Raw genomic sequence first — 72,089 nt, 5'->3', positions numbered from 1 at the left:
ATTACAGAAACAAATTGTGACAAAGGGCCAAAAAAAAAAAAAATAAATAGGAAAATCCCTGGTGGTGAGAATGTCTGATCTGCCCCTCCCCCCACACCCCCTTACACATGTCGGCTTTGCCGGTGGCCCCACGTGGCCGGAAGATTCATTCATTTAAGCCCTCATTTGATTGAATCAAATTTATCAAAAGCTTACCCGCCGATTGGTTAATATCAATCACGTGCAGTTGTTCCCCCCTCATACCAAACATCTGAAACTTTGGAGCCCGCAAAGGGAGAAGACTGTTGACGTTTCGGATTCCTATTTTCCCCCTTATCTCTCCTCTAGGGAGTTGTCGGACTTTTCTGGCGGGTACCGGGGCAATCCATGAAATGAAGCATCAATCGAGAGGCAAATATGTCCCATATCAGGACACGTCTGGAGGAGGACACCCAATATGGCAGCCATTAGGCCAGGATTATCGGCAAGGGGGTAGGCGGAAAGAACTTTGCACCGGAAACAGATATGTAATTTCAACATTAAAACAAAGCTGCATGCCAAAAGAAAGAAAGCATAAAAAAAAAATTACGATAATGAAGGGGAGGCAAAAAATGTTTAGAGGGAAATATTATTTATGTCTTCTGAGCTTGTCTCCCTTTAACGAAAAAAAAAACATTATTTGAAATCCTGCTGGGAAGAAAGGCAAATTCTGGTGTTTATCTTTTGATTAAACAAATTGTGTTTGCTGTTTGGTCTGATGCACAGTATAGGATGTCATAGGTCTAAGATTCAGAAACAATTGTCCTGTAAGATGGCCATCAATTAATTGTGTGCGAAGATGTCAGATTACATTTTTTTAAATTAAACACAATGCAGCGCAGGTAGTTTGGGGAATTAGAAAACAAATCTGTATCTAAATATATTTATATCTTTATTCTCAATAAAAATGTGTTTTACAAATTGTGTAATACAGACAGGAGTGGGCTGGGTGTTTAAATCGGCCAATACCATCCTGACCTCTAATTGCTGGCCATGTGATGTGTATCAAATATCAATTCACTCTATCAATACATTCTTTCATAAATAATGCAACAATAGCTGAACACATGCACGCAAAAGAGGCTTGACGTCAAGTACTTTATTTGTGCAGGTAGATTTTGTGAAATCGTAATTTGTACAAAGATTAAATCATGATTAAATCATTTCCACGTTGAAAATCTTCTTGCGTGCATTACAGCGAACGCATTACCTCGAAAACCAAGCTGAAGATTCCGAAGTACACCACTGTCAATAAATTGTAGCTTTTTAAAACTGATAAACAGCCTTTCGCATACGTTTAACTCTTTCTCTCCTAACTGACGATACTAACGTTGATTCCACTAGAATGTGGTAAGTAATTACGGAGAGAAAGAGTTAAAACCAAAAACAGCTCCTTTGTTCTCACCTCCATATAACCTTGACAGCAATAGTCCTTGTTTATATTCTTTCTTTCCCACACTTGTATTCAGCGTCCTATTGGTCAGCTATATTTATTGTCAATAGTTCAAGTCGACAACTGTAAGTCAACGCCATCTACATTACTGTTGGAAGACCAGGGCCGGCCTTAGGCCCGCACTTGTATAGGCCCCGCGCTAATTCTAAGTGTAAATTATTAAATTAAACCATTTTAATTTATTATTAAATGGTTACAGCGGCCTCCTGGCTTTCCAGGAGGTCCTAGAAATCTCCAGAAATTGCAAAATATACGAAAAAGTCATAAAAATCTCATGAAATGATTGAAATCTTCTGAAAAACTCACCTAAATAAATAGACAAAATTGTCATTTCGGTGTGTCATTCAATATGGAAAATGCCAATCTTACACGCAATATTAAAAAAACGGCATTGTCATAATGTAATAATAATGTGAGTTTGAACCAAAACAGGACGTTGCAATACTTAATGAACTTTAATTCAATATAGATTTAAATCTAGTTCGACCTCTTTCAAAACAACAAAAGCAATATTTTGGTAGTCAATAGTAAATATATACAAGGCAGAACTGAATGTTTATCAACTATTTGTTGAAAAACTAATATCTATTGTAGATGGCTAATAAATTAGATTTGACAGAGATTTTGTACTTAGTAAAGTATGAATAAAATGCAAAGACGAATTTATTTTCTAAAACAAATTCTTAATTTTCACTTATTATCCTACCCAGACTAGGCCCTGCGAAATCCGTTTCGCAATCTGTAGGACCGGCCCTTTGGAAGACACTAGATTTTTGTGATCGGATGTAGATCTTTTTACTTGTTTAAACACACAGAAAGTTGAAGGCAAGTATATTCAGAAATTTGAGGGTTTAAGTCTGCGCCATCGTGGCTATGAGTATGTGTTTCTACGTCTGCTGACATGCTGCTTCATCTCCAGGACTTAATGACCTGGTGAATGTTTCTTCGTCAACGTAATCACCATATCATTCAACCAGGTTCTTAAAGAGTTTGGCTCAAACAGGCGAGAAACAAATCAGTCATGTTACAGCATGCCTTCACAGCTAATTCCCGCCAAGTTTGCAGAAGTCCCAACGTTTCTTCGCCTTTTCACTTCTTTGTAGATCCATGGTTGGTCGTACTTTTATGCAAGTTTTCCGAGAAATCCAGCAAACAGTATTTCTGTCTAAAAGAGATTAGAAGGGGGACCTATATTGATGGGCTCATTGGAATAAAGGAATCTCTCTTAAGCACTAAGCCTAATATAGTTGCGACATTCCCCAACCCCAAGAGCTACCTCTGAACCTCTGAATAGTCTGAAATGGAAACTCTATTTAGACGATAAATTCATTAAAAAGTAATTTTCCGTTTCCCTTGCCATTTATGAAGCAGATGAGCGACAGTGTCATGTGGCCAGCACATCGACCAGCCGCTTTTACTTTTCCCCAACTAATGTCAGGTACCCATAAGAAATGGGTGGACTCAAAGGCGCCCTAAGGATCCTGAAATTAAAAGTTCAAGTCTAAACCGATATTCGAACCCAAGACATCTCGTTATAATTATATACTGTCATTTGTTGTATTTTAAGTAATACATTCAATTGTATATTCTACTAAATGATATTTAGTTACAGAGTCAAATATCACTTTTCGAAACAAAAATGCACGTAGTAACAATGAACAAAAGCGTTGCAGAGTTACACGTTCACACATAGTGGAAACATTGGGGCGGGTTTTTTCACATTCACAGCTGAACGACGCGTGACCACGTGTTGACTTGGTCAATATTGGAAGTTGTCTGTGGCATTGACCGCGTGGCCATTCTGCTAATAGATCACCCATAACAGTGATTATCACGACTACAGATCTGGGAGTTCTTTTAAATTGAACAGTGTTGCAAGACCTGGTCTCCATTTGTAAAACAGTAACCCCTCATCCCCTGACATAATCATTTTGAGTCTAGGAAAGTGTTGGCCAGATTTTTTCGATTTGGGGACCAAATAAATTTCCGACCCCTTGCATTGGGCAACATAACAGGAGAAAAAGGAATTGTCGTGCATAATGGAACTAAGCCGCTAAAGTTTCGTAATGCACTGACTGCAGACTTAGAGAGGAGGATCCTAACACTTGAACTAAGCGCTTTACCACTCAGCCACCGCGCCTCACTCAGCCACAGTTAACTAGATAAGACTTAAAAAAAAATGTTTGTGTAGTCTGACATTGTTGTCCTGGGTGAGTCCAGAAGAAACAAAAGAAAAAGATTAGTCATTGTAGCATCACAGCGGACAGCGGTAACAACAAGAAACGAACGCCGGACGTTTCGCCACTAATTGGAACATCAAACACGCTAACTTCTATTCCGAGTCAGCGATCAACAAATCTCCGGGCTTTCAATGTTCTCCATCTAGACTGTCTGTGTGTGTGTGTGTTGATGTGAGATTCGTCCGGGGAAGGCGGGTTAAAAAATAACGATAGTACCCCCACCCCAGCCTACCCGCTTCACCTTACTCCTTCCCCTCCCCCCGTCCAAACCAACCACAACGTCAGCCACCAGGCCATTTACTTGTTTACACAGGTGCCAATGAATGCCAGAGAAATGGAGGAGACAGATAGAGAGAAGGACAGAAAGAATCGCCCTCGCCGCGTCACACGGCAAATGAGGCCCACTTTGATGAGATTTCTAATCTGCCCGCATGGCTTGCGCCCCCTACTTCATTACCAGCAACGTTACGCGTGCGCGGGAATTTTTTTTACCGGAAGTTGTTCCACTAGCGACGATGGCCGCATGGGTGATCAAGTCGCTTTGGCAAATTATGAAAGATGGCGGCGATAGTCGGTACACGAGGTTCAAATGTCTCTAACTTTAAAAAAAAAAAGAGTCATACCAGTAAATTTTTAATCATCTCAGTCTCTATCTTCCCCTCTCTCTCTCTTTCTATCTATCTATCTTGTAATCTCGCTGATATGTAGACATAGATTACCCTTTCACGTACACCCGTAATACAGACTCAAGTAAATACTCAAAGCTTTCTCACTTAACCACATTCAGCTTTTTTTTTAATTTATTTTTGCGTAAAAAAAAATTAAACTTGATATAGGGGAGAAAAATTAAATAAAAAGGGAGAGAATTAGAAGAAAAAAAAAAAGCTTTGACTCCAATATTGCCCACATCAACTATGAACAAAAAATCAAAGCGCAGACCACTCTTCAATTTATTGTCTATTTATTTGACTTTGTTGGAGTCGCCTACAGAAGAAAGGGTTGTAAAAAGGAGTGGGGAGGGGGTGAGAACTTATGCTCACACTGGACTCAGCTGTCTGCAGAGCGCCCCCATTCAACGCCTCACGCTCTTGGCTGCTGTGTCAATATATTTTTTTTTCAGATTATTGTTTTTTCTTTTCTTCCTCGTTCGAGGCGCGGTCACGTGGGTATTAGCAGGGAGGGGGGCAACCTGAATGGTTTTACCTTGACGGTGTCAAAATCATGCAGGTTGTACATCCACTGTCCTTCTGTTTTATGTCTGTCTCTTGCATATCAACTTATCAAGTAATTCGTAGAAACTATTTCAAATGGACTACAATAAAACATAGTGTGTTTATTTTGATAACTGCTACTAAGAAAAGTTGTGGGTAATAATAATTATAGCTTTTATATAGCGCTACTTTCATGCTCCTAGCATGCTCAGAGCGCTCTGGTCCAATCTCATTTGTGGACCAGTGTGGGGAGGGGGTATCTGGGAGAAGGTTTTCCGTGCTCCCTTTAGGCTCTCAGTAAACACAACTCTGCTCGAGTCGGGTGTCGAACCTCGAGCCCCTTCATAGGTAGCTAAGTTCAAGCGTACTTAGCCTCTCGACCCAGCTGTAAATAGAGCATCTTTTGAAAACAAAACAAAACAACATTTCACTAAAGATCCGGAAGCTGAACGTTGGATCCATTTCTTGTGGAGTGTCAAACAAGAATGCTGATCAGTGATCACTTCCTTTTAATTTGAAAACTTTACAGACCCGAACAAGATGCTGGCACAAAAACACCCTTTAAACATTAAATGGAGAATTGCCTGATCAGGAACAGCTCAGTTCAAATCAGAAATAGGACTGATTAGATGAACCTTCCAACTTGTTAATGAGAATGCAGAGAAAAAGAAATTATTCGACTACCAAATATTTGCCAGATTTTTGACCATTTCAAGAAAACAATTGTAACGTTGTGTGGCCTAGTCAAAACGAATACCTTTCCTTTTCGGAAAAGAAGAGTTTTTAAAAACTACTAACACTAAACGATAGCGTTGCAGGTCTGCATATTCCCAGTCTTAAACGATACTTGAACCGTACACCTCGTTATAATTATATAATGTCATTTGTTGTATTTGAAGTACTCAATTACGTTCAATAGTATGTTCTTCTAAATCAGCGGTTCTCAGCCTTTTAAGCTCGGCGACCCTTTTTACAATCCCCCACTCTGCCGCCACCCACAGGTTGAGAACCCCTGTTCTAAATGATATTTAGTTCAAGAGATAAATGCGTGATCACTTTTCTAAACCCCCCACCATTCATCTAGTAACAAACAACAATAGCAGCTCACATACAAATAGTGGAAGCGTTGAGGCGTTTATTATTGTTTTGTTTTCACTTTTTGCAGTTCAACGACGCGTGACCACGTGTTGACATGGTCAATATTGGAAGTTGTCTGTGACATTGACCGCGTGGCCATTCTCTAATAGATCACCCATAACAGTGTTTATCACGACTACAGATCTGGGAGTCCTTTTAAATTGAGCAGTGTTGCAAGACCTGGTCTCATCGTGTACAACAGCCACCTCTCACCCCCTGCCCGATATAATCGTTGTCACATACATTTTGAGTCTAGGAGAGTATTGGCCAACCATTGGCTCTAACTCTAGACAAATGATAATCAAGTGCGGCGTTCCGAATCGAGGTATCTTGGATTCGATTTTGATACAGGAGATCTTTCTGTAGCCTCTCAAGACCATTGCTGGGATCTTTCTGTAGCATCTCAAGACCATTGCTGGGATCTTTCTGTAGCTTCTCAAGACCATTGCTGGGATCTTTCTGTAGCCTCTCAAGACCATTGCTGGGATCTTTCTATAGCATCTTAAGACCATTGCTGGGATCTTTCTGTAGCATCTCAAGACCATTGCTGGGACCTTTCTGTAGCATCTCAAGACCATTGCTGGGATCTTTCTGTAGCATCTCAAGACAATTGCTGGGATCTTTCTGTAGCATCTCAAGACCATTGCTGGGATCTTTCTGTAGCATCTCAAGACCATTGCTGGGATCTTTCTGTAGCATCTCAAGACCATTGCAAGGATTCTTCTCTCTATTTCCACAAATGCGGAATCCACGCCCATATCTGGGTAAACTAACCCATGATCGCTCTTCCGCAATATCGGTAAGTCAGTCTGCGAGGCAAAGAGGAAACCCGTCAGCGAAGAAAGAGACAAGCAGAAGATTTGGAGCAAATGCAGACAATACATCATTAGACCAAGCCATAGCATCAGACCACAACATCATGCCATACCATCAGACCACAACATCATGCCATAGCATGAGACCACAACATCATGCCATACCATCAGACCACAACATCATGCCATACCATCAGACCACAACATCATGCCATAGCATCAGACCACAACATCATGCCATGCCATCAGACCACAACATCATGCCATACCATCAGACCACAACATCATGCCATACCATCAGACCACAACATCATGCCATACCATCAGACCACAACATCATGCCATACCATCAGACCACAACATCATGCCTTGAATGTATGTCTGTCTTTCAAAGCGAAGATAGGACTTAACAGCCATCTTTCAATTCATAAGATATGATATCTTGAAGTGGAATTTAGGAAATTTAGGCACCGGATATTTAGGCACCGCGTATTTACGGATATTTAGGCACCGGATATTTAGGCACCCGGATATTTAGGCACCCGGAAATTTAGGCACCGGATAATTAGGCACTTTTTGACAAGGCGGAAAATTAGGCACCGGATAATTAGGCACTCTTTAATTAGCGACCTTAATTTTGAAAGTAGTTTTAAAATGTTAACGTATATGTTATCCTTATCCGGGTGCCTAAATTTCCGGTACCTAAATATCCGGTGCCTAATTATCCGGTGCCTAAATTTCCAGATACCCTTGAAGTGGCACATCTTCGACCTCAAAGGAGGAGCCTATATTAATGTCAGACTTGATCTGGGCAGACATCACACAAAAACATATCGCAAATACACACAAATACACACAAATACACAACGCACATACACACAAATACACAACGCACATACACACAAATACACATCACACACACAGCAGTGTTAGAACTGGACACACAACACATACAAACACACACTCACCAGTGTCACACCAGAACACTCATCAAAATTTAAGATTAAGGGGAAAAAAAGATTTAAATCATAGAATAAAATTATGTTATGATATTTATGTATTCACCTTTACCTGTTCCCTAGTCTTTTGCACCGTTAGGGGCACCATATATGAACTGTTGATCATCCCACTCAATTCCAGTCTTTTTTTTTTGGGAGGGGGGGTGCGGTAGGGACATGATCGCCATTGTGATCCTTCTCTTTGTAATTCCTCATTTGTGATGCTGTCTCTGTATATGATAACTAGAATCCTTCTTTGTAATTCCACATTTGTGATGCTGTCTCTGTATATGATAACTAGAATCCTTCTTTGTAATTCCACATTTGTGATGCTGTCTCTGTATATGATAACTAGAATCCTTCTGTAGCATCTCGATTCTATGACTGCGATCTTCCTAAATCTCATTATGTAGTAATAATATATCTTAAATAGTCAGTTGTGACAAAAAAATGTAAATTACAGCTGGGTCTAGGTAGCCACGTATGTCACTGTATTCGTCTTTGATCTTTCAACTATAAAACAGACCTACTTATATACTTGTAAAGCGTTAATTGATCTTGATTTTCCACCTCCAAGTTAATTAGGATACGCAAGTGGACATCGCTCTTACACCTTCATTAAAAGCATATGTGAAGAGCCATCATGTTATGGGCGTAGATTGATCTGTAAATAGTTAATAAAATACTGTTTCTAAATTCCAGTGGTCACAAGAAAATAAAATTACAGTCGAATCCGGCTAGTCGAATCCTCGATCGTATTTGTCTTAATAACCGGCAATTACGATAGACCGGATTCAGCAATGTAGGCAGTTGGTCTGATTATCCGGTGGTCCGATTAACTGGATTTGACAGTGTCATAAAGACAATACCATACAAAATTATGTTGACGTTACGATCACTTAATCTGCCAAGTCGTCGTCACAAGCCAAGATCCGCCCCTGATACAAATAATTCACATCTAGTATGTATTTCGATTTATGACTTAGAAAATTCAATTCGTATGTCATTAACTGTAACAATTTAGAACTAGATGTGACCATGCAGCATACTTGCTATGGTTCACTGTGTGAATCTAGTCGCCGCCTCTGATCTAGATATAAATACTCTAGCCTTGAGCTGTGGAGCGCTTTTAATCGGTCAGTCAATCAATTACTTTCGCTAAACTACCACTTTCTATCCTCCCACTATTTTCAATCGCCGGTCCAGCTAAATGACCGTATTCTAGTTTTTCAATTAGATTCTGTGATCTACGCCTCACTAAGAGGTTGTTTAACTCTGTGTTAAGTTGTTCCACAGCGCTTTGACAAATGTAAACCTTTTTTTTTCTTTTTTAAATGGTTCATTTCAATAGAAGAGAAAGAGAATTGGGTGAGAAGGGGGGAGGAGGGAAGAAAGAGAAAAAAGAGAGAGAGAGAACATAATGGCTGAGTCTCGGGCAGTTCTGGCTTTACGTCTGCGAGAGCAACTTGTCTGTCAGACAGCACGCGCGCTAAATATATATCAATTTGCGGCCAGGAATGCGCAATTATCGCTTCGGTGCCGTAAACACTGGCCCCCACTGTCACCTGCATATCTCCTCCTCTCCCCCTTTGTCTACTGGCATCACGGCCGGTGCTATGGCCTGCCATTGTCAGCGGGCTAAAAGGAGGGAAGGGAGAGAGAAAAAAAAAACAATGTGAATCAAGACTGAATGTTTGCTATCTTTACAGAACTCGTTGTGCGCACTTCGCGTCCATCAGCGTTTGAAATGGAAAAAATAATTTGCCGTTAAAAGCCCCGAAAGATAAAGCAATCTTTTCTTTCCCCGGGAACAAAGGCCTTGAATCACATTCATTGTCTATAGCAGCGACCCTTTAGAATTTAAACTATTTGTTTTGTTTGCATGTGTGTGCGTGAGTGCGTGCCGCTGTGTGTGTATGTGTGTGTGTGCGTGTGCCCGGCGGCAAATTAAACATTGCAGTGTTTTGAGTTGCTCCCAAGCGTAGAGCAGGCCCCTGTCGGCCAGTTGCGTGCTGGACAAATGAAAGCTATGTGGGTATAATGGTGTTCCAGTTGGCCCATTACGTATGTATTGTATTGATGTAGGCTGTGGCTGAAGCGCCGGATAGATATCTGAGCATTAGAGATGTGGACAAAAAGGAGAGTGAGATGCAGAGATAGAAGACGAACACAAGTAAACTGCAGGGCTGGAAATAATGGAAGAAGTGAGAGAGAGAGAGAGAGAGAAAGAGAGAGGGTAGGAGGGAGAGAGAGAGAGAGAGAGAAAAATAGAGAGGGGGAAGAGAGAGAGAGAGAGTGAAAGAGAGAGAGAGAGAGAGAGAGAGAGCGTAAAAGACACAAATATAGTTTAAAAATAAAGTCAGATAGAGGTCAAAGGTTTAGTTATATCTCTAATTTCCATTTAGTCACGCATTCTTTCTTTCGATATAGGAAATTTCACTGCTCAGCATTTCAATTTGATAAGGCCCTAAGCTTTTTCAGTAATTGAGGTTATCAACATAAGGCCATTTTTACAAAGCTAATATCACCTCACACTGTCTGTCTGTCTGTCTGGTAAAAAGTTTGTACAAGTTATTTCTCTCACACCCCTTCTCGGATAAGGTTGAAACTTTGCACAATTATTCGTGGGCATAGACAAGACATGAATAAAAGATTAAGCAATTAGTCAATTCATTACTGCTAATTAATTATTCTGTTGGATACGAATAAGTGAAATAAATTTTGTAGCATAAAAAGATACGACTAAGTGTGTAAGGTTTCGTCCCCTTTGATAATTGAAAAAGTTATTTCCCCTTACACAATTCTCACTTCAGGTTGAAACTTTCATCAATTATTTATTATAACTAACAAAACATGAATCTATGAAAAACAAAATTAGTCAATTAATTGTTGATAGCTAATTATTTTGTTTGATATCTAGTAAGGAAATAACTTCTACATTGTTGAGAGATATAGTTGTAAGTGAGGAATTCTTTGCTTTAGATTCTTTGTTTGTTTTTCTTTGATTTTTAAAAAAATATATTGTTTGTTCGTTTGCCCTTTCTTCGAAATGATTGAAAATATTCCTGGAACCTTTGGGGAAGGGGAGGGGGTAGCTAAGTAAGTTGGTGACCTAAGCAAGTCTTGCCTATAGGTAAATCTAATACTGATTTCCAGTCCATCTCAAGACATAGCCTATGTGTCCTGATATAAAGTCACGAGTTACTACGGGCAATCAATATATATATATATATATATATATATATACATATATAGTTATAGTTATATAGTTATTTTTAGTTGTCCCCAAAAGTGGAATAGCTGCTATTAGTTCCATGTGGTCTGTCTGTCCGCCCTTCCGTCCATTCCATTTAGATTTCAAGAACTAGAAAAGATATTGAAAATCCGATATCATATTTTAGATCTTTCAAAGTTCTGAAGCGACAGCTACTTTTTTTTAATTTCCGAAAGCAAAAAGTTTACTTTTTAAATTAACTATTGAACCTTTTTTTTAAAAAAAATAGAAATACACCGTTTTTACAACTATTTACAATTAATAGCTTAAAAAACCAACAACACATGAGTCTACTTAGTCGGGGAGCAAATGTCCAGTATATTTTTAACACATTTATGCAAACTGTTTCTTTTTTTTTTTTTTTTTTTTAAATGTTTTTAAATGATTTGTATTCCTAAATTAAATATTTTCTTTCATACTAGCTACTTAGCTATGTTTATGCCTATTTTTGTTTTAAAAGAAAAGGAATCTATTTAGTATGCATATACCTCGAATATAATATGAAAACAACTAATAAGCAGTGTTTCACATCGCCTTCACCTCGCTATAGTGGGACCTCTCACTCACTGGTCGTGCGGTATGCGCGTTGGACTGTCGTTCGAACTTCTCGATGGTCCCGGGTTCATACCCAGCTCGCTGCCATTCCCCGTCGTCCTGCGGGAGGCTTGGACTATGAAGGAACATCCAAAACATGTAAAACATTTTACAAACAAAGTAAAGTTGTTCTTTCAGGCCACTCGGCCTTCAGGGCAGATGATGTAAAAGTCATCTGTTTCTGTGACCTATGGTTATGGTTAAAAGGGTGTCATGTGGTTTGCACAACGACCAAACGCCTTTACTTTTACCCAACAAATGTCAGGTAGGCCTATCCCATTAAAGCTGGCTTGATTCAGAGGCGCCCTAAAGATTCAAAGTGTTCAACAGGATTCGAACCCAGGTCTCTCCGGTTCGGATCTAAGCGTTTCACCGCTCTGTCACTTTCCTCCTACATATACTTAGGGAAAAGTTTCTTCCTAGCGGTCTTAAATGAGAGATTGGCCCTTTACAAATACATTAGATCAATTAGACAATCAACATCCGGCCCCGTTCGTATTAAACTATATCTTTAGAACAATCAGTTCGTTGAATACATATTAATAGTAAATATGTAATAATGAAAAATAAAACTCAAATAAACCTCCGTATCCTGTGGTATCAAGTCTTTAGTCGACCTAACAATGCTACAGTTTGGGCAACAGGAAGTGCATGTCTCTTCTATTTGTATCAATGGGTTTTAGGTGTTGATAGTTTGTAGGTCATAAATTCTGATATTTTTGCTGAAAATATTCAAACCTGCCTTCTTACCTGCCTGAGAGGGCTACTTTGGGGACCGATTTTGAGTTTGTGTTTCCACACAAACTTTCTTGGTAACCTTGTTTGTTTTCTACAACTTTATGTTCAGATAATAGAGTAAACTAAACATTCCTATTTTATTTCTTGTTAAATAAAAAAAAAATGCCCAGTATGGGAATCAAACCCTCGACATTTGCGTAATTAAAAATAATAAAAATACTGTCTAGAGTCTAGACCTTTCATTTCTCTAATTTCTTAATATCTAAATTATATCCTATGCTATTAGAGCCTGGAACGCGTTGCCTAAAAAAAACCCACGTCTTAGCAGAGTTTAAGTTACTGATTAACGAATAGATTAGCCCCATGGGTACGCACCGCACGTAGTGAGATTCTCTTTCGAAGGAAGGCCTTTTGTTATCCCTGTAATAAAACAAAACATTTCCATAAAACGTTAAGTTTCTGTCCTTCGTATCTTTCCACAGCCACACCGCTCTGTGCACTCATGCTATTGACCAACTGTTCAGCTCATAAAGAATGTGTAAGCTGATAGTAGAAATGGTTTAAAAAACTAGAAAAACATTTAAATTATGATAAAAAAAAAGACTATATCTCCTTTATACAACTTATAGAGAGATTAATTGTTTTTCCCTCAATAACGAATATTTTATTAATAAACAATGAAACATTCGTTTAGCCCTGTCTATTTCCCCCGTATCACCCTTCCCCCACGAGAAAGAATCCTGGTTAATTAAGCAAATGTATAGCTTTTAGTCTCTACCCACTTTAATATAAAGGTTTTCATGGAAATCTTTTTTTTTATCCCCCCCCCCCTTTTCCTCGCGAGCAGGGTCGGACTGGCAAATGCCCGGTATGCCGGTACTCAAATGAGCCTAAAGGGCCTCATGAATGCCACTACGGCACGCATTAAATTGTTAAAGGTTTAATAATATTATCATATATAAGGGGCTATATGGGCGTCATGTTAAAAGCATCTTTTACAGACTATAATATAAATAATACTAATTTAATCTAACACATATTCGGAATTTCCGAACGCGATAGTAATTTTCAGAATGAGATAGTTCTTTCAAAACAAGTGTTGGATCTAGATCTAGACCACGGTTCTCTAGCCAAATTTAAATTGATTTATTTTTACTTTGAAAAATTATAACGATCAAGCTAGAGTTTTCCCTGTTCTAGCTATCGATCTAGAAATTCTTTTCTCGGCGATATACAGCAGCTGTTACATTTCTAGGAAAATCGTTAGAGCCGGTTTTTTTTAGATCCGCGTCCAGTTTCCATGAAGTTCTGACCTGAATAGAGGTACCGGTATTGTAAAAAAAAAAAAAAAAAGATTACCGGTACTTGTAAATTTTATCCTTTCTTTTTTCTTTCCTTGTCACAATTTCTCCATTCAAGTCAGAACTTCATAGAACCAGGAACCCGGAACCTGCATGGAGCTGATTTTGGGTTCTAAATCAGAAGTCTAGATCTAATAATAATAATAATAATAATAATTTTATTTATAAAGCGCTGTTAACAAACAAAATGTAGGCTCAAGGCGCTGTAACAACATTACAAACATAAACACAACTGCCGAAATAACAGTTAATCTAAAAAAGTTTTAAACAAGTAGGTCTTAATGTTCTTCTTAAAAGTGGTATAGCATGTTGTCTGTCTGAGATCAATGGGGAGTGAGTTCCAAACCTTTGGTCCGTGAACTGAAAAAGCACGCAGACCGTAGCTTTTGAGGGAGAAACGTGGCACTACTAAAAGCGTTGAGTCCATTGAGCGCAGGGTTCTCTGGGGGACATATGGAGTAATCAGTTCGCTAAGGTACAAGGGCATCTCATTGTTATATATACACTGATGACAAAGTGTGGCGACCTTGTAATCGATTCTCGCTTTCACGGGAAGCCAATGGAGCGTGCGCAAGAGCGTAGTAGCAGAATCTTGTCTAGTTTTTTTAAGGACTATTCGAGCGTCGTTGTTCTGTATACGTTGCAGCTTGGCTATTTTGTCATCAGGTATACCTGCTAGCACGGCGTTGCAGTAGTCAAGGCGGGAGAGTATGAATGCCACAGCTAGCGTTTTTGTTGACTCCGTTGTTAAATATGGTCGGATCTGGCCTAATCTGCGCAGCTGCAGATAAAGACCTTTGCAGAGCTGATTTATGTGTGGGTCGAAAGATAGTGTTGAGTCAAAGAAAACTCCAAGATTCCGCACTACATGGACAAAAGGAACATGGCAGTTCGTGATAAAGAGAGAATCTGTGCTTTCAACTTTTGAGACATTGTTCCTAGTGCCAATCTTAATTATTTCTGTCTTGTCTTCGTTCATCTTGAGTTTATTTTCAACCATCCAATCGCTCACCCTTGCAACGGTACCACTGATATTCTCTGCCAGATGGGACACCTCTGAGGGTACTGATGAATCGTATAACTGTGAGTCATCGGCAAAGAAATGGTATAAGATGCCGGTTGGCCGTATGACACCGCTGAGTGGATATGTGTACATAGTGAACAGTACTGGGCCTAGAACTGATCCTTGGGGTACTCCGTACTTCAAAAGTAAGCTTGTTGATTCCGTCCCGCTAACAACGACACTTTGGGTGCGTTCCGTCAGGTAGGATCCAAGCCACTTTAGGACGACTCCTGCTAAACCAAAAGTTGCAGAGAATCTGGCCATCATAATTTCATGGTCTAGCGTATCAAAGGCTGCGGACAAGTCCAGCATAGAAAGAATTGATATGTGGCCTTTGTCGGAATTGTGAAGTAAGTCGTTTAGTACCCTGACCACTGCTGTCTCTGTGCTACGGCACTTCCTATATGCAGATTGAAATTCTTCCAAGAGACAGTATTGTTCAAGATGAGAAAGAATTTGCACTAACACGATGCGCTCCAGAAGCTTTGACAGGAAGGGAAGATTTGAAACCGGGCGATAATTTTTTAGACATTCCGGGTCAAGACTAGATTTCTTTAATAAGGGCCTGACAAGTGCATGCTTAAATTGCTGTGGTACAATGCCTGAAGTCAGTGAAGAGTTCACAATGTTGGTAATTGTAGGTACAAGCTCATCTAAACATTCAAGGAGCAAGGAGTACTAAATGTGCATATAATGAAAGTACCAATAAATAATAGCACAATCTTGCGCTATCCGCTTGCCGAATGGGTAGCATCGCTTGTTCAAGCAGTTGACGGTGTCAAACCACGGGCACGACACCAGGTTTGAACCAATCATTGTAATTTTTCAAAATTTTACATTAAGTTTTTTGAATGAAGCTATTGTCTTTTTAAAATTGTATTTTTGTTTTCTTGTTTTTATTTGTATGGATATTTTATTAAAATGTTTATCTTTTTAAAACGCGTAGGTTTCCTTTAAGGGTAGCACTGTCCACCAAATAGTAAATGTAGCCCTGGCTACCAATCCAAAGTATCCAATGCCATAGACTTGAGAATGTTCTTCAATCAACTTTCGGATCTCTATAGGAGTTCTTTGGGGCTCAAAGGTCCCCCTCCTTTTTTTTCCAACTCACGTGTTTCAGTAGGATTTAAAAAAAAATCCGTGTTCAATAATAATAATAAAACAGAAATAGACTCTAAGATAAAGATTCTATTAAAATAATTCGGTTATATCTTTGACTTCTGACCTCTTGGGCCAGCACCAGTCTGTGGGAATTCCCGCATCGACCTCTGTAACTTAAGGCCACTTACCAAACTCCTTGGCACTGTTTGATTTTGCGCACTTCATTATCTGGACCCATTCCCCAATCAGACTGTCATCGATATTTTGCAGCGCCTTGATTTTTTTTATATTTTATTTTATGACCGGTTTGAAGTGAGGACCAGAGAATGACGCCAAACTTAAGAAGAAAGGCGCAATTTAATTGGCTGTGGCCTCAAGTGGGCAATGGACGGGAGTTCAAGTAGCATTCTGCCGGGCTAAAGTTGAAAGGAGTATATCGATTGGCTGGTTGAAGGAACAGTTTTTATTTTTTAGCATCCTTCTGTGTGTGGGAAGAAACCCGGTAATTGATTGGACGCTGTAAGAAGAAACGCTCGTCTTGATTGGTGGGAGAGGGTCTCAGGGTGTCTTGAAGAAGGGAAGGCAGGAGCAGCAATTCCCAAGCTTCGCCGGTTTCCACAGCGTTTCTCTCCCCTTCATCACTGTTTTTCTATCCGAGTATTCAATGGGTCAAAGGGAGCTTATAGCCGTTAGCCAAGTGGAAAAGATTTATCAAGAGTTGCTGTCCTTGTCTCCCTTCAAAACTACTTCAGCGTGGGGGAACAAAATGTGTGTGCATGTTTGGTGGGGTCATGGATAATGCGTCCACATAGAGACCCATTCCCTGGTCCCTCAACCGGCCTGGACAATGACAGAAAACAAGTGTCTCAGAGAATCAACTACAACTCAAAGAGATGAAATCGTTTATTGAAGGAGCTCGTCAAATGTAATAAATTAACACAATAACACTTCAATCAATGGGAATCCAACGCTCAACAACAGAAAAATGTTTTTAAAAAGCATAACATATTTAACAATGGTTGTGTCAGTGAGTCCAATATTCTTTGTCTGCATATATATCTGTATGTATTCCACCACTACATTTCTAGTACGACTCTGTCCACTACACAAACTAATGCTGCACTCTTAAGAAATGAAATCTTGTGTCTCAGTTTCAATTCACATCAATATAGGAGTCTAAATGAATATTTATGTGATAAAATATAAGTCAGTACAAAAAGTCAGTTTGCTGAAGAGATTGCAATCAATACTATGAGAATAACTTGGCACCTATTTAATAGAATTAAAAGCAAATTTTATTGGGTTTAATAATAGTTTTCTTAAACATACATAAAAACGCATTAGTAACATTGGAATTTGAAAATATTGAGACTTAGCTGCTCTTACACCACCTACCGAAGGTCTGGAGTGACTAAAATGATGAATAAGGAATCCCCCCCCACACATGTCCAGGTCTCTAGCCAAAATGTATTCTTTGTACTAGATCTAGATTGATAAATGTTTCTAAAGCTTTAATCACAAAAGCATTCACTTTCATACTAGTCTTTCTCAATCTTTGAATTCAAAGACAATGTCTTGCAAACGTAAGTCTTGAGTCAAAAAACCTGTAGGTCTGTAAAACATGATCGTCATTGCCAAACAAAAGTGAAGAGATTAAAAGATTCTCAGAGAACGGTAAGTGTCCCGAGCACCAAAACTAATGAAATACCAGTAGCTGCAAATACTGTGTCACCATTACAGTAATCATTTTTTAATACATCATGTAGTAATGTTACAAACTGCTATAACTTTGAGCTCAAAACATAATTGTCTCTTTAGTTACTGGTGCTTTTAAGTAATTTTTGTTTTATACCTTTGTATGTTTATTGTTAACTTACACATAAATAAAACAAAACTTACTAATCAAATAATATGTATGTATACATTTTCAGTAAAAGTAAAAAAAAAAAAAACTAAACAACAAAAATTAGATGCTTGTACTTGTAAGATCTTGGACTACGTACCCATACGAAGGTGCTAACAATAAATTGAAAATTTAAAGCAGAAAAAAAAAATTAAAATAGCAAGATATTCAAAATGTTTACACATTATTATTTCATCAAACAACAACTTGCACATACCAATATAAACTTATTTGTGTAGTACTATTAAATAGTTCATACATACTCCCTATGTGGTCTTGTGTGTTAATAATCTCAGGGACAACAAATACTCAAAGATAGGAAATCTAAATGATATTTTGCTTGAAAACTAAAACTACAAATAACATTAAAGCAAAAATAGAGTTTTGCCATGAAGCAGAGTGACGTCCTGAGTGTCCGAATGCGTCAGCAAACCAGACTTATCTTTGGTCTTACTCAACTGGACTTTCTCTAATGTCCCACCCAGCACTGCAGCCGCCTGTGGAAACAAGAAAGTTATTTCAAATCAAAATTGTACAAATTAGTACTTATAAATAATAATACTTTAACATTAAAAAAAAATGTTCAGTAAAAACAAACACTGTAATATTCATGAAAATAAACAGTTAAATCCCAAGACATGTCTGTAAGGGGAAACTGAAGCACAAACTTGCTGTCATACTTGTTGACCAAGTTTGAAATTTAAAGTTAATCGATAAATGTACATTTCAAAAGAAGATTGTGACAATATGAAAAAGTAATTCAAAATAAAGCAAGTGCAATAGTTATTTATAGCTTCAAGAAATCTGAAACTACGGACTTGATGTACAACTACAAAGAAAAAAAAATATAATAACTGACTTAAAGTTAAAGTAAAACACATTTTTTAAAACTTTTGTTAGAATAAAAAACAAAATCTTGACAAAGCAAGATTTAAATATTTATTACTGATCAGAAATTAGGAAAGTGAAAAATTACAGAGAAATTGAAAAACAATATTTACCTCAGCTCTAAGCTCTTCAAAACTTAAGAAATCTCCACGAGGGTTTTCTAACAGCAACGTTCCTTTCTGTCCTTGACCTTCCACATTAGCAAAGTGACAGACTGGCCAGTCCACATAGACAGCTTTGGCAGGAGGGAGCTCTGATTCAGACTGGGGCACAACATAAATAGTTTTCTTGGAGAGGGACTTGATCTCAACCTCATTAGTCAGCTCTTGCTTGAGGGATGAGTCTAGAAACAGCCTGATCTTAGCTCCCCGCAGACCAAACACAGATTGGATCTGAAACAGATTCATCTCCTGTAGAACTAATCTGTATTTCAGTATTATTTAAGCTTATCTCTAATGAGAATGAAATAGTAACATCAAGCAATATTCTAAGGTCAAAACTCTACAGATCAGTGACATAAACGCAGTTCAAGCATTGAACAAATCAACTAACTAATAAGATAATATTAGGACACAATTAGAGTCTGCAAACTTTCTCCTTCAACCAGTTTAAAAAAAAAAAAAAAGCAGAAAAAAAAAATCTTCAGAACATAACCAGTGGTGAAGACGTCAAAGGATAAAAGTCACTGACATGTACGTGCACTGCGAAAGAGAGGACTTGTATTCAAAGGGTTCATTTAAGCACTGTTACTTTGAGCCTAATTAGTGTTACTTTGAGTGAGTTTAAACTTTACAATATAAATTTAAATTGTATATTATTTCCTGTAAAGACATACTGCACTTAAGCTAAGATTGTTATAAATGAAAATAACTTCATTTAAAAAAAAAGATTAGTGAATCTATTGTTGCCACAAAAAAAGAAGGATAAGTATAAAAAAAAACCCAATATACTTAACCTTTTAACTCTTTCTCTCCTAACTGACGATACCAGCATTGATTCCACCAGAATGTGGTAAATAATTACGGAGAGAAAGAGTTAAAACCTGATACGTATAAAAAGACTATGGCCCACCAGCCCGATATAATGACCTCACCCACTTTACATAAGACTTACAGTACAAAGGAGACCATGGGATTAAAGGGAGGTAACTAAGGGTTCAAAAGATTAAATATATGTATTTAGTCAAATCTATTTCAACTTACATTTGCTAGTAGACTGGTGAAGGTCAGGCCATTACTTCCAGTGGGGTTGTTGAGCAGAATGGTGCCAGTGTCTCCACATCTTCCCTGACCAGATTTAAGGTTCCACAGGGAAAGATTTAGGTATTGGGAGTGCGGGGTGACTCCTTTGGGTTCTGGAGCAGGTAACAGTGACTGTGTTTTGCTACAACTACTGGAAAGGGAAGATGAAGATTTGGTCTCCACATCCCTGGCTAACGGTTTGCTGCCCTCCGCCCAGGTTAATGTAATTTCAAGATCATCACTTTTTATCTAAAGAAAAATATAGTTGTAGATATCAGATACACCAATCACTATAACATTGTTGTAGATATCAGATACACCAATCACTATAACATAGTTGTAGATATCAGATACACTAAGCTCTAAGAAAAGGCAATGTCAAAAACTACACAGAAGAATACCGGTACTCTTGAAATGAAAAGATGTCATACAACCAGTCTAGAATGATAAAAGACCTTGTAAACTTTAGTTAGTTTGAAAGGTTATAACTAGCTCATCCCATACAAATAATGTAGAGACTAATAAAATATGCTGGTTCAATTATATAAAACATAATAGACAACAAGTTGATTTATTTGAAAAAAAAACCTTGTTCATCATCAACTACGATTTATTTACAGATGAAAAAGTGATTGTCTAAGTCAAACTAATGTTGTTATCAATGTCTTAATCATCATAACTGTTCAATCTAAACTTGGAGTTCTATTACTAGATTTATAACCAATGCCCCTGGGCATACTCAGAATGTCATAATATTGTGTATCACAAGGCTATTTCTACTGTCTCTAAGTTAAAAAAGCACATCTCTATATTTAAACTACTCTAATATACAAGCCTCTAAACCCTAAGAAATAAAAAAAAAATATCCATCAGATTGCTTTAAGTATTATGATTATCAATGAGATCATATCAATATGAACATGTAAATCCAACTGAAATGATAAGCTGAAATATATAGGATACTAGACAGATATTACCTGCGGCCAGTGGGCCTTAGTTTGTGTATTACTAATCTAGTGGATTTGATTTATCTATGTCAAACGTAGCTAATGTTCCTTTCAAGTTTTTCTCTTTCGCCACAAAAATATAAGTAGTTTTGTAAAAAAATGTTTATAACTATGGAAACGGATTTACCCGATTTGTTAAGTTTCTTTAATAGAGATAAAATTAGCTATTAAAATGAAAGAAGTGTTTGATAAATGGGATATAAAGTATGTCTAAATTTGCAGATATAAGGAACGAATGTATGTAAAAATGCTTTTAAAACACAAATTTGAAGGTTAATTTTATAAAAGAAATGAATGGACTATATTTTTAATTTAATGTGACAAAGTAAAAAAACTATGTTTGTAAAGTGTATTTTTTAAAACCAGAACTAGATCCTTTCGATATTGTCTCATGTAAACATGACTAGGCTATATGACCTAGATCCATGAAACAGTAATACTTTCATAAAGTTGGGCAACATTTTTTTACTGTCTTTGTTATTGGGCTACTTTACATACATTACTGTTCCAGTTAGTAACCAAGGAACATTTATGCTAAGTTTTACCAAGATTCATTAAATGGTTTTGATTTCAATGGGGGACATACATATGCCTTACTTTCTGCTTTATAGTATAGATAAAAAAAACTGATTAAAAAAAATAAAACATCAATACTCCAAAGATATTAAAGATTAAAGAAAAAAGCAAATAAACTTACAGGAGAATTTTGTGTGATGATGACATCAGCTCCACTAGGGACTGGATATGGCTTTAGTGGCTGCTTCACTGTGGAGTTAATGAAGTCTGAAAAATCCTGAATGATCTCTGTCAACTTCAGTGTGGCCTTGTAATAGACTTCAATGTTGTCAGTAGGTACCAGCTTACCCTGGACATTATTTAAAAAAAAAAAAAATTTAGCTCATTGTATAAAAACAGTTTTTAACAGATTCCAGGTTCTAAAATTCCATATTCCAGCCAACTTAAGGATCTTCAGTTCTGAGACGAAGTAACCACATCATCACATATCTGTATATAAATCTTACATAACATTAAGTCAAGAGCTAACAGCTACAGTACAGAACAAAGCTGGCGATTCTTTTTTTCACAGAACCAAATGCTGCACAAATTTTTTCTTTGATCAACTAACTAGAATTTACTAGAATTGACTTGGTGGCAATTTGATAGTGCAAGCTTTATATGTGGGATTTGTCAGAGACTACTAATCTGATTAGTTTTGACAATGTGCGCTAGTATGTTTATCTTGCTGTTAGCAAGATCTTATTAAATGTCAGCAAAAAACCATGTAATAAAATGAGATATTTAAATTTGGATAGGGATTATTCAAAGTTGAAATAATTTAGCCAATTTTTAATATTGTTTTTTTTTAAAGTATTTAAGTGTGTGGTGTGTGCGCTGTATTTCCAGTGTAATGTAGCAGAAATAACACAAGTAAGAATTCAAAGCAAATGAAACAAACAGAATTTTTTCTACTTTAATAATATAACTTACACACACACTTTTGTTCCTGGTTGAAACTCTTATGAGCTATAAAATGTTAATGTATTGATGTTCTCGACAACAACAAATTGACACTGATAGGATGATGTTTAAGTCAAATATTGGCAAAAATGTGTGGCGAGCACTACAACCAAAAGCCTTTACTTTTTTTTTACTCAGAGCAGGTTTTTGGAGTTTAATTCAAGCTTTCAATCACAAACAAAACTTCTGTTTTTTTTACAGGGCTTAATCTTGAAACCTTGGGATAGGCAGCCAGGTCATTAACAACTAGACTAGTGCTTGTATGACTGAATAAATACCTTTCTTGGAGTGTAGCTAGCAGCCATGTTGAGACTTCACTACAACTAGACAAGTTCACACACACTCTGACACACAGAGACAAAGAGGGACAAACTAGAAAACTTACCAAACTCTTTGAACAGTGTTCATGAACTCCATAAAGTGGTAAAGAAATATAAAGTGTAAATACAGTGAGACCATAGGATTGTTGCAGGTTGCTAAGCTACTTTGCAATAACACAATTTAAAAGAAATATAATTTATTTGTATGTCTTCATTCTGTGATAAAAAGTGCAGCTTCAATCAATATAAAAAACAACACAGAATCACTAATACTGACATTTTTATCACTGTTATTGTTGAGTTTAGAATGGACTATGCTGATTTCAAGACACGTATTAGGTTGTGTGCATTAGAATACAAAAGTATATCTGGCCTCAAGTCTGCAAACTGCTTTTCAAATATTAACTCAAATGTAGGATTACTGTGATTGTGCTGTCTGTCAGTCACATTTAAATATAACAAAAAATGGAAGCACTATTGAAACTTCATTGATGCCTTCATCATAGGAACTCAAGTGCTACATCTACTAGTGATAGATCTAAGAAGTTGAACTCAACATAAGTGCTACATCTACTAGGGATAAATCTAAGAAGCTGATCTTGAAATAAGTGCTACATCTACTAGGGACAGATCTAAGAAGTTGATCTCAAATTAAGTAGTGCTTCATCTACTAGTGTTAGGTTTAATCCACGAAAGTGGAGTGAGGCAGGAGACCTTTTTTGGTAGCCACCAGTTTAGAGCCCGCAAATTTTAATGGCTTGACCCCATACTAGTCAGTTTTGATGCGAAGACCATGGCAGTCTGTGAAGCCTTAAAAGTTGTTGACTCTCAACTCGGCGAGGGATATGACTCAAAATCTGTACTACAGGCTTTGCAAAGCCCTGGACCATGGCCCCCCAATATCAACACTGTCATCATGGCTTCACAGAACATAAAGCAACGCTAGGGCACCCCTGTAATAATGCAGTGGGTACCGAGTCACATAGGTGTGACTAGCAAGCAACACTATTGCAGACTCCTTGGCAAACCAGGGAGGGCTAATTCCACCCGCCGAACAGGCTGTAAGTTTTCATCATGCTCTGGCTATAATTCAAGAAACAGAAATGGAAAAGTGGTTTGAGTGCTGGGACAAGTCCCAAAAAGCCTGTGGAGTCTGGGAGCGCATGAGGCGTCTTGACCGCACTTCCCCGTGGTGGAGGCTGTCCAGGCCTGAGCAAGCTATTATAGCACAGTGCAGGACAGGCCACTGTCCTGTTGGCTCATATTTCTCACGGCTATGGCCAAATTTTGATTCACAGTGCCTCCGCTGCGGGGAAGAAGAGGAAACAGTGCCTCATATTCTGTTTGACTGCCCCAGACTTGCTGATCTCCATCTCGACAGGTCTGGGAAACCACAAATTGTCGACCTGTATGGTGACATGTATGCACTACGCAAGACAGCAGGGTTTCTGTCCAGTGCTTTTGCAAGAGGATTTAACCCTTCAAGCCCTCACTCAAATGGAGTTTGAAGATGATGATGATGACAAGGTCAATAAAATTGAGCTCAAAATAAGTGCTACAGCTATTTGTAATAGATCTTAAAAATTGAGTGGCCCTCGTTTGTCATCTTGCATTGAGTCAAGAAAATATTCACTTCGGTGCTACAGCCATGTCACAAGACCTCCAGGATTTGCAAAAACCTACTTATCAAGGGACATTACCAACTAATAGAAATTTTAAAAAATTTGATATTACAATACACAAATAAAACATTTTCTTAAAAAGTAGAGCAATGTAGCTAATTAAAAAAAATATATGCTTTTAATAAATTTAGAAAAAAAATAAAAAAATATAAATATAAAAATACTTAGTTTCTTAGGTAATCATATGCATTGTAATATTTAAAGTTCTTTTTTCAAAAATTATTAGATCAGATTAAAAAAAAAGAGTGTTACACATTCAGGTTTCAAAAAAGAAAGAGTATGCAAGTTTATCTTCCATACTATAAAAAGTATTGAAGATGGTCTTCTTAAATGAAAGTTGAAAATAAAATCAACTGCTAACTTCATATCCTATAACAGAACAAATTTAGTGTAAACACCACCTTTATGTCCAGTAGTTATTGAGTTAAAACAAAGAGATGAAGGTGGCTTGTGTAGAATAACACCTTATCTTGGTATCACAAATTGAAATTGAAAAAAAAAAAACCCAACGTTTTTCACAATTCTAGTAATTGTTGTCAGAAACTTTTAGACATCTCAAGGCCGTTGACAAAATGTCGTTTAACACATGAAAAGGGAAAAAAAGAAGCCAAACAAACATTCATAGAAAAATAGTTCAAGGCTACAGCAGAGAAGTATAATTTAAAATAAATTAATTAATTTAAAAAAAAAATAATTAAAATAAATGAATTAAAGCAAGGTGAAGGTTGATTGTGAAGTTATGTGGGTCTAGATTCTATGACAGAGTTTATAAGAGGAGGAGAGCTCACTCTATTCAAATAAATGAATTAAAGCAAGGTGAAGGTTGATTGTGGGTCTAGATTCTATGACAGAGTTTATAAGAGGAGGAGAGCTCACTCTATTCAAATAAATGAATTAAAGCAAGGTGAAGGTTGATTGTGGGTCTAGATTCTATGACAGAGTTTATAAGAGGAGGAGAGCTCACTCTATTCAAATAAATGAATTAAAGCAAGGTGAAGGTTGATTGTGGGTCTAGATTCTATGACAGAGTTTATAAGAGGAGGAGAGCTCACTCTATTCAAATAAATGAATTAAAGCAAGGTGAAGGTTGATTGTGGGTCTAGATTCTATGACAGAGTTTATAAGAGGAGGAGAGCTCACTCTATTCAAATAAATGAATTAAAGCAAGGTGAAGGTTGATTGTGGGTCTAGATTCTATGACAGAGTTTATAAGAGGAGGAGAGCTCACTCTATTCAAATAAATGAATTAAAGCAAGGTGAAGGTTGATTGTGGGTCTAGATTCTATGACAGAGTTTATAAGAGGAGGAGAGCTCACTCTATTCAAATAAATAGTTGCATAGTTTTATTGATCATTATTATTGTATCCTGCATCTGAGCTGTACATAGATTCATTGTTTAAAGTTCAAGTTTAAAAGAATTAAACTCAAGGAAAGTATCTCAGCACTGTGTCACTTGATTGTTTCTTGAAGTGTTTGAACAAATTTTATGGCACCTCCGAATCCGCATATGTCACAAATATATCTCGAGATCATCAAGTAAAGCAATGCAAAATATAATCCATGTGACAATGGTAATGAAATAACAGGTGTTTCTGATTTACGAAAGTGTGCTATTTTATTTATATAACTAAAGATAGTGATTCAAACATCCTAATATTTTTTTTTTAATTCCTACTATTAGCTTACATTTTCTTCATGGGTGGAAAAGTTCTTGTAGTTCAAAAATGGCACAATCATTTTTCTAGAAAGCTGACAATGTATATCTTAAGAAAAAAACACACTAGTTAACTGGCAACTTCAGACATTGCCAACGACAGATCTTTATGGAGACAGCATGCTGCCCAATGCGCCGAACAGCACGGGAGGACGTAAGTCTAAGTCTATTCATCAATACATTAAATCACACATCTTCTTTGTATTCAATAAGGAGATGAATAAATAAATTAAATGTACATTTTCACACTATCTTATGTAAGAAATGTAAAATACTAGACTAGATCTAGATGAATTTATGCAAAGCTCACTGGAAAGTCTCCTTGCAATCCTGAAGCATTAAAATCTGAGAAATCTCAGACCACCATCAGCTTCAGAAAGCAGGAATTATTATTAATTTTTTTTAAATACCAAATTAAAAGGACAGCACTCACACTAGGCCATAGGATGAAGATTAAAAAGATGTTAATGTATATATCAAAATCTAGAAATAAAAAATTTATGATAACAAATGTAATATCAGTCCTGTGACAATTGTGATTTTTTTATACAGAAGCTTTACTAGTTAGCAGCTTCCCCATCATGTAATGTACATATACATTTTAGTATTGCTGTAAACCTGTTACCCCGACAAACCATTTATCCACATGCGAAGTAGGGTGATTTATAGCGGCCCCCGAAAGGGGAAAAGACGCTATTAGTTTTGTGTGAAATGTCTGTCCCGTTTAGATCTTGTAAACTAGAAAAGATATTGAAAATCCGACATCACAATATTTTAGACCATTCAAAGTTCTGATGCAACGGCTACTTTTTTTTTTCTGAAAGCGAAAAATCTAATTTTTAAAATCAGTTAAGCAAGTAGTTTTTTAAAGAGAAAAAACTAATTAGTATGCATTATAAGTTAGACCTAATTTAAAATGAATAGTGATCTTATAAACTTCATTTTTCTGAACATTTTTTTATTGCGGAAATTATTATTATTATTTTTTTTTTTTTGAGGATTCGAATTAGAGATTGAGCCTTTTCAAAACAATTAGATCAATTATAAGACATCAGTTAGGCCAGGGAAGGCACGGTGGCTGAGCGGTAAAGCGCTTGGCTTCTGAACCGGGGGTCCCGGGTTCGAATCCTGGTGAAGACTGGGATTTTCAACTTTGGAATCTTTGGGCGCCTCTGAGTCCACTCAGCTCTAATGGGTACCTGACATTAGTTGGGGAAAAGTATAGGCGGTTGGTCGTTGTGCTGGCTACATGACACCCTCGCTAACCGTAGGCCACAAAAAACAGATGAACTTTACATCATCTGCCCTATAGACCACAAGGTCTAAAAGGGGAACTAGTTAGGCCAGGTTCACATCTAACTTTACATTCACTTACACCTATCCTTTGATCTGCAGCACCATTGGGGCACTACACAAGATCTGTTAACCTTCTTTCTCCATTCTTATCTCTCATTTGTCTTTGATATAATTTCATTTGGATGTTCTTTCTGAAAATATTGAAGCCTGCCTGGGTGGATCTCTTCGGGGGCCGATTTTGAGTTTGTGTTTCCACACAAACTGTCTTTTGTAACCTTGCTCTTTATTCTGTCGGCGTAAAGACCTGAGGTAGTGTGTTAATGTGTTAAGAAACTTTAGTTATGATTTTTGATTTGTTGACAGAGGATTGAGGATTGTTTTCTTTAATTTGTGTTAGTGAATCAGGAAATGTAAATTTCAATTAGAGTATTGTGAAATTATTTCTTTTTATTGCAACTGATTATAGTTGGATTGCGCTTCTGCAATCAGAGATACCGGCACTCCAACACCATAACATTATTATGATTTTTGTCAAGATTTGAATTAGACTAATGAATTATTATGTTGCATTATTTGTTAAAGTGATATGAGAGGAAACAAACAGACTATAAATCCCGAGTATAGAAAGACTGGGATTGTACTTGATTCATGTTTAGGAAATGATATGTATGGTTGATATTTTGATTAAATTGATTAATTTATATTTCAATATTACATTTTAAGACTTTAACCCCTCTGCAGGCTTCAAACATTAAAATATGAATATGATTTTTGTGTGTACAGATCAACTTACTTGCTTCCTTAACTTCTGAACTCTGTTGATTACTTCCCTTGCAATACCCTCATCCAACATTTTGGCATCAGGTTCAATATCTAGAAGAACCAAAACCTGTGAATAAAATCAATTTTTTTAGACATTTCAGAGATTATTACAAAACATTGAATTTCTTCATTTCTAATGCTGCTGATGCTGGTTGAACTAATCCATATAGTGTACTAAAATCAATTACTATAAAATGCAGTATTTATAAATGCATGTAGTAAAAGTTTCAGATTGAGATTGCATTTATTTACATTCCCCAGTAAATATGTTTATGGTAATGGTTCACATATATGATAAGTGGTTGTTTAATACAATGCATTTTAAGGTTAAAATTTTTTTTAAAAAACATTACAACCACAAGCTTACACTGCACTAAAGACTGACCTTGCCATCAGAATGGGCCTCATAATGTTGAGGAGTGTCTCCAGATTTCTCGAAGATATATTGCACCTTGAGATCTCCTTCTTCCATAACATAGCCTTCTACTTCTAGACTTCCTTCCGACTGATATCTTAAATATTAAGAACAACATATTTCAGTAGATTTAGCTTAGATCTAGATACTAGATATACCTAGATTTAAGGCAGGCACTAAATTCTTCACCAGATTTAGTGTAGATCTAGACTCTAGATATACCTAGATTTAAGGCAGGCACCAAATTCAGACATCTCACAGTCATGTGGAAACTATCTTCAGTAGATTTAACTTAGATCTAGACACTAGATATACCTAGATTTAATGCAGGCACTAAATTCTTCAGTAGATTTAGCGTAGATCTAGACACTAGTTATACCTAGATTTAAGGCAGACACTAAAATCTGACTTTTCACAGTTATATGGAAACTATCTTCAGTTGATTTAGCGTAGATCTAGACACTAGATATATCTAGATCTAAAGCTCTAAAATTCACAGACATTTTAAAGGTTATGTGTGAGCTATCTTCAATAGATCTAGATCATTATAATCAGTAGACTTATACAAACATTACTAGTCTGCGGTTTAAGTCATTTTACTGTTACAACAATGGACTTGTGTAAGTTAGGTTGGTAAAGGTGGAGTTAATATCAAAATGCTCTATGCATAGACTATAGACAAAATCTAGCGCGCCTTCAGTTCAAACTATGAGAAGAAACAAATATTTCTTCCTTGCCTGCAGAAAAATAATGACAGGTAAATGGGTGAAAGGCAAGGTACATGCAAAATTGGTCATCTCAATTAATACAGCCAGCCAATCACAGGATCACAATGCCTTGACACTATGTTTTTTTCCAACATTTTTTTGCAAGAAAAAAAAAAGTATTTAAAAAAAAATATTGGGTAAAATTTTGAGGACTGTGGTCAAAATTTGAAGAGACAGTTGATATAATTCTAAGAAAATTAAAAGTGCTTAATGCCTCTGGTATTGCTGACTATGGTTTACCCTTTGAGAAACCAATGCATACTACTTGAACTGAGCTCTTTCTTTCAGGGTCAACTTACTTTTCAATATCTTCATCCTTCAGAGCTTTGATAGCAGTGGCCACTTTGTTGATGGCACTGGTCAGCTTCCTGCCTAGTTTGCTGTGGTCGGGTTCTGCTTTTAATCTTACACCATAGGCATTTTTATCCATTGTGATAGTCAACTTGCGAACATTTAGTTCCTGTTAATAAACAATAATAACCTGAAAAACTATTTTAGCAAAGGTGACATACCACATGACTTAATTTTCATTCCTAATGAGAAAACTGGGATATAAAAAACAAGTCAAAAAACAATTCTTAAATGTGCTTCAAAAAGAAAAAATATAAGTTAGTTTGTGCACTGACTGAGTCATCTTGAATTCTGTGCAGACATAAGCATCTTACAAGAGTTATAAACGACTAAAAGAGGAGAATGGTTACTGTCAACAATTATCATACTATTAAATTAAAAAAGGAGGGGCGGTGGCTGAGCAGTAAAGCACTTGGCTTCTGAACTGAGGTCCTGGGTTTCAATCCTGGGATTTTTAACTTCGGGATCTTTGGGCGCCTCTAAGTCCACCAAGTAAAGGTGGTTGGTCATTGTGCTGGCCACATGACACCCTTGTTAACCGTGGACCACAGAAACAGATGACCTGTGGATCGCAAAGTTTAAATGGAGTACTTAACTTTACTTTTACACTAAAAAAGAATTCACTAAATGATCCCTTTAAAAATATTTCAGTGGCATAGTCTCACAAGTACAAACATCTCCACATTTTGGTGTTAGTAAGAACCATCTGAGTTATCAATCGACAGAAATAAATTGCTGTCCTTTGAAACATTTATTCTACAACAATAACAAAAACAATTTAAGCATTAAATACCTCTAAGATATATCTCTCCAACGATGCTAGGTCTTCCAAAGTTTCTTTATCTTTAACTATAGCCACAACTTCTTTCAATGGGTACTGTGTACACAAAAAATCTAAATTAAAGCCTAAGTTTTATTGTTATAATACAAATTACAACTACAAAAGAAATCAAGATTAAATCACTTTATTGTTCTAATGCAATTAGTCTAACACTGGTAGAGAAGAAATCTACTTCAAATCTACTTGCCTTTACTGGTAGGGTTTTCCTGTCTCGAATTATTCTTCCTAACTCAACAACTGACTGCATGCGGGACACAGCATTCTCAATCTTCTTGTGGATCATAAACTCTCTGAGGAGAAATAAAGTTAGACAACTCTCAAAGGCCTTAAATTTCGAAACCAAATTAAATTAATTTAATGCTATCTAAAAAAGAATATATAAATATTCCAATACCCCTGCACAAATTTTATATTTACTGATGATAAACAGTTTTTAAAGTTTCATTATAAAATAACAGTACACTACAAATGTGCAAAGTTAAAGATTTGTTAGAATGTTGGAAATATCTTCAGAAACAGAGTTAGAAAAATAAAATTTGACAAAGGCAACCAGTTCAAGGAATCTGAAAACTGTTCTGTGAGTAAATTTTGTGATAGTCATTATTTTCTGAATCATCCTCCACTAGTTACATAAAACTGTTTCGAGACCATTTACTCCATGACTTTGGTCCAAATGAAAAGAATTAAATTTTTGAATGAAAAAAAAGAAAAAGTTAACTCACCGAGGTTGTGGTAACAACAGGAAGTGAACACTACGAGAATCTTGTTCATCAGAAAGGTCAAGCATTTCTTTCAAACCTTGGTAGATGGTTTCGGTCAAGAAAGGTGTGAATGGTGCCTACATACAGACCATATGCTTCAGGTATTTTAAAATTGTAGTTTATAACAACTATACACACAGACACACACACAATAACAATAGAAATACAACTACAGTGTACATATAAAAACTCACCATTATTCTTGTTATAACAAATATAACATTACAGAGTGTCTCTAGAGCTTTCTTGCTATCAGATTTTCCAAAGTCACCCTAAAACACAAATCATTCATATTTAAAGAGACATGTTAGAAAAGAACATATTTACAACTGTAATACTTTATACTTGATCCATAAACTATAAAGCAAAGTAAGAGAAAAGGGCATACCTATAACTAGAGTATTAGTAATAAAAAAAAGTGCTAGGATGTTATAAGAGCTTTTTTCCTCAATTGCTCTGTGCTTTTGTCATTTCAAATTCTAATTACATTATATGAGGAGATGTTAAGGCTGAGTTATAAATATACTGTGACAAGTGAGAACACGTTCAACTGAGCCGAGTACACAAAGCTGCTCATCTCTTCTTACCTTCAGCCTTTTCCTGTTCATTCTGACATACCAGTTTGTCAGCTGGTCAATAAACTTCACCAGCTTTGGAGTCACTGTGTACATGCGGTAGGCTAAGAAACAATAAATAATGACCAAGTTTTTAACAAAAAAAACAACATTTATTTCTTCTTTTCATTATATCTAGAATCAAAGATATCAAAAGAAAATGTATGACTTGATTGGGTTCTTGGAACACACAAAGTAAGAATATGCCAATGATACATAGGCGAATGCTGTGAGTTTCTAGAAAGTGAAACTTTTGAAACATAAAGCCCCCCAAAAAGTCACCATTTCTAAACTGAGAAGCCTCAGCTGAGCTTTCAACACAAGCAGACAATACGATAAAATGATGACATGAAGAGGCTGATTGGTGCCAGGCCATTTATCAAATAACACAATAAAAAAACAACTGGTCTGAATGCTCCATAAGAAAGACAATTTTTAGAGATTTATACAAGTACACAAACAGGTACCAGATTTTGTGAACCAAGAAAGGCCAAAAAAAAATATGGATTGGAGAGTAAAAGTGAAATTTCATGAAGACATTAAAACACTACATAGCAGCAAACAGGTCTGTTAGATAATTCCACACTATCTTTACAGTAAAAGAAGAAATTATAAATCAAAGTAAATATTAAGTAAAACAAAATATTCCTTCTGAATGTTATTACAGTTATTCACAAGTATTTGAAATGATTGTATAAATATAAGCCCATCAAATCACTCACCAGCCATTTCTGCCTTCACAAACTTGACAAGAGACTGAGTAAAAGAAAGAATCCATCTGTCCATGTAGTTGTCAGATATCTCTCGACTCTTTTCATTCACCAGGAAATTTTCACCAGTTTCCTAAGAGGAAAAAAACATACACCAGTCATCTACCAGCACAAAATAAAACATGTGCCTAAGAAAGAACTCACACTAGTTATGTGACTGGAATATCCATTGGACAAAGGATGTTCATTATTCATTTGTGACAAGAATATCCATGGGTCAAGGTGGAGTTAGCCAATGGTCCATTCCATACTACACATAAAACATGCTCTACATTTTTATAGTAACTACTGCTTTATACAGGCAAAAGAAAAGTGATCCATAGCTCACCTGTTTCCAAATAGTCACATACTGGGTCAAGAATCTATAAGCATTGTACCATGGAAGGAATACATCTTTCAAGATGTCCCTAACACCTTCCTCTTTGAAGCGCAGATTTTCGGCCCTCACAGCCGGTGAATTGATCAGGTACAACCTTCATAACAAATTCAAATAAAGTCAGTATGGAAATACTATACATAAACTGAAGGCACTTTTTAAAGATAGACTTTCCTTCTTTGGTATTCAAAATAAAGAAAAAAGACTAATATCTGATTTTTTATCAATTTATATAAAGAAGTTGTTTTTAACCATTTTGAAATTAGGTATCCCAAGAACCCAAACTTCTAATTAATGGTGGAATGATTTCATTATTTGTAGTTAAAAAAATAGTCTAAAAATGCATTTAAGAGTGGCTCTTCCTATTAAAATCTAAAAATCATTGGCAACCCCTTACTCTTGAATTTGAATGTTTCAAAAGATGATATGCAGCTCCAGCTTCATTTCACTTATCGGCATGACTCCAATAAAATAGCTGACAAAAAGAGTCAGGTCAAAGAATATGATGGTAGAAGGGAGAGACAAGGAAGCAAAAGATGTACTTACCTGATGGCATCAGCTCCATATTTGTTGACTACTGACAGTGGGTCTGGATAATTTTTCTTTCTTTTACTCATTTTTTGCCCATCTCTGAAGAACGCAAGAAAATGGCAGCCTTTTAGTGGGTGTTTTATTTATTACTTTTTTTTAAAGTTCAATAATTCATAAGGAGACATACAATTAGATTCATTCTAAAATCCAACACAATGACAATATTGTCAAAGGCAATTATAATTTTGAAAACTTTCCTTATTGGATACTAAGTCTTACAGTGAACTTTAACCCTACCAGCCCTTAACCCCTGAAACAGACTGTCCACTATGTCCTCGGTGACCAGTCATTTCATTGCCCGGTCATTTCATCCCCAATTAAATATTTTTCTTTTTCATTGTTTAATTGTGCTGTTAAGCCCTCATTTCGACTAATACATAGATATGATTATGTAGAATGCTTTTTGATATTTTTTTACATGTTATTAATGCGTTTATAGTGTTGCCTCTTCCACTTTGCATTCTTGATGAGAAATCTTATAATATATTGTAAATCTGGGTGTGTACTTAGCTATAGCGCTTCTATTGGATGTGGGGGATGTAATATTTTAATATTATCCTGCGTATGACGTAATGATCAAAGGCCAAGGTTTGGTGGAAGTAGTGAAAATCATTTAAGAGATAGACGTACGATTAGAATAATTATGACTGTGCTTAACTTATTATCAAAGGCCAAGTTGTGGTGGAAGTATGACCATGTTTCACTTTATTTTATTTTTCAATCGGTCGTTCTTGAAAATGGGAGCGTCATTTTTAGCCAAAAATAAGGTTTTATTATTTTTTTTAATAAAGGCTGACTTCACCCATCCTCAGGATATCATGTCGCCTATATAAGTTTTACTTTTTAAAATTCCTTTTAAACATTAAAGATGTAAATTGTGTTATAGGACTTTATTTCTAACGATATTTCTATCTATCTTTTTGATGTAGATGAACATAAAAACACTTTTTTACATTGCCTCTATATTTAGTTTTTAATGGCCTTTAATTTTAATTTTATTCTTATCTAATGTGTTACACTTTTTGTCATTTAAATAAAAAATGAATATATTAAATAGTGCTCATTTCATGAATTTACAATTAGTATTTGTTAGATAAAATGATCCGATGATGAAAATAACGGGATGAAATGACCGGGGATGAAGTGACCAGGAACCATGTCCTGAGCTTTTGGGGGTCACATCCCCCTTTACTTATTCTTAGAAGCTCTAGATCTAATAAAAATTGATTTTTTCTTATAAATCTCTCACAGTATCTTTCACTGTAGGTAAAAAACATTATTCTTAAATTAAATTCTGACTCCTAAAAGTCTAAATCAAATAAAATATTGATCAACTTCAGGCTTATTACAAGTCTAGACCTATCTTTTCCATGCCTGGTTCATGTCTATAGCAAATTTTCAGAAAATTTTCATGCAAAACCACACCAATTCAATGTAAACACATGAGCACAGCTATTTGCAAAGATAAACCAGTAGTTTAATTACGATTGGTTGTCTATTTTTAGATTTTGAATAATTTCTTTTCATGAAATAGCCAAGTATTGAAAAAGCAATCCATCGATAAAGCGTTGATGTTTTAAATTACTGAAAAAGAAGTCCACTGGTCAGGCAGTAGTGTTGTGAACTCCTTACTTGGATCATACTTGACACATAACATACTTCTTTCAATAACTCAAAGAGACACCAGAGATGAATTAACAACAAAATATAAATTTAATAAAAGTAATTCTATATTACTTATATTGTACGACTAGGCTCCATAACTCAGGCCTCTGAGAAAACAATAATAAAACTCCAAGCGCTGTCACTCTGTCCCAACCAGTGGACCAATGAAATAATAATACATAAACATAAATAAACATAGAATTTTTTAAATCTTACACCCAAGATTCTCTCAAGTGTTGTTTACAATATTATATACAACCATAGTCACCACAAGTATTAAGAACTAACTTGAGTTGTTTACTATATGTTTGTTACTTAATATAAGCGTAAAGGCCTTGTAATATTTACAGTGCAGCTTGGCCTGAACATTTTCCAACTGACTAGAGAATGTGCCATAACCAAGGGAAACAAAGTAAGTTTAATTTAAATTTGATCTAATCAACCTAAACAGTGGCTCTCAAGCATTTTTATATTTAATGTGCACATGTCCTTAGATAAGTTTCTTACAAGATTACAAAGTAAATCAAAAAATAATATTAGGCACAGACTTGTGACAGAAAATGATTGAAGGCGAGAAGAGAAGTTATATTTAATGTGCACATGTCCTTAGATAAGTTTCTTACAAGTTTACAAAGTAAATCAAAAAATAATATTAGGCACAGACTTGTGACAGAAAATGATTGAAGGCGAGAAGAGAGAGTCAGAAGTTTTATTTCATATCTGACTTTACAGATTTTGGTATCTACTTTTTACAAATCAAGTTACCTTTAAAACGTAAGCTCTACAAGACACATTATACTAAAGGGTAGGTATAGTAATTTATTAAATGAGACCAGGATTTTATTAAATGAGACCAATGTGGTAAGTGCTCAGGAATGTCATGTTGATGGTGTTTGGTTCAAAACCTGTCTGTCACCACATCCCGCCCTTGTGAGGAAAGTTTGCGCTAGGATGTAATAATATTAATAATAATCAAATCTGAAGCATAAACCAAAACAAAAACAAAGTGCTGAAGTGCATTCCTTCTTTAGAAACTAGTGAATTAGTAAGGTGTTATAACTCACGCAGCTAGGACCAGACCGTTGCAGACCAAGTTCTTAAATGGAGCTTTACCAAACATTAGTGTAGACACGACTATCAAGGTGTAAAACCTGAAGAAATAAAGACAAAGACATATAATTACACTGGGCCTTACCACAAAGAGCTTTCTATCTTATTAATTCTAAGAAGAACATGAATGTGCTTTGAATTTTAGTCTTTTATTTGTCCCCTTTTTCTCAATAACACTAGCCTGATTTAAAATACACTTCTTACCATCCTCTTGTCTGATCAATGCCTTCAGCAATGAAGTCTGCAGGAAAGGTATCCTCAAACTCTTTGCAGTTCTCAAAAGGGTAATGAGCCTTGCCATAAGGCATAGAGCCAGATTCAAACCAGCAGTCAAACACTTCAGTCACTCTCCTCAAAACACCTCGGCCAGTTTTGGATGGAATAGTCAGTGGATCAACACTGCAAAAGGACAAAAAGTCAAGCTGAACATTTCAAAGTCATCCTCAAGGGGAAAAAAAAAAACCAACCAAAGATAAAAGGTGTTGTATTCTTAAATAAAACAAATGAAAAAAAAATTTTGTGATGGGTTATGATATCTTCTATTGTAAATTTTTCATTTCGCACTTAAACATTTGACAGTAGGGATGTTTATTTTTTTGATTGCTGAATGCATTTATATAATCCATAAAAAAAAAACCTGAAGAAATTTAACTTCCAATAATCTATTTTCAAACTTACAATTCTCTGTGTAAATCACTGACTTTCACACCGGTTAGCTCTTCCAGCTCAGCTATGGATCCCACACAAACAACCTTTAATTAAACATTAAGTTAAAATAATTTCAAATAAAGCTTCAGGCATTGTATTACAATGAAAAAGGTGAACACAAATATTTTGGTCACATGTTTCATGAACGACAGCACTCACCTCCTCACCATCGTCACTGATCCACAATGGAATGGGGGTTCCCCAGTAACGATTTCTAGAGATGGCCCAATCTCTAGCCTCTTTCAGCCAGTTTCCAAATCTTTTTTCTTTCACAAAGTCAGGAACCCTTCAACAGAAAAATAAGTGGGCAATGCTAAAATAGTTATTTCAATGTTTAACTTTTTATTTGTTTAAATAATTGTTTTTTTACAATTTATTCCTAAACAATAATCTAAATATATATGAACCCATGGAGTACAAACATGAGGCTTGGTAAGTTATTGGCTTCCGAATCAAGGGGTAATGGGTATATCTTAATAAAGACTAAGATTATGAGCTGCAGAATTTTAAGAATACCCCTAGGTCCACCCAACTCTTATGGGTGTATGACATTAGTTGGGCAAAGTAAAGGCAATTTTGTCATTGTGCTAGCCACATAAAAACAGTACCCCCTCCGAAGTCTTCCCGTATCCCTAGTGGTACGCATACTCCCCTTCGGTAAACATGCTCTCCAATATAGATGGTAAGGTCACAAGGGGTACTTCACTTTGTTTTTTCAAAGAGCACAAAGAATAAATTTCCTTTGAAACCTTATAACCATATTAAGCACGTAGAAATCACTTTATCCTTTTTAGGAATGTGTCATGTCAACAGTACGACCAACCAACTTATTTTACAGCTGCAAAGAAATACATATTTGGACCTAGGGGAACATAAGGAACTGTAATTGTCAATAGGATTTCATCCTGAAACCTTTGGGTAGTTAAACTAAAGGATTACAACAATATGTAATCTCTAGATCTCACCAGTATGTGTCCTTAGTTGAAGCCAGCAAATTTTCCACAGCGTGTTCCACCCTAACAAACCAGCTTGGCACAGCTTTATAGATAAGAGGAGTTTCAGATCTAGAATAAGAATTTAAAAAAAAAAAAAGTCAAACTTAGTTGTTTTCCTTTTACGATAAAAATTAACTGTGTCAAAGTAAAATGGTCAAGAATAGCAAACACAAATGCTTAGCTTATTTTAAATACCCATGACATCTTTAGGTTACAGAATTTGGAATGTATAAAATGAAAGATTCTTACCTCCAACAAAATGGATAGCTGTGTTTGATTGTGCTTTGGTTAACAAGTCTTCCTTTGGCTTTCAAATACTTGATAATTTCTTTGTCTGCATCCTGAGAGAAAAAGAGTAACTTTAGTAATAAATTTCTTTTTTTTTTTTTGTGGGACATGAGATTCAAATAATGACAAAATTCTAATAATTATCACATTCACCAACCTTGACATGCAAGCCTTTAAAATCAGTGACCTCATCTGTAAATTTACCACTGGGTGATACAGGACATACCATCTTCATGTCCCTTGTAATAATACCGTTTGCCAGGCATACCCGTTGATCATCCTAAAGCATGTACAAAAAAAAAGCTAGGTTAATGCCATGTGATTGTATTAAATATAAATACATAGCAATTTACAAAAAAGTTAAAGCTAGAAATGTAGATCATAAAACATATGCTGCAAAGTCTTGATCTAGTTAGCTGCTTGTACTTACTTAATTAACTAAATACATAATAAAAAAATAAGAAGACATTGTTGTTTTTTTATTTAGGTGAAAGCAAATATTTAAATGTAAATGTATTATCAAAAGTAAATGATACTTTATGTTAAATATAAACATTGTAAATATCAAGTCCTAATGATACTTAATGTTAAAGATAAACATTGTAAATATCGAGCCCAAATGATACGTAATGTTAAAGATAAGCATTGTAAATATTGAGACCTAATGATACTTAATGTTAAAGATAAATATTGTAAAATATAGAGTCCTAATGAATCAGTAATATTCTTACCTCCCCAAAATATGGAGCTTGATGGACAACTCCAGTTCCTGTGTCTGTGGTGACGTAGGTGTCGACAAGCACACGAAAGGCACCAGTTTGTTGCTTATACTGGAAAAAAGAACAATCTATTTAGACTAAGAGAAGATGTATTCAGTTTTAAATAGTTTGAATGGTGTGGTCATACACTAGCTGGAAATGTAGAGATCAACTCACCTCTTTAAAGTAATCAAACAAAGGAACATATTTTTGAATGGTGTGGTCATACACTAGCTGGAAATGTAGAGATCAACTCACCTCTTTAAAGTAATCAAACAAAGGAACATATTTTTGAATGGTGTGGTCATACACTAGCTGGAGATGTAGAGATCAACTCACCTCTTTAAAGTAATCAAACAAAGGAACATATTTTTGAATGGTGTGGTCATACACTAGCTGGAGATGTAGAGATCAACTCACCTCTTTAAAGTAATCAAACAAAGGAACATATTTTTGAATGGTGTGGTCATACACTAGCTGGAGATGTAGAGATCAACTCACCTCTTTAAAGTAATCAAACAAAGGAACATATTTTTGAATGGTGTGGTCATACACTAGCTGGAGATGTAGAGATCAACTCACCTCTTTAAAGTAATCAAACAAAGGAACATATTTTTGAATGGTGTGGTCATACACTAGCTGGAGATGTAGAGATCAACTCACCTCTTTAAAGTAATCAAACAAAGGAACATATTTTTGAATGGTGTGGTCATACACTAGCTGGAGATGTAGAGATCAACTCACCTCTTTAAAGTAATCAAACAAAGGAACATATTTTTGAATGGTGTGGTCATACACTAGCTGGAGATGTAGAGATCAACTCACCTCTTTAAAGTAATCAAACAAAGGAACATATTTTTGAATGGTGTGGTCATACACTAGCTGGAGATGTAGAGATCAACTCACCTCTTTAAAGTAATCAAACAAAGGAACATATTTTTGAATGGTGTGGTCATACACTAGCTGGAGATGTAGAGATCAACTCACCTCTTTAAAGTAATCAAACAAAGGAACATATTTTTGAATGGTGTGGTCATACACTAGCTGGAGATGTAGAGATCAACTCACCTCTTTAAAGTAATCAAACAAAGGAACATATTTTTGAATGGTGTGGTCATACACTAGCTGGAGATGTAGAGATCAACTCACCTCTTTAAAGTAATCAAACAAAGGAACATATTTTTGAATGGTGTGGTCATACACTAGCTGGAGATGTAGAGATCAACTCACCTCTTTAAAGTAATCAAACAAAGGAACATATTTTTGAATGGTGTGGTCATACACTAGCTGGAGATGTAGAGATCAACTCACCTCTTTAAAGTAATCAAACAAAGGAACATATTTTTGAATGGTGTGGTCATACACTAGCTGGAGATGTAGAGATCAACTCACCTCTTTAAAGTAATCAAACAAAGGAACATATTTTTGAATGGTGTGGTCATACACTAGCTGGAGATGTAGAGATCAACTCACCTCTTTAAAGTAATCAAACAAAGGAACATATTTTTGAATGGTGTGGTCATACACTAGCTGGAGATGTAGAGATCAACTCACCTCTTTAAAGTAATCAAACAAAGGAACATATTTTTGAGTGGTGTGGTCATACACTAGCTGGAGATGTAGAGATCAACTCACCTCTTTAAAGTAATCAAACAAAGGAACATATTTTTGAATTGTGTGGTCATACACTAGCTGGAGATGTAGAGATCAACTCACCTCTTTAAAGTAATCAAACAAAGGAACATATTTTTGAATGGTGTGGTCATACACTAGCTGGAGATGTAGAGATCAACTCACCTCTTTAAAGTAATCAAACAAAGGAACATATTTTTGAATGGTGTGGTCATACACTAGCTGGAGATGTAGAGATCAACTCACCTCTTTAAAGTAATCAAACAAAGGAACATATTTTTGAATGGTGTGGTCATACACTAGCTGGAAATGTAGAGATCAACTCACCTCTTTAAAGTAATCAAACAAAGGAACATATTTTTGAATGGTGTGGTCATACACTAGCTGGAGATGTAGAGATCAACTCACCTCTTTAAAGTAATCAAACAAAGGAACATATTTTTGAATGGTGTGGTCATACACTAGCTGGAAATGTAGAGATCAACTCACCTCTTTAAAGTAATCAAACAAAGGAACATATTTTTGAATGGTGTGGTCATACACTAGCTGGAAATGTAGAGATCAACTCACCTCTTTAAAGTAATCAAACAAAGGAACATATTTTTGAATGGTGTGGTCATACACTAGCTGGAGATGTAGAGATCAACTCACCTCTTTAAAGTAATCAAACAAAGGAACATATTTTTGAATGGTGTGGTCATACACTAGCTGGAAATGTAGAGATCAACTCACCTCTTTAAAGTAATCAAACAAAGGAACATATTTTTGAATGGTGTGGTCATACACTAGCTGGAGATGTAGAGATCAACTCACCTCTTTAAAGTAATCAAACAAAGGAACATATTTTTGAATGGTGTGGTCATACACTAGCTGGAGATGTAGAGATCAACTCACCTCTTTAAAGTAATCAAACAAAGGAACATATTTTTGAATGGTGTGGTCATACACTAGCTGGAGATGTAGAGATCAACTCACCTCTTTAAAGTAATCAAACAAAGGAACATATTTTTGAATGGTGTGGTCATACACTAGCTGGAAATGTAGAGATCAACTCACCTCTTTAAAGTAATCAAACAAAGGAACATATTTTTGAATGGTGTGGTCATACACTAGCTGGAGATGTAGAGATCAACTCACCTCTTTAAAGTAATCAAACAAAGGAACATATTTTTGAATGGTGTGGTCATACACTAGCTGGAGATGTAGAGATCAACTCACCTCTTTAAAGTAATCAAACAAAGGAACATATTTTTGAATGGTGTGGTCATACACTAGCTGGAGATGTAGAGATCAACTCACCTCTTTAAAGTAATCAAACAAAGGAACATATTTTTGAATGGTGTGGTCATACACTAGCTGGAAATGTAGAGATCAACTCACCTCTTTAAAGTAATCAAACAAAGGAACATATTTTTGAATGGTGTGGTCATACACTAGCTGGAAATGTAGAGATCAACTCACCTCTTTAAAGTAATCAAACAAAGGAACATATTTTTGAATGGTGTGGTCATACACTAGCTGGAAATGTAGAGATCAACTCACCTCTTTAAAGTAATCAAACAAAGGAACATATTTTTGAATGGTGTGGTCATACACTAGCTGGAAATGTAGAGATCAACTCACCTCTTTAAAGTAATCAAACAAAGGAACATATTTTTGAATGGTGTGGTCATACACTAGCTGGAGATGTAGAGATCAACTCACCTCTTTAAAGTAATCAAACAAAGGAACATATTTTTGAATGGTGTGGTCATACACTAGCTGGAGATGTAGAGATCAACTCACCTCTTTAAAGTAATCAAACAAAGGAACATATTTTTGAATGGTGTGGTCATACACTAGCTGGAAATGTAGAGATCAACTCACCTCTTTAAAGTAATCAAACAAAGGAACATATTTTTGAATGGTGTGGTCATACACTAGCTGGAGATGTAGAGATCAACTCACCTCTTTAAAGTAATCAAACAAAGGAACATATTTTTGAATGGTGTGGTCATACACTAGCTGGAAATGTAGAGATCAACTCACCTCTTTAAAGTAATCAAACAAAGGAACATATTTTTTCCCTTCCAATTTCTTGCCTGGAAACCTAAATAAATAAAAGATATTTAAAAAAGGTGTTATCAATAAACCATCATAACATCATTTGATGTACTGTAGTGACAGATGAAAATGAACTATTCAAATAAAATGCTAATGCAATTAAATTCAGACATTTTTGTGCGGTTGGGCCTGGTGGTCAAGTGAAAAAACAGGCTTCCAAACAGAGGGCCTTAAGTTCAAATCCTGGTGAAGAATGGGATTTGATTCAGCATTATTAGGATGCCCCTGAGTACAGCAAATTCTTATAAGAACCTGGGGAAATAAAGGTGGCTGGACACTGTGCTGGCAGCAATAGAAACAGGCGAGCTTTACATCACCTGCCTCCACTGATCTCATTGATTGAAAGGTTAGCTTTTTTTTTTTTACTCATTTTAAAGGTTGTTTTTTTTTTTAAACTTTCTGAACATCAAAAAATAATTCACAAACAACGTGGACAATTACTGAACTAGGAATAGAATTTTATCACTATCAATAGATGCAAAGGTTATCAGCAAAATCAAAAAGTTTGTAGTAACCTACACTATGTGGTAGATAACTTACTTTTCTAGGACAGTGTATTCATCCTCAGACTTGAACAGAGCAGACAGCCTCTCCTCCATCATTATGTAAACCTTATTTGTGGATTTATCTGAGAAGCACAGCAAAAACATGAAACAATCATTCAAACATAAGAAAAAAAAAAGTGATTTTAATTCACATTTAAACGAAATCAAAATGTTTAAAACAAATAACAATCTTTATGAGTTTAAAAAAAGACAGAGGAAATGGGTTTAGTATCTGTTTTACAATGACTCGTTTGGTTCACATGGTTCAGAAGTTCATTCAATGATTTGAAGATCATTACATTCTAGCCCAAACCTCCCACAGGACAGCAGGCAGGGTTTGAACCCAAGACCATCAAGAGAATATGATAATCCTGAGAACATACCACATGGCCAGACAACCTTGCGAGTTGAAAGATATTGATTATATTTTTTATTAATATTTTTATCTACAGCCTATGGCAAATAAGGAATGGTGGACAAATAGGCCAGATTAAAATTGTTGACATTCAAGTTAAAAAATTTTTTATAGCATATCACACCTCTAAATAACTGAGTAATATCTACTATAAAGCAACAAGCACCAACCTTTAAGTTTGACATAAATGAGCTCAGGGTGGACACAGCAGGCCATGTTACTGGGCAGTGTCCAAGGTGTTGTGGTCCAAGCAAGTATAGACACATCAGGCTCATCTTCAAGAGGGAAGGATACAATCACTGGGGAGAGCAATGTCTTATCATCAGATCAATAGTAAACAATAGGACAATTTAATTCAATGTCTTATCATCAGATCAATAGTAAACAATAGGACAATTTAATTCAATGTCTTATCATCAGATCAATAGTAAACAATAGGACAATTTAATTCAATGTCTTATCATCAGATCAATAGTAAACAATAGGACAATTTAATTCAATGTCTTATCATCAGATCAGTAGTAAACAATAGGACAATTTAATTCAATGTCTTATCATCAGATCAATAGTAAACAATAGGACAATTTAACTCCTTAAAAATGACATTGCTAACAGTTCTGTAGATCAACAGTCAATGAAAGAATGTACATGTATAAAAAAATATACTACCAGCTGGATCCACCACATCTTTATAATTTTGTCCAGATTCAAAGTTTGACAACGGTGTGTTACAAGCAGTGGAATATGGCATCACCTGGAAAACATGTCCTTATTTACTTTATCTACATTTCAAGATTATTTAGTTTGTTTTTTATTCTGGTATTATGAATTAGATATGAAATTTAAAGAGCATCACAAAAGCAATAAGTCTGTTAGAATTGCTAGTAATTTTTCAAAAATATCTCAACAATTTACATTTGGCTAGACTACAGCCTCCAGAAATAACAACAACATTCATTTTATCATTGACAACAGTACAAAGGTGCCTTTCTCTGAGTCTGGCACAACTACATAAACTTTGTTATTAAAAGCTTTGAAAATTATAACAACCTAAATATAACTGATCCATATGTGATGCAGTACATGAAGCAGCAAGGTCTATTGGAAGTATATTATATTAAACCAATAAAATAGTTGTGTACATTTAAAGTGAAGAATGCAATGGTTAAGCCAACTAAAAGAGAGCATGGAATGGGTTGCCACTATCAATCAGGAAAACTAATGAATTAATAAAGTGTGGGTCTCTAATTAAGCATGTACAACTTGGTCAACATGAAAAAATGCAGGATAAAACAATCTTTTTTTTTTTAAAGAATTTCTGTTATTATTAAGAAAATATATATGCTCTGACATTTTACAACAATTACACTATTACAATTTTAGGTAATTAACTCTTTTTATTTTTATCTAGGTTCTGAACTTTTATTGATACATTGTTAACATTAATTTATAAATATAATTTATAACCTCACAAAAACAATTCTTACTTTGTAACCTTGATAGACCAGCCCTTTGTTGTAGAGTTGCTTGAACACCCACCAGATGGTCTCCATAAATGATGGATACATGGTGCGATAATCATTTTCAAAATCAATCCAACGAGCCAGCCTCCCCATTATGAACTGGATAATAAGCAAATAATGTAGAAATGGATGATAGAAATGTTCAGTAATATTTCTGTAACAAATATTAAAGTTTGCTCCCTCATGAAATCTTAATCACTAAATGCCACAATAGTTATTTAAAAAATATTCCATAAAGGAATAAAACAATAAACATATGTATTATTCATTTTCTTTATCTTTTAATACTTTAATTTCAAATAATGTTTGACATAACATTTTCTAATTTAGCTATTCATTTGAAATTATTCTGTCATTGAAATTTAAATGAACATAGATTTCACCTAAAATAAACAACAAAAAAAAAAACAACATACTTTCCACTCATCACTGTATCTTTGTACAATTTTACGACATTCATCATTGTAAGCCTTGATGCCCATTTTCTCCACATCTTCTGGGCCAGTTATTCCCAATGTTTTGTCAATCTCATACTCCTGAAATCAGTTTTAAAGTTTTTAAGAAATAGTTTTTAAGACAATGGAATTAGTCACAACTAAATGTATAATTTTTTTTATTTCAGAAAGAGGCTCTAGGTTTATAAGCAAAACATAGAATATCATAAGTTTAAGAACCTAATGACAGTGAACCATTTTGTTAGTAAAATATAAGCTATCTATTCAAATTGTGGAGGGGGTGACAAAATAACAGAAGTGGCAATTTTAACAATCATTACAGTAGCCTGAAGATACTCACTACAGGTAATCCATGACAATCCCATCCAAACCGCCTTTCTACATGGAAACCACTTTGGTGAGCCCATCTGGTGACCACATCTTTGATAGTTCCTGCTAAAATGTGACCATAGTGAGGCAAACCGGTAGCAAATGGTGGTCCATCATAAAATGCATATCTATAAAAAAAAAACATCTTTATGAAAATAAAACTTGTGCTAAGTATTGGAGAAATCTTTCTTATCATCTATAGTTACAGGCTAACCAAATCAATGTCCTTTAAAAGACTTAAATAATGAAATAATTCAAAGCTATTGAAAAAGGGCAATGTAATCCAAGTCAGAAACAGCATACAAATATTATAAAGTAGTAGATTCCCATTTGATGAGCCAGCAGTTTGGATAATTCGACCACACCATGCAGGGTGGAAAAAAAGACATTTTTTTAAAAGTTAAGTTTCATTATAGACAGCAGTATGCTTTCATTAAGTATTTTTCTGAGGTCTCTCTTATAAGTTAAATTACAGTACACTCTACTGTATTCATTTATGATCATTTTCAAGTGGTAAAGACCCTAGAGGCCTACATGTGTTTCTACTGTTATGAACTGTGTTTGGGCAGTTTATTCTCTGTTGTATTTTAATCCAACACTACATACAAGTACAGTATCTTGTACTTTCTCTGATCATTTGTTTTAGCCCCATTCCCAAAAGCCTTTTTTTTTAAACTTAGACATCCTTCTGTCCACATAAGGGCCAAAAAGTGTCAGAACTCTACTGTATCTTGGCACTTCTGCTAATGCAGTATTAGCCCATTGAACCAAATAGTTGTGTTAATTGTGTGAATTGAATCACATTTTATGGCTGAGCCAAATCAATATGTAGCTCTACCTAAAAGTTTAAAAAAATCAATAAAAATAGTTTGTAATAACTATCGTCTCTATATAAGCACCCAAAATAAAATTCTTTCTAACCTTGGTCTTGATTTGGACAGTTTCAAAGAAGTCTGAAATGCATCAATCTCCTGCCAGAACTTCAGTACTTTTTCCTCTTCATTCACAAAATTAATTGCATCAGTAGCTCCTTGAGCCATCCTTTACTAATTAAAAAAAGAAACATCACCATAAATTTACCTGATAACATTTTTAAAAAGCACTGTAAATATTTCATTTTTTATATTATATAATCTTTATACAACATATAAATATATTTTTCAATTCAGTCTCTATCAGTAAAATCATAAAATAAATGACACAAAACTACAATGTAGTACAAAGGCTGGCTGATAGCATTCACTAAAAGAATTTTAAACCACAATTAATAGGGAGGCACGCAGGCTGAGTAGTAAAGCGCTTGGCTACTGAACTAAAGGGTCCTGGGCTCAAATCCTTGTGAAGATTGGGATTTTTTATTTCGGGATATTTATTGCACCTCTGAATCCACCAAGCTCCAATGGGTAACTGAAATTAGTTGGGGAAAAATAAAGGCGGTTGGCTGTTGTACTAGCCACATGACACCCTTGCTAACCATGGGCCACAGAAACAGATGACCTTTACATCATCTGCCCCATAGATTGCAAGGTCATTACATGTATCCCATACAATTACGGTCATATTATGCACAAGCATTATTAAATAAAACAATAAGTCACAATGGTGAGACTAAGTAATTAGTTAATTTTACCTCTAGAGAGATTTTAGTTATTTTTTTTTATATTATATACTTATAAAGTAGCATCAAATTCATCTGACCCACAACATACACATAATCCTTACTTAACAGAAAATAAGTTCATGTCATGTGACCAGCCAATTAAAAGGTCCAAAATAAATGGCTTTGATTTACCTTCAGGAATCAACTACATAATTAAGTGAGCGTAATCTATATTTTCTACTTTATGTTATAAAAAGGTTGTTATTATTACTATTTACTTTAAGTTATTTAAATTAGTTTCTCCTCCTTTAAAAACTTGTAATAAATAGCTTAGGGCATAAGATTTAAATTTCTCCCTATTAGTAAGTCCAGGAAAACATGACGTTGCAAAATTCTGACATTCATTCGATTCAGATTGAATCAACAGTTAGCTGAGTTGAGAAGGAAATATGTTGCATCATTTATAATATTTTTCAGCCAATATCTTTTTGTTCAGGACATGGAAATAACAAAGTAGCTGTTAGTACACTACATGTCTCATTTATAAAAATATTAATTTTCACAAGATATCTCATTTATATATATATATAAAGTAAGTAACATTTCCCTTTCAGCACAATGACCATCCGCCTTTACTTTTCCCCAACTAATGTCAGGTACCCTTTAGAGCTGGGTGGACTCAGAAGCGCCCATAGATCCTGAAATAAAAAATCCCAGTTTTTACCAGGATTCGAGCCAGGTACCTCTGGATCGAAAGCCAATTGCTTTACTGCTCAGCCACTGCGCCTCCTTATGTATATATACATATAAATATATGCCAATAGTTCATAGACAACTGATTTAAATTGATCATTTAATGACTATTACTTCTTGAGAATTATAAGGAGACAATTCATTGATTCAATTGCAAATGGTTGAATAGTTCACCAACACACACCAAAAATAGATCTCAAGGCCATAACAATTTCGATTAGCTCACACTCACATTAATTTTTATATTAAAAAGGGTAAATTCAACAGTCATAGATCTTTATTAGCCATATTATATAACATGATATATATAGTGTTATAAACCTGGTGGTGGCACAGATGGGGGTAGTGGTGTGAATGTAGTCAGACGACGCAAATCGCACCAGGCCAGCGCTAGACGAGCGGTCAACCGTGACGAGTTACGACGGTCAGCCGAGACGAGTGTCAACACGGCGGTTCGGAAAGGATCGACGGCGGTCCGGGAAGGATCGACGTCGTGAACAGAGCTCAGGAGCGTCACGAGAGTTGTAGTCATCTGACCACCTAGAAACGTCGAGCGGCGTTCTGTCCAGTTCGAGAAGGCCAGTAGGGACCCTATTTAAGAGCAGAGGTGTCGCAGTCAAGACGGTTCACGGCAGGGGTTCAGAGCCCGGTTCACTACAGTCCGGTCGACTACAGCACAGTTCAGCGGTGTGGTTCTGTACGGAGCATTACGACGGTTCAGTGCGGAATACTGTCAAGTACAGTTGAGACGGCTGGCGTCTTGATCTTGGTCTGTGATCGAGTCCGACACAACGAGCCTAGTGTGTGAAGTCAGTCCTGAACTGATGAACCCAGTGCAAGCCCGGAACGAGACGGAGAGGCCAGTGCAAGAGTTGATACGGCGAAACGGTGTTATCGGAGAGATATTTGTACAGTGTACGTGTTGCCAATTGTACAGTATTGGCTGTTATTTATTCAACTATTAAAGTGTTACATTACTTTGGAGCCCTGAGTTGTCAAGTTCTTTAGGTTGGTGGTGTATGGTGCACTTTGCAGAGAGCCTGGATAGTGAGATTCGTAACAATATATATATATATATATATATATATATAATTTTATTTTTTTTAACAAAGCAGCAGCCCATTAAAGCAGATATCCTTCAGAGACGCTGGAGATGGATAAGTCACACCATTTGCAAGCCTGCATCACAAATAACAAGGCAAGGCTTAACCTGGAAACCCCCAAGGAAAGAGGAAGAGGGGATGGCACGGAATACACGGTGCAGCAAATTGAAAGCAGATGCCAAGCAGAAGGGCAAGACATGAGGACAGTTGGAGAGGCTTGCCTTGATTGGTGGCCTATATGTCCCAGATGGAACCACAGGCAGAGATAACATGATATTTTACAAAGGCTATATATATAAGTGACTAATTTAATCTAAACCTAGTGTAAAATCTACTGTACTCTCTATCAATTATAATGTACATTCTAGATCTTGAATTATTTAATATATTGGCCTCCTTCAGTCGTAGAACGACTATGGTTCATCTCAGAGCACACTTCCTCATGTGGCTGTGGAGCCCTATTTTGGAGAGACACTCCCCTCCACAAAAAGCACAGGTTAAGGTGGCTTTTGCTTCGGTGGTAGAGGAGCTGGCCATTTTTCGGATTGTACGTTTTTCTTCCTGAGCTGAGACCCATGTTCTTTCACTGTCCACAGCATTCTTGGACACTGTCTCTCTTCATCTGGTGCGGTCTAGAGCTATGTCTTCCCAATTGTCAGTATTGATGTTCACTGATTTGGGGTCCTGTTTTTATTACATCTATGTAACGGAGGTGAGGGTGACCAGTTTTTCTAATGCCAGTTGCGAGTTAACCATTGAGGATGACTTTCAGGATGCGCTTATCTTCCATCCGGCGAACATGTCCAAACCAGCGCAAACGGCGTTGTCTGAGGGCGTAAAGATGCTGGGAATACCTGATCGTGCAAGGATCTCAGTATTGCACACTTTTTCTTTCCATGTGACTTTCAAGATCTTACGAAGACATCTCAAATGGAATGAGTTCAGTTTTCTCTCTTACTTTTCATAGGTTGTCCATGATTCACTGCCATACAGCAGTGTACTCATAACGCATGCCTTGTAGACTTCCATTTTGGTCACCGTAGATAGCTTCTGGTTTTCCCAAACTCTTGGCCTGAGTCAATAGAATCATTTACTAAATATCTAATAATCAGAAATTAGATTCTAAATTCTTTGGTCTAGACTCACTTGAGTCTTGAATTTTAACTTAAGTAGAATATATTAGATATCAGTCTAGATCTAAAATGACTACAGGAGTACAACTCTACTAGAAAAATTGACTAGATCTAGATCTATAAAATTATATTTAATATATATATATATACATTAAATATATATATATATATCTATGGCCTCCTTCAGTCGCGAAGTGACTCATGGAAATGAGATGAATGCCTGGGCATTAGCTGTGGTCGGAATGATGTCGCCCACACATCAGTTCCCCCCACTCCACGCAGCTGATGTATCCAAAGGAACGGCAGTGCAGATACAGTTTGGGGTCAGCGGCGTCACAGGTTCTGCCAGAGTGTAGCACTGGGTGCTGCAAACTGCCAGCTCCTGATTTTTCCTCAGGGTTGAAGCCTTTCCCATGATTGGGTAAAGCTGCAAGGTAACAGAGGTTTGAATTCATAGTTTTCTTTCTCCTAGGTGGGTAGCCAGCCATGGCTAACGAGCCCCTCCTGCCCGAAGCATACTGGTTAAGGCACCAGTTACTCGCCTTTGCCCCTACTCCTGTTAGTGAGAACAGTTCCACCGGACTCAATATCTGAGCCACATGTGAAGGTCAGGAGTTGGACTGGTTGTCAGCTCTAGAGGCTATTTGAGACGTATGCCATTAGGAAACATTTTATAGGTAGTGGAGTGCGTACATCCATTACCACTTCCGGCAATGACAACCTTCCTATATATACTATATATATATATATTATTATTATATAAATATATATTATATATAAATATATATATATATATATATGTATATGTGTACATACTATAGAACTATAGATCATGATAATATTATATATCAAAGATAATAGTAATGATAGATTCTTTATTTATAATATTAATATTCTAATTCTATAGTAATCTATTTATAGTCTAGACTATATACTCAGTTATTATATAGAATAGATCTATAATAGTATAATATTCTATCTAGATCTATATACATAGAGTCTATATATATATATATTATATAATATATATATATATTATATATACATATAATAATAATAATAGATTGTCCTAGGTCCGACCTAGATTAGATCTGGATTCTCGCTGAATAAGACTCCGATTGATCTGATTATTAAAATTAAATCAATTAATTAAGAAATCACTGCTTTTGTAATGGTGTGTTGCATGTTCAGTTGAGTTTTATCGCATATTTATTGAAACACAACATTGATGAATGACGCAAGTTAATGAAACAAATCCGATATTATATTACTACCTAACTTCAAACCAAAGGAAATATATATACTTTATTGATAAAAAGTCTTTAATAAAATTTTTGCTTAATATTGCATCAGACAGCAGATTAAACTAGAATCTAGATCTAGACCAAAGAGATCACCATTGTTACTATACTTAGTAGACTATACACACTATAGACTATAGAGAGTACAGTATATAAATATATCTATATAGATCTAGATTCTATATATTACACAGTATGGGAACCAATGGTAATGTTGGCATAAACGAGACACATGGAAAGCTTTTCCGCTTAAGGGAGATAACTGTGCGTGTGTGTGTAGTAGACCAAGACGAAGAAAACCTTTTTCTTTCTTTCTATTTTTTTCCCAGAAAAAAATCTGAAATAATAGATCTAAGAATAAAGCTGTGGTTTCATTTTTTTCCAGAATGCTTTAGAAAAGCTAAAGACTCATTTTTACCTTTTTTTTCTTTTTATTTATAAAAAGTAAACTGGATGATGTTGATGACTGGGGGAGGGGGGCTACAATTTGATTTTCACATTTAATGATTTTGGCATGAGTTTATAAATATCAAAATCGAAATAACACTCTAGATTGTTAATATAGAAAGCTCGAATCTCGTTTCAATAATAATATACGATTTTGACAAAGAATCCAAAATTAAATATATTTTTTAGATCTTTTATCTATCTGGTATTGTAATATTGGATACAGACTTGAATGTAACATTATAAGTCAATTCCATCACTAGCCTATGTAGAAAGTATTCTTTTTCGTTGTTGTTGAGACAAAAATGTTGACTACTCGTGTTGATGTTGTAGTCGATTGATTCTACTCATGTCAACGTACTTTCTTTGATAACTTAAGTTATTACAACACTAACAATTGAACACTTGTCTATAAAAATAATATATATACTTGGAATCTAAATCTATTGAATAGAATCTGCTAGAATAGATTCCAGGAATAGATTTAGATTTGATCTAGGGGTCTTGCATCTTAATTTAACAAAATGACTAATGGTAAGCTAAGTAAGAGTAAGAAGTAAGATAATTAGATAATATTAATATTTTAATATAATTATAATAATAATATATCAGATTATTGATTATCTAAATAATAAATAATATTACTAATATAAATATTAGTATTACTAGATTGTATAAATATAAACTATTAATTAGATTTAGTTATTTAGTATTATAAATATATTAGATCTTTATATAATAAAATATAATAATAATAATTAGAGTATTATTTAATTATTAGAGTTAGACTAGTAACTACTAACTAGTTAGTTACAGTCTAAAAATTTAATAATAAATTATTATATTATAATCACTTATAAAAAAAAGTCTTATTTATTGAAGTAACTTTTCTCTATCTGATACTATCTGGTCTATCAAACATATACTTATACTCAACTTATATAGTTTATAGTTAAGTATGTATGTATACTTATTTAAAAAAACTTATTATATCTAATATACTTTGACTATTCTTATAGTATACTACTATTATTACTATATATATATAGTCTATATAGAATATAGATTTCTATGTTAATTCAATAATTGTCATATTAGGTACTTCAATAAAAATTTCATACCAGACTTAGTTAGAACTTAGATAGAGCTTGAGAAATGCTTTCCAATGATTATACTATTTTTTATACCAATTTTATTTTACTGATTTTATTGTGAGGGAAGTTATTACAATTTTAGTGGTCGAAATTTAGCCTTCCGAACCTTCTTCAGCCTTTGTAAAGCCAAAAAAAATCTGTGACAGAAAAAACTGACTATTGAAATAACTGCATTATGATTATAAAAAGTCTTAAAGATACAGTATCATACAGGGTTGAAACTTCACACTCTTTTTCATTAACCTGTATTATGTTAAAGTACATTAAAAAAATAAGACCCATTGATAAAATCTTTGACGAAAAGTGAATTAATATATTGAAAAAGCATTGAACAAAAATAAAAATGTATGCGATTTTGTCATCATATGAGCTCAAACATTATAAATAAAACAAATCAGAGATCTGTAATTTATAATGTGTTTTATTTTGTTTAATTATAATTGTTGTGACTATATCTAAATAGATATTTTATGCATCAGATACATAGGTATTTGTTAAAATTTAATGACTATAATTTTCATTAAAAAAACAGTTTAAATCTTTTTGTAGAGCACTGGCAATTAATCATTTAAAATGCCTGAATTTGAATGCTTTAAAAATTATACTATAAATAAAAGGAAAAATTTCTTCCATTGGACAAGAAAATAAAGAGAAGCGTTGCGATTTTTTTTAGAAGTTATTAAAAAGATTTTTTACTTGAATGTTTGTGCAGTAATAGCTCATTTTTAAAAAATATAATTGACTCATTTATTAATAATTAATTTACATGTATACAAAAAAAACTAATAGAAAAAACAACACACAAAGAAAAAAAAATTAACCCAACCATTTCTGGTTAAGAAAAACCCTTCCCAGGCCTAAGCAAAGAGGGATAACTCCGTATTTAAAAAATCCTAAAAATATTTATTTTGAAAAATAAGATATTTGATTTTAAAATTAACAAAGACAAAGAAGGGTAAACATATTTTTTTTTTAAATAAAATAAAAGTGTTTATAGATACAACAATCCCACTAATTCTGTTGAATTCAGCATGTTAATATATCTGTGTGTGAAGTTTGAACTTTGTAGCTTGGCGCACTCTTATATTAATTTTCAAAGTTGATGGTTATTGTTCTTTATATTAAAAGAGTTAGTGCAAGCTGGAACTAGACTTTAATTTAGAAACTCTAAGATAGTTCAGTGTTGTTCAACCTGAGGGGCTCGTCGTTTTAAATGACAAATTCTGTTGTGTATACATTGTTATGTAAAAGATCCATATTAAACTTTTGATTTAAAAATAAAATGCATTTGTACTGATGTAAATTCTCTTGCAGAAACATTTAGGAATGTCTGCACCATCATGATTCTACCCAACTTTCTTACATCAGAACCGATTTCTCCTGGTGATGTCTTTTTCTAAACCTATTTCTGAAAGATGATTTTACTATAGAGCACATTACAGACATAATGTGCAGTAAATGTCTCTCATGCTTCAGTACCAGCACTTTTTGCCTCCTTCTTTAGTGGCATAATTGGTAGTTCTGCTTAATTCTAATTATTATCATTGTTTTTATTTCTACTTTGTCCTTATTGAAAAAAAAAAGTGGTTATGCCTAGTTACTGATAATTCTTTAAAACATTAACAATTGGCCAAGTATAATATCCATTTTATTCAGTTATTTCAATTGTTGGAGTGTAATTTTAAATCTTATAATTCGAAGTCACTTCCTGTTCCTTGTACTTTGAATTAAGCAGATTCCACTTTTTTTATTTTAATAGCTTAGGACATATCAGTCACATACACAAAGACTGCTTGAATTTAAATGTAATTTAAGCTCTCAACTAGAAAATTATTATGTTTGCAGGAGTAATCAAATCATTCACAGAACCTATATTTTTAAGTTCCAACATTATTTTTTATTTTTTACTTGGATTAGAAGTTGTTTTTTTTAATAGGATTAGAAGGTTACTAACAATTATCTTTTTTATTTTGATATAGCCTATTCCTTTGAGGGGATAATTATTATGAGTCTTCTTGTAATCTGCACATGTGCTTACATGAGACGAATCCCAAGATTAAAACAGTGGTTTTTGTCTGAAAGAAAAGGTTTTTTGGGAGTCTTCTATAAAGGTATTTTCATTTCATTCAAAATTATTATTTTCACAAAGCTTATATCAACTCACTCTGTCCGTCTGGTAAAAAGTTTGTATACGCTATTTCTCCCACAAGTTGAAATTTTCTTTCCCTTGTTTGATACCAAACAAAATAATTAATTACCAATTTGAAAATTAACTAATTAGTTAGTTTTTTTAAAATGAATCTTATGTTTTCAGGTATAAGAAATAATTGTGCAAAATTTCAGCTTGATCTGAGATTGGGTGTCTAAGAAATAACATTTACAAAAGTTTAGTAATAAATGGAAAAAAAGACTTCCTTTTCCGCTTTCTACCCTCTCATATTATTGTCTAGACAAAATTGATTTTCATGTAATAATCAAATTGTGAGTGTTATTGTTAATTAATAGCTTTTAGGTTGTTAAAATCAATTTTAATATTTCGTTTGATTATTATAAACTTGAAAATTTGGGGACAGGTTTTGAATTTTGTTTAGGGCAGTGAAATCTTATTTGGTATTTCTTCATATTTTTCAACATGTTAACATCAATGGAATCCTGTATTTTTTAAATTCCGTCCCCGCGTTACAACTTAACGACAAGTAAGACATTGAAGTAACACATTTTTAACACTCACATTCTTTTCTATTCTATGGCCAATAATTAATGAAGGTTTTATATTGCAAGCATAAAAATACCCTTAACTTTTCCTATCTTGTCACTAGTAAGGCCTGCTCTTCACTAGATTCATTAAGAATCATGTTAAGTTTTATCATGTAATTTGATTTTTTTTTTCAGCCTCTGTGATTGGAACAAGACTTCATATTGGAGTAGCATTAATGTGCAGTTTAATGGCATTTTATGTTATGGTCTTGAAGTGAACTGATCTATGCAATATTTTTTATATTGGGGGACTTCTTTGAATTATAAATATGTGATGTGTGGATGATGATTGTGCAATGGGATGTGAACTGAATGAATTCCTGAAAGTGAACTAAACTGCTTGCCTTATGAGTGTTCAGGTTTGGGTGTTATTCTGTCAAAGTGTGTAGTGTGAAAGTGTATTACCATTGCCTGTAAATAAAAATGTATTGTTTTTTTTTTGTTTACTAAATCACTGATGCTCTTCATTTTATTGCTATTTATATCAGACAATATACATTGTTGATACTGACAATAAGTTTTAACTGAAATATTGTTACAAATACATTAATTTATATATCTATGCTAGTGGGACACTAATATGTTAATTAAAACATAAAAAAAAAATGTTTTATTTTTTCATTTATTCTTCCTACATGAAAAACTATGCCCTTATCTATGCATGTCTGTTTCTCTTATAATAGCCTTATGTAATTATTATTTTTCAAATAATGATTATCAATAGCAGAAGAGTTCATTTCAGAAACATGTACAATTTAGCATTATATGATTTGTTGTAAATGTTAGTTTTAATTGAAAGGGAAGTCTCAATCATTCCGCCAATTAAACCTTGTACAATTCAATCATTCTGCCAATTAAACTTTGTAAATAAACTTCATAACTAATGTTTTATTATAACTTTTGATAGACAATAAAACATGCTCACATGTTCTCTTTACAAATTTTCTAATTTCAATCTATTAGTTCTCTTGTAAAAATTTGTTTTGCAAAACGCAAACTCATTCCTAAAATCCAGTTAAACTCAAAACTGCTTCCCTCAGGTTAAGGAACTGAAGTAGAAGAATTTATTGAAGAATATTTAGTTCAATAACATACCTTAAGTGTTGCTTAATTATTATTTTACTGAACCTCAGTGAAACCAATGTGTACTATCTCATAAAATACAGACGTTACTTTAAAAGAGAGGATGATTATGTCCTACACATATCCCTAATTAGAATAACATATAGCTAAGACCAAACTCTATAATGAGCATCTGAGTGTTATTTGGATTCTATACTTAAGACTTTGGAAAAGAAAGTAAAACATTGCAATTTTAGGTTTGCCTTACATGAAAAGAAAATACTAAGCGCACTAGTGTATTTTTATTCTATTTTCTAGAGACTGCACTCTTGGAAATGAGTAACATACCACTAGTTGCTAACGAGTACTTCACAGTTATAATAATTTATAATTTTCTACAAATTTTAAGGTAAATTTTAAAGTAAGTAATTAGTCTCTGTTTACTAAAAAAAATAATTACCGGTAACCACCTTTCAAGACAGATTTTTTATTTGGTTCAATACATAGCTTTAAATTTTGCTGTAGTATAACTTGTTCTTTACAATGTAAAAATAATTTTTAAAAATGCTTTTCGTGTTAAATATTAGGTGTACATACATTGCTTATAAAGTTAATTGCCTGTAATAGGTATTATACTTGTGATACTAGCATGTAAGTGTTTTTAGTACACACAACCAAAAATATTTATAAAACGTCAACAAAATCTTGCAGCAAGAATTATAATTATTTTCCTTGTTAATTCATTAAAAAAAAAAAACAAGAATTCTTCACAGTCATAAAAGGCACTTTTTATTTGACATAAAATCTAAGCAATATGCTTTTGTAAAGGAAGGTAACAGAATGTAAGGCAACGTGTGTTGTACAGAATAGTAGCAAACATTCGTCATACAAATTTGGAAGATGTATACAATTTATACTTATTAAGCACTTTTTTCACAATTAAACATAATTGTTATAATTCCTTTGATTAACTGCTTTTCAAAAATGATATAATTGGCTTAAATTCTAGTCAGTGTTGCTACAGCAGTTATTTAGCAAAGACACTATATAAAATACAGAGATGTTGCAAGTCTAGAACATTCTAGCACTAAAACAAAGTGTTTCAGGCAAAGACTTGGAGGCTACATGTGTTCATGTAAAGACAAAGTTTCAATGAGGACCTTTTCTTCACTTTAGGAAATTCAATAAAATTGTAAATCAAACACATTTTCTGGAGCTGTATAAAAAAAAAAATGAAGTTACATATTAAACATTAAAAATTAATATTTAAAGATTCTATAAAATTTTGGAATGAAAGACAAAAATGATTTTTTATGAATATTTATAAAAAAAAAATTCCATTTATTTAGAATAATATTTACAAAGTTTGATAGAAAAAAAAAAAGCATCGCAAGAAATTAGAGGCATAAACCACTTGGCTGCCTATTAAAGAGGCTTGAGTTTGAAACCCGGTTTGAGTTGAGCAGTGTTTACTGAACACCTAAAGGCAGCACAGAAACCTTCTCCCAGATTCCTTCTGCCCCAATAGTCCACAAATGAGATTAGACCATAGCTAACTGAGCATGATATAAGCATGAAGATACTCTGTACACAAGAAATTGAAACAAAAATGCCCTAAAAAGACTCTAGATCTGAATGTTACAGATTACAAACTTAATATTTACACAAATTCACATAAAAAAATGAAGCAGAAAAAATGTCATGAACTGAGGAGACAGCACACGAGAAATGTTATGGAATGAGGAGACAGCACAAGAGAAATGTTATGAACAGAAAACAAGGCTTCAGAGAATGAGTGTGCAGTATAAAAAAAGTGACCAAAAAGCCTGTGGAGAGAAATGTTAAAATAAATATAACTACATAAACATAACTACATTAACTTTGTAGGTTTTCTCAATTTCATTTTCTCACCAGCATTATATTTGTACATATTACTACAATTGGAATGGAACACATCCGAATAATATAGTGAATTGCACACAAAACTTATTTTTAACTTGCATTTATTTTTAGAAATGTTTGACATTTGTATTTCATTTCTAAAAATATTTTCATTTTGTTAATACCAGCCGTAATGTTAAGTTCAAACTGTCCAGCAGTGATTTGTGGCAAGCGATTGCTTTACCTCTACAGTTTCAAACAAATCTTAAAGCAAGTTACATTTTTTTCATCATATTTTATTTTAAAAGACTTTGTGTAAAATGCTGAAAACTTCCTAAACTTGATTAAATAATATTTATATAGCTTATTCAGCCAACTAATGTTCCTCTTGGCATGTTGCTTATGTCTGGCCTGTTTATTATTGCAACTATCAATGTTGCCACAACGACACACATTACGACTGACATGATGATAAATTTCTCACTACGTTTGGCAAATTTCATAGCACGGTTAATATTGTCCCTGGAAACACCTTCTTGAAACTCCTTCTCTGCTCTGAAAGCAAAGTACGCTGCTGGAATGCCAGTTGGAAAAAACATAAAGCAAGAGATGACAGAAAAAACTTTTGTTATAAGAAGTCTGCGTTTCCGCAGAGGACGTTCATGTTCAGACCAACGAATAGCGATTCCTTGAGTATCTATATAAGGAGTACCATCTGGTCTAATTACGACATTATCTTTCATCATGTTTACTTTGCCTTCTGCATACTGAACATGAAAATTTTGGTGTGCTGTGCCATTTGTTTGTGACTGTGGGGTCTGATAGTTGTTGAGATGAGAATCTATTGAGTGAATGTCTTTCTTTTGTGATTCAGTATTGCTTTCATTTGAACTTTTTTCTTCTGCTTGCCCTGAGTCAGCAGGAATGTGCGGAACGAAATCATTTGCATTGGGAATCAAAGACTGGGGTTGCAGTTCAGATTCAATATCCCCCATAATTTCTTCATGGTCAAAGTCTTCCTCTAGATGAGTGAAGCGAAAATCTTTTTTAAACATCTTGGACAAATTTTGTGCTGAAATAAGACACATACAAAGAAATGTTAAAATCTTCTGAAATTATATCTAGTATATTACATTAAATTAAGATCATAATGTAATTTTCATATTAAAAATCTAGTAGGCCTATAGCCTACAATTTGTATTTCTAATACAACTCTGTTAATATTTCCAACAATGAACAGAATAGATTGAGTCTAAAACTGTACAGCATTGTCCTGAACTCAGGTTCACATAAAAGGACTTTATTTACAATCAACATTCAATGTTTATAGTGAGTGGAGGGAACATACATTGAGATTGATTGTGGAGGGAACATACATTGAGATTGATTAGGTGTTGAGACTGAGAGGGGCGCTCTGAACGACTTTGGAATATTAAATTGTGCTTTTTTCTGTTACATATTAATAACTAAAGTTATCTCCCTTGATTTCTTTAAAAAAAAAAAAAAAAAAAATGCATCTCAGCATATTTGAACAAAATAAATTAAATAAGGAAAATAACCACTCTTTTGGAAGACCATAAGTAGGGCATTGATTCCACCTATATATTTTATTCATGTTTAGGACTGTGGTACATTCAAACGTTGACACTACTATCATTCTATGTATATCATTTTCTTTACATTTTTAATAGTTTTATCACGCTATGAATTAGATCCCGATATGGCGGACAACGGCTTTGTCTTCATGAGTACGCCTATAAATGGGTTTATGTGCTTTCGTGAAACATTGCGCGTACAATCGAAAGACACTTGCCTTGATTATGGTATACTCTTTTTTTTTTTCAACCAAAATTACGCAAATAGGCCCTAAATTCTGTGCAGTCTTTGGAGGACGTAGAATTTATTTATCTATAGGGCCTGTATGAACCTTTAGATCTAGATTCTCTATAATAGATATTGTTGTAGCTGTCTTGGCTTAAAACTGACAATTCTTTTGTCTAGCACGAAATGTTTGTTTTTAAAAGTTACAGGTTCCAGTTTGTTTTAAAATAATTGTGAGGTCATAGGATTCAATTCTCTCCCCCCCCCCCCCCTTTTTCATTTGAGCTAGATCTAAGCATCTAACTAGATTGGTCTGATGGTCCGTAAGCAAATGAAAATTAGTTTCAGGCCAACAATGTGGATGTGTCGTTTGGAGGGATTCTGGAAAGGGAACGGACGTCACCAAGTGACATCAGATACGGAGGATACCAAATTTAATCAGTATTAGAATCATCGTTTCTATTGAAATTACATGAGCAGAAAATTTGGTTTCAAACGTGATATAAGCTAAGTAATAAATTGCCTTAATCTATCATTTTGATTGTTAGTAGATCTAGACATAGGCCTATATTCAACGGCTGGAGCTTTCGGTTACTTCAACATGTTACATGTAAAAGAAATCAAACAAAGTTTAATACATTACGATCTACACACATTATATGAAGTATAAGCCATAAAAATTCAGCGATCTATTTCTTCTCTTATTATATTTCATTGGACTTTTAAAGAAACGTAAATTCCTCAGTTATCTTTGATAGCAGTGTGAATGCGCTATTATAGTAAACATTGGTATCCCAAGGCTTGATATCATTTAAAACATTTGAAACCCACATGAGAGATTAGTGTTATAAACATGATCTCTAGTTTGAAGGGGGGAAAAGGAATATGTTTTTCTTTACTTTATAACCAGAACAAACTTTTAATGTTTTCAATCTAGCTATTCAGTTCTTCCATTTCTTTTATATTAACACGTAAACAAAACCTAGCTTAAAAATTATTTGAGCCCTGGCAGGCATGTAAACGTGACTGGAATAATAATGGTTTATTAGGTTGACAAAAAAAATATATGATAATATAGTCATTTAAAAAACAGCAAGATCGTGTAGTAGGTCAGTAGATATTGAAGTTGAAGAGTCACGGTACCTACTGCATGAGCTTAACAGGTCTATATAGGCCTACGTTAGACAAAGTCGCGTTATAGACTATTTATATATGTATTATATAAATAGGACCTCTTAAAAAAAAAAGAAAAAAAACTGTAGCGGTATTGTGTTGAACTCCTACCTTGTGGCTCTGTATTTGTATGGCGTTACACGGGAATATAGATCTCAATATGTTACTGGATACTTAATAATAAACAGTTCCAGTGTGTTCATTTCCTAGTCCTACAGTCTGTGTTAACCTACTAGATCTAGTTCGTCCACTGTGGGAGCTGGATTTTAACGGAACACAGATAACGGTTCACTGCCTCTATTGTGTGTAGAATTCCCCACACTGTTAGGCCTATACCTGAGTCATTGGGTGGTGGGGGGAGGGCGAGGGACACTTCGATAAGATTGACATAGTAGTAGCGCACCTTAGTTTTATGACGTAATTACACGAGTCGACTCACATTTCGATTTCTGTGACACAAGGAAACACACACACACACACTCTCTGATTATACACCAACTCAATGTTTAAAACTTGAAACTCCAGATCCAGGGCAGGCAATATAAATGACCTAATGATTTATGTTGCTAACTATAAACGAGGATGCCATGGCTGCCTGGTCATATATATGGTATGCGCTGTGGACTGTCGTAACGATGGTTCCGGGTTCAAACCCTGCCCGTCACCATCCCTCGCCGTCCAGCTGGTGATTTGGGCTAGGATGTAGGCTTAGTAATCTTCAATTTTTGAAGGAACATCTAAGAACGTAAAACAAACGAGGATATTGTGTGACCAGCACGAAGACCCGTGATGCTTTTTTTTGTTTGTTGTAGGCCTACAGAGTTAGCGGACATGAAAGCATCATAACAGCAGGTGTCCACGGTCTTTGTATTGTTACGAATGAACAGTGACAGGTAGAGGTCACTATGTGTGACCCCGGCGAGATGACACAGCACCGAGTGTTATCTGGAATCTATGCATGTAAACAAAGACAGGATGGGACGTGCCTCACGTGTTGTTCCAGAGGACGAACAGATTTACGAAGGGGGGCATTGTGACAAATGAACAGTGACAGTTAGAGGTCACTACGTGTGACCTCGGCGAGATGACACTGCAGCAGGCATACTCTGGAATCGACATGTATAAACAACAACAGGATGTGATGTTTCCTCCCATGTTGTTCCAGAGGGTACTAGCAGTGTTTTTGCAACAATAGACAAGCGATTAGGGACTCTTTATAAACCAGAGATGTTCATGTGAAAAGGGTCAGTACAGTCGTCGACACTGTTCTCTACTGTGCGAGACAGTAGAAGAGAGTGGACTTGAGCCGTTACAGTCGATACAGTCGATGTAAGACGTATACGCTACATGTTACAGTGACGAATTGTTATAGTTATAATTCAATAAAGTTATTTAAAGCTGAAAGTTGAGTCGTCAAGTTCTTTGCAGTGTTTCTTTTATTTGTGTGCCTAGTACATTTAGCCAGAAAATCAAAAATACGTAACAATTGGTGTCAGAAGTGGGATGTTTTCTGGCTGAAATGTCTTCGAGGAAACTACTTAACCAGCTGTTGGTCAAAGAATTAAGGCAAGAACTTCGTGAGAGAGGTCTGCAGCTCAATGGTAACAAAGAAACACTAACAGAACGCCTAAGACAGGCCCTTATTGAGGAAGATCAAGATCCAGATGAATACATATTTGAATTAAACCCAGATATGACAGAGGTCCTGAGTAACATGCAGGGCCAGATGGACTTAATGAAGGAGAGCCTCAAGAAAATAAACGCCATGAATGAAAACGTAAATGAACTGATGAGCTCTATGAACGAGAAGATTGACCAGAGAGTCAACACTGTGGAAAAAGAAATGGAAGAGATAAGGACTCATGTTCAAGAACAACTGAGTAAGGAACGGGGTACTAGAACAAAAACATTAGTGCCCGAAATCTCTGGGAAGATAAAGCCGCCTGTGTTTGATGGATCCATCTCATGGACTGTTTACAAAAGACAGTTTGAGGCAGCGGCCAAGGTTAATAACTGGAACACTGAAGAAGAGAAAGCGACTGCTCTGGTGTTAGCTTTAAGAGGGAAGGCAGCAGAACTGCTTCAGTCAATAACAAATCAACAAGATTACGCTGCCATTGTTAAGGCTATGGAGCTCCGTTACGGAGACGAACATTTACAAGAAGTTTATAGAGTTCAGTTGAAAACCCGACAACAACGCTCCGGTGAAACCTTGCAAGAGCTAGAGGCGGACATAGAACGTCTTGCTCATTTGGCATATCCAACAGCAGCACAAGACTTTCTGGACGTCATTATCACTGATGCATTCATTGATGCTATTCGAGATCCAGAACTGAAGAAGGCAATAAGAATCAGTGGTAAGCGCAAATCCAGCGAAGCTCTGGTCTACGCCCTCTCCTATGAAGCCGCCAAAGACGCCTCTAAGAATATCCATCATGGGCGTATGCTGGAAGTCCAAGAAGAAGATCTTACACAACTTCTCAGAAGGGTAACTGAAGTGCTAGAAGAACGCAGACCAAATAAGAAGCAAGAAGGACAGAATAGAACCAGTGTACGTTGTTGGAATTGTGGAGAACCTGGCCATCTACAAAGGAACTGCACGAGAAGATTTCCCCGACAAACAGAGTATCAGCACAGACCGGAGACAGATGCAAGGTCAGGTGCTCATGTCTACCAGGGAAACTAACTTTCGCCGGTTTTATGGGGCAAAAATCGGCGATCAAGAACATGACAGCCCCTGCAACTATAATTCCAGTCGCTGTGTTAGGGAAGAATAAAAGTCTGTACATCAATGGTAGAATTGGATCTCGAAATTACCGTTTTCTTCTAGATACTGGTGCCTCACGTTCAGTCATTCGTCCAGACATTGTCAAAAAGAACGAAATCAAGAGAGTGAACTCTTACTCCTTGAAGACGGCCAGTGGAGAGATGATGCCTATACATGGACTGACAAATATAAACTTTGAGCTCGGGCATCAGTCATTTATACATGAATTTCTGATCGCTAACATTACGGATGACTGTATTATTGGGCTCGATTTTATGCAGAAATGTGAATTCTCTCTGAACATCGGAGGTGGTACTTTGAAATGTGGTGATGTTGAGATTCCCTTGCTCGGGGATGAAGATGAAGAGAATGGTCAAATAAGAAGAATCCTTTTAACAGAAGATACAAGTTTGCCAGCTCAGTCTGAAGCAATTATCTGGGGAAAGTTAGAGCATGGTCGAACTGCAACGATGACGGCGATAGTGGAAGGCATTGAAAATGACAACAGCGGAATGGCAGTAGGAAAAACATTGGTCCTTGTCGGAAAAGATCAAAAGGTGCCCGTCAGAATCATGAACCTCGGCCTACAGGAGAGACATCTAGAGAAAGACAGCCCCATCGCAATATGTAATACTCTTGACCTGATAAGAAACTGTAATAATGATATCACGATCGTTAATTCCACCAAACCTTTCAATCCACAAATTACCAAGCTCCTGACAGAAATGAAAGTGAATTTATCAGATGAGCAGTTCAGCAAAGCGGAACAGTTGATCATTGAGTTTGAAGATATTCTGCCATCTGATGAAACAGACTGCGGACGGACAAACATGGTACAACATCGAATAGACACTGGAAACACCAGACCGATTCGACAGCCACCACGTCGCTTGCCGCTAGCAAAGCAACAAGAAGCTATGGACATGATAGAGGGCATGACGCAGCAAGGAATCATTGAGCCCTCAAATAGTCCTTGGTGTTCGCCTATTGTCTTAGTAAAGAAGAAGGATGGATCTATGCGATTTTGTGTAGATTACAGAGCTCTGAATGAAGTCACACATAAAGATAGTTATCCACTTCCTAGAATCGACGATACTTTGGACACGCTTGCAGGGTCCCAGGTATTTTCTACTCTCGACCTAAAGAGTGGGTATTGGCAAGTTGAAATGCATCCCAATGATAGAGAGAAAACCGCCTTCTCTGCTGGCAATGGCCTCTGGCAATTTACTGTGATGCCATTCGGTCTCTGCAACGCACCAGCCACCTTTGAACGATTGATGGAGAGGGTTTTACGAGGACTTCATTGGACTACATGCCTTGTTTACCTTGATGACATTATTGTCATTGGCAAAACGTTTGAAGAGCACCTTGCAAATCTGAAGGAAGTATTTCAACGGATAAGAAGTGCGGGAATGAGACTCAGCCCAAAGAAGTGTTCCTTATTCAGAAAAAACGTTAAGTACCTTGGTCACATTGTGTCAAATGACGGAGTCAGCACTGACCCTGACAAAGTTGAGGCAGTGAAACGATGGCCTACGCCAAGTAATATCCATGAGCTGAGAAGTTTCTTGGGACTCTGTACATACTACCGACGTTTCGTGCCAAATTTCTCAAACATCTGTAAGGTCCTTCATCAACTGACAGAGCAAAAGAGGCCATTTATTTGGACATCTGAATGTCAAGAAGCTTTCGAGAGGCTGAAAAACACACTATCCTCATCACCAGTATTGGCCTACCCCATTCCAGGGAAGACATTCATACTCGACACAGATGCAAGCAACACTGGAATAGGCGCAGTCTTGTCCCAAAAGGTGGATGAAACTGAACGAGTCATCGCATACTTCAGTCGAAGCCTATTGAGAGCTGAAAGGAACTACTGTGTGACGAGACGTGAATTGCTGGCTGCTGTGGATGCAATAAAACATTTCCACAAGTACCTATACGGGCAGAAATTTATCTTAAGGTCAGATCATGCAGCTCTGCAATGGTTGCTTTCGTTTAAGAGCCCTGAAGGTCAGGTGGCAAGGTGGATCGAACGTCTTCAAACCTATGAATTTGAAACTAAGCACCGAAAAGGGCAAATTCACCAAAATGCTGATGCACTGTCTCGACGACCCTGCAAAGCAGAATGTAAGCACTGCAAGACGGCTGAAGAAAAGGAGGTAGCTGTCAATTGTCTTCGGCTCGGAGTAGATGTTTCCGGACCCTGGTGTGATAAAAGGATTCGAGAGGACCAAATGCAAGATGAAGATCTGGCTCCCATTCTTCTATGGAAAGAAGATGGACAACGGCCAGATTGGAAAGACATCTCTGAGAAGGGGGTAGCCACCAAGGCGTACTGGGCTCAGTGGGACTCGCTGACGTTAGTCAATGGTGTCATCAAAAGAGTTTGGGAATCTGCTGATGGATCATCCAATCGCCTTCAGCTGATGTTACCGAAGGTGAGAGTTGCTGAAGTACTGAAAGAGATGCATAATGGCGCTAGCGGATCTCATCTTGGTGTCAATAAGACTCTGGAAAAGGTTCGTCAGCGGTTCTACTGGTTCAGATATAGAGAGGATGTAGAGGAATGGTGTCGAAGGTGCGACATATGTGCGGCAGCAAAAGGCCCTCGACGCAAAACTAGGGGTCTTTTGCAACAGTATAATGTTGGTGTTCCATTCGAGAGGATCGCAATAGATGTAGCAGGCCCATTTCCTGAAACCAAGAAAGGAAACAAATACATCTTGGTAGTCATGGACTATTTCAGCAAATGGCCAGAAGCTTATGCCATACCAAATCAAGAAGCTATCACAGTGGCCGAAACACTCGTGGATAACTGGATCAGTCGCTTTGGTGTACCTAATGAGTTGCACTCTGACCAGGGCAGGAACTTCGAGTCCAAAGTTTTCCAGGAGATGTGCAAGACACTTGGCATCGAAAAGACTCACACGACAGCTCTCCATCCGCAATCTGATGGGATGGTGGAGCGATTCAACAGAACCCTAGAACAACATCTGTCTAAGGTTACTGATGACCGACAAGACGACTGGGACAGCCATATCCCCATGTTCCTCATGTCATACAGAGGATCCGTTCATAGCACCACAGGATATACCCCAGCGAAGATGCTATTTGGTCGTGAGCTTCGTCTACCATGTGACCTGTTATTTGGGATTCCGAGAGATACGCCAGTGTCTTCAACTGAATATGTCACCAATCTCCGAAGACGATTGGAGAATGCTCATGTATTGGCCCGCAGAAACATCAAGACCAACAGTGACCTGATGAAAACGAGGTATGACAAACGGGCCAATACGTCGGGGTTCCATGAGAATGATCTAGTGTGGCTCTATAACCCACAGAGACGAAAAGGCAGATCCCCGAAACTCCAAAGAGACTGGGAAGGTCCATACCGTGTCGTAAAAAGAATAAACGACGTGGTCTACCGGATACAGAAAAGTCCACGGTCCAAGCTGAAGGTTGTCCACGTTGACCGACTCCATCAGTACCGTGGTGAAATAGAATCTGTTCGGGACGAACAGATCTAAGAAGGGGGCAGTGTTACGAATGAACAGTGACAGGTAGAGGTCACTATGTGTGACCCCGGCGAGATGACACAGCACCGAGTGTTATCTGGAATCTATGCATGTAAACAAAGACAGGATGGGACGTGCCTCACGTGTTGTTCCAGAGGACGAACAGATTTACGAAGGGGGGCATTGTGACAAATGAACAGTGACAGTTAGAGGTCACTACGTGTGACCTCGGCGAGATGACACTGCAGCAGGCATACTCTGGAATCGACATGTATAAACAACAACAGGATGTGATGTTTCCTCCCATGTTGTTCCAGAGGGTACTAGCAGTGTTTTTGCAACAATAGACAAGCGATTAGGGACTCTTTATAAACCAGAGATGTTCATGTGAAAAGGGTCAGTACAGTCGTCGACACTGTTCTCTACTGTGCGAGACAGTAGAAGAGAGTGGACTTGAGCCGTTACAGTCGATACAGTCGATGTAAGACGTATACGCTACATGTTACAGTGACGAATTGTTATAGTTATAATTCAATAAAGTTATTTAAAGCTGAAAGTTGAGTCGTCAAGTTCTTTGCAGTGTTTCTTTTATTTGTGTGCCTAGTACATTTAGCCAGAAAATCAAAAATACGTAACAGTATAAATAATATAATTTATTCCTATTTATCATTCTCATAATTTTTTTTTCTAATATCAATTTCATTTTAAAAAAGCATTAATGAATTGAAACTTACGCACTCCAAAATAAGGTAGACAGAGCAATATGTGTCATATTTATGCATCATTTTAGCATATACTATTTGAATTAGGCCTACGTTTACTTTCAAATAAGTGATCGCTTTAAAACAAAATTTCAACTATTTAGTTTCTTTTTCCTGATCCTTTAATTAATATTATAGCAGGAACAAAAATTTTAGGGCTTTGTCTTGTTTTTTTTTTTTTTTTTTTAATTTTAAGTCTAGTTAATTTCATCTTTTCAAAATCTATTCCTGTTCATTTTGTAGGTCAGTAGGCCGGAACCTAGCATAAAAAAGCTGCCTGGTCGTGTGTTATTTGCTTTGGACTGTCCTTACAATGGTCCCGAGTTCGAAACCTGACATCCCCTGTTGTAGAGTTGGGCTAGGACATTTCCAAGGAACATTCGAAACTTAAAAGACAAAGCAAAGACTGTCTTGAGATAAATCAATGACTACGTTTAAAATAGGGTTTTAAGGTAGCTATATCTGTACTGAGGGGTCGGTTGCTGAGTGGTTATAAACGCTTAGCTTTCAATCTGGGGTCCTGGGATTTTTTACTTTCGGGATTTTTTTTAGGGTGCCTCTGAATCCTGCTCTAATGGGTACCTAACATTAGTTGAGGAAAAGTAAAGACGTTTGGCTGTTGTGCTGGCCACTAGACACTCTCGTTAACAGTGGTGGGACACAGAAACAGATAGCCTTTACTTCATCTACCCTGTAAGGGAAACTATTTCTGCATTTCTGGGATCAAACAGATTTCATATAACGTACACAAAATTTAATAAAATGTACAAAAGCCTTTACGATTGCTGCACGATTGTACCCCTATATCACCTGTCTCCAATCCCCCCCCCCCGCACTGACTCTCGATCCGGTCCCGACTTAAACAATTAAATGTAAAAACATATTCGGGCAACACGTAGAATGCAGGACATGAAACTTTGAAATGTAAAAGTAAGCTTACCTTAACTACACACCGATCGATAGCACACACACACACACCAGCACTAGTGCTGGTTACATTTATGTCGGTATGTTCGGTCTTTACCAGCAATGACAAATGATTGGGTCAAAAACAGCGGACGGAAAATCAGGGATTCTCAAAGAAAATAGGGCTATACCATTGTGTTCGTCAAACTTCGTGTCAACGAGATAGAGCAAGTTGATTTTTTAAAACCACGATGATTAAATGTTTTTGTCACTTGTATGAACTTTTTCGAAAAAAAAAAATAATAAAAAGTTATAAACATAACTGTTGAAATCTATATTCTTTATAGCAATATTTATTTCTATTTGCATACGGTTATAAAATGTTACGCCTATCTTACGTGCATAGAACGTGTATGGGGCGCCTAATTATTTAAAGCACTTAAAAATACAGAGACACATTATTATTTATATTACATTTTTTAAACCAATAAGACCGCATTTATAAATGTAAAACAAATGTATATCAGTTCCCTTATCTAATCTCCAACTAAACTGTCTTTACATGTTCCGAGTTTTAGTTCACAATTGATGATTATTACATTCTAGACCAAACCTCCCGCCGAACGTCGGGGGATGGCGCCGGACATGATTCGAACCGGGAACACGGAGACGGCAAACCACACGGCTATGCATCCATTCTTGTTATATACTACACAATACTTTTTTTTAAATCTTAAAATTGGTTATTCATTCAGAAGATAAAAATAACAACAACAACAAGCTGTTACATTTCATTTGAGGTCGATAGACTACTGGCAATGCTGAAATCATATGTATATTGATATATATATATATATATATATATATATATATATATATATAAAGGAGTCTGCCTAAGCCTTTCTAAGAGTTAACCAGCTGTGCGATTCAGAAGCCAGTTGATATCAACCGTTCGTCTCTCTTACAGTAGAACTAATTTCGTACGCCTAAAAAGCTCCTCACGCGTCGTGCTCTTTTAAGTTCACAGAAAACAAATGACGTTTAATATGCGGCCATTTAACAGTTAAAAAAGGTGACCACCGATCTCAGAAAAGGTGGATCACCCTTATCAGCTGTCAAACTATAAGCAATGTCTTTCCAATGTCCACATTGAAATGTCTTGACATCTTACGCACAAAATATAACACAAGCATCGTTAACTAAACTGTTTTATGTACATCTAGATGTGTTCTATATAACGCCCAGATGACCGAGACTTAAGTAAAGGCTGTAAGAACCACTGCTTTGTAGGCATGTTCTTTTGTCCCGAAGAGTACAGATACATTTCGACAAACTCTCACTGGGAGGCGATGCTATGTCTAACCAAATAGTTATCTCTTTCACTCGACACCGATGCGTCATTTGATACTATGCCTCTTAGATACGAACGTTGTTCTACAACTTAAGGAAATGTCTAATACAAGTCTTTTTTTTTTTGGGGGGGGGGGGCGAGTACATTCCATTAAG

General features: G+C 35.6%; 3 protein-coding genes across 8 annotated transcripts; 1 reads left to right on the top strand and 2 right to left on the bottom strand.

Moving 5' to 3' along the window:
- Positions 1 to 16,893: 16,893 nt before the first annotated feature.
- Positions 16,894 to 52,613, bottom strand: LOC106054022 (isoleucine--tRNA ligase, cytoplasmic-like). Of its 5 annotated transcripts, none has more exons than XM_056026233.1 (32): positions 52,527 to 52,613; positions 47,368 to 47,492; positions 46,418 to 46,574; positions 46,039 to 46,158; positions 45,587 to 45,721; positions 44,769 to 44,853; positions 44,270 to 44,398; positions 43,680 to 43,767; positions 43,065 to 43,125; positions 39,378 to 39,476; positions 38,804 to 38,926; positions 38,608 to 38,699; positions 38,329 to 38,427; positions 37,523 to 37,649; positions 37,334 to 37,407; positions 36,860 to 37,054; positions 36,610 to 36,696; positions 33,836 to 33,919; positions 33,242 to 33,386; positions 32,866 to 32,986; positions 32,117 to 32,208; positions 31,724 to 31,801; positions 31,491 to 31,606; positions 30,956 to 31,058; positions 30,721 to 30,804; positions 29,876 to 30,036; positions 28,780 to 28,906; positions 28,366 to 28,461; positions 21,740 to 21,907; positions 19,997 to 20,284; positions 18,908 to 19,186; positions 16,894 to 18,403 (listed from the first exon to the last, which is right to left on the bottom strand). In XM_056026233.1, the coding sequence occupies exons 2-32, from the start codon at positions 47,484 to 47,486 to the stop codon at positions 18,272 to 18,274; spliced, it is 3,864 nt and encodes a 1,287-aa protein (XP_055882208.1). In that variant the 5' UTR covers positions 47,487 to 47,492; positions 52,527 to 52,613; the 3' UTR covers positions 16,894 to 18,271. The 5 variants fall into 5 exon arrangements, with proteins under 5 accessions (XP_055882208.1, XP_055882207.1, XP_055882210.1 ...); XM_056026232.1 differs by lacking the exon at positions 52,527 to 52,613 and adding an exon at positions 52,340 to 52,493; XM_056026235.1 differs by lacking the exon at positions 52,527 to 52,613 and adding an exon at positions 52,310 to 52,439.
- A 414-nt stretch (positions 52,614 to 53,027) lies between these two features.
- On the top strand, positions 53,028 to 57,574 carry LOC106054032 (protein kish-B-like). Its single transcript, XM_013209734.2, has 3 exons — positions 53,028 to 53,317; positions 55,917 to 56,048; positions 56,830 to 57,574. Exons 1-3 carry the CDS (start codon positions 53,308 to 53,310, stop codon positions 56,910 to 56,912), a joined length of 225 nt encoding a protein of 74 aa, XP_013065188.1. The 5' UTR covers positions 53,028 to 53,307; the 3' UTR covers positions 56,913 to 57,574.
- A 943-nt stretch (positions 57,575 to 58,517) lies between these two features.
- On the bottom strand, positions 58,518 to 70,773 carry LOC106054033 (uncharacterized). Of its 2 annotated transcripts, none has more exons than XM_013209736.2 (2): positions 70,618 to 70,773; positions 58,518 to 60,709 (listed from the first exon to the last, which is right to left on the bottom strand). In XM_013209736.2, the coding sequence occupies exon 2, from the start codon at positions 60,690 to 60,692 to the stop codon at positions 60,006 to 60,008; it is 687 nt and encodes a 228-aa protein (XP_013065190.2). In that variant the 5' UTR covers positions 60,693 to 60,709; positions 70,618 to 70,773; the 3' UTR covers positions 58,518 to 60,005. The 2 variants fall into 2 exon arrangements, with proteins under 2 accessions (XP_013065190.2, XP_013065189.2); XM_013209735.2 differs by lacking the exon at positions 70,618 to 70,773 and adding an exon at positions 62,743 to 62,965.
- Between the last annotated feature and the right edge of the window lie 1,316 nt (positions 70,774 to 72,089).

The sequence above is a fragment of the Biomphalaria glabrata genome, chromosome 4 (genome assembly GCF_947242115.1).
Source record: "Biomphalaria glabrata chromosome 4, xgBioGlab47.1, whole genome shotgun sequence".
Classification (NCBI taxonomy): domain Eukaryota; kingdom Metazoa; phylum Mollusca; class Gastropoda; family Planorbidae; genus Biomphalaria; species Biomphalaria glabrata.
The sequence above is the reverse complement of the archived record's forward strand: the minus strand, read 5'-3'. Positions and strand labels throughout refer to the sequence as shown.

Bases quoted from the DNA above. Each gene is read 5' to 3' on its own strand.
- LOC106054033 (XM_013209736.2), bottom strand. From the start codon at position 60,692: ATGTTTAAAAAAGATTTTCGCTTCACTCATCTAGAGGAAGACTTTGAC.
- LOC106054032 (XM_013209734.2), top strand. The intron at 56,049-56,829 runs GTATTTTCATTT...TTTTTTTTTCAG, and splicing joins TTTGGGAGTCTTCTATAAAG to CCTCTGTGATTGGAACAAGA.
- LOC106054022 (XM_056026233.1), bottom strand. From the start codon at position 47,486: ATGGCTCAAGGAGCTACTGATGCAATTAATTTTGTGAATGAAGAGGAA. The intron at 44,854-45,586 runs GTAAGAATTGTT...CATGTTTTCCAG, and splicing joins TGGTCTATCAAGGTTACAAA to GTGATGCCATATTCCACTGC. The intron at 38,428-38,607 runs GTAAGAATCTTT...TTCTTATTCTAG, and splicing joins AGCTATCCATTTTGTTGGAG to ATCTGAAACTCCTCTTATCT.